The sequence below is a fragment of the Pseudophryne corroboree genome, chromosome 1 (assembly GCF_028390025.1).
Source record: "Pseudophryne corroboree isolate aPseCor3 chromosome 1, aPseCor3.hap2, whole genome shotgun sequence".
Lineage (NCBI taxonomy): Eukaryota > Metazoa > Chordata > Amphibia > Anura > Myobatrachidae > Pseudophryne > Pseudophryne corroboree.
The window spans coordinates 34,395,570-34,467,658 of record NC_086444.1 but is presented as its reverse complement, the minus strand read 5'-3'; positions in this window follow the sequence as shown (position 1 = coordinate 34,467,658).

Sequence of the window (72,089 nt, the reverse complement as noted above, 5' to 3'; positions counted from 1 at the left end):
GGCGCGCTCGGGTTAACTGAGCAAGGCGGGAGGATCCGAGTCTGCTCGGACCCGTGAAAAAAACATGAAGTTCGTGCGGGTTCGGATTCAGAGAAACCGAACCCGCTCATCTCTAGTTTGTTCTCTTTCCCTTACAAAGGAACAAACCACTTTCCAAGAAGACTGACGTTTTTGGGATTATGGAGACATAATGGTGGTCATTCCGAGTTGTTCGCTCGCAAGCTGCTTTTAGCAGCTTTGCACACGCTAAGCCGCCGCCTACTGGGAGTGAATCTTAGCTTATCAAAATTGCGTACGAAAGATTCGCAATATTGCGAAAAGACTTCTCTGTGCAGTTTCTGAGTAGCTCGAGGCTTACTCTTCCAGTGCGATCAGTTCAGTGCTTGTCGTTCCTGGTTTGACGTCACAAACACACCCAGCGTTCGCTCAGACACTCCTCCGTTTCTCCAGCCACTCCCGCGTTTTTCCCAGAAACGGTAGCTTTTTTTCAAACACTCCCATAAAACGGCCAGTTTCCGCCCAGAAACACCCACTTCCTGTCAATCACACTCCGATCTCCAGAACGAAGAAAAAACCTCGTAATGCCGTGAGTAAAATACCAATCTTCATAGCAAATTTACTTGGCGCAGTCGCAGTGCGAACATTGCGCATGCGCAATTAGCGGAAAATCGCTGCAATGCGAAGAAAATTACCGAGCGAACAACTCGGAATGACCACCAATGTTTTTGAATATAAATCCTAAAGCAGGTGGTGTATTAGAGCAAAAGAGTGCAAGAGACCAGCCATGCAGTTTCTGAAATATTATGACAAAATGTTACTGTATTTCATTAGCACTCATTCCTAACTCTGCTAAGTACTGTTTGGTATACTGTATCTGGCTTCCATGAGGCAGTTGTCCATTATTTCAGCTTCCATTGACCTTTTTGAAAGCGGTAGAAGTTATCGATTCTTTTTTTTTTTTTTCCTATTTTTAATTTTCTCCTGCATAGCCCAGTAAAATGTTGCAATGTTAAGTATTGACTTGTGCCTTCTGGGGGTCCACTTCTTCACCAAACCCAGCCAAATCTCATCCTAACCCTCTGTTCCACGTTCTCTATGTACCCCATCTGTGTCACCCATGTCTGTCTACCCCTCCCCTTTAGATTGTAAGATCTCACGAGCAGGGTCCTCTTCCCTCATGTGCTTATCCTTTGTCTTAGTTTAATAATCTTCAACTGTACCACATCCAGCAGTATTCTGCCACCTGATACATTAGCAGATGACACTGGAATAAGTAACTATGTTTATTTACCCTGTACTTGTCCTATACTGTCATCAACTGTAAGTTGCTGTTTTCCTGTTTGATTATTTATGTACTCTGTAATTGGGCGCTGCGGAACCCTTGTGGCACCATATAAATAAAGGATAATAATAATAATAATAATAATAATAATAATAATAATATAGGGTGTATAATCCCCAGGAGTATCTCACAAATCGCTCAGTACAGATTACAGGATGTATAAAATCACCAGGTGTATAACACATATTGCACAGTACAGTATACATACTAGTGATGTGCACCGGAAATTTTTCGGGTTTTGTGTTTTGGTTTTGGATTCGGTTTCGCGGCCGTGTTTTGGATTCGGACGCGTTTTGGCAAAACCTCCCTGAAATTTTTTTGTCGTATTCGGGTGTGTTTTGGATTCGGGTGTTTTTTTACAAAAACAGCTTAAATCATAGAATTTGGGGGTCATTGTTAGGATCTCCTGCTCTGTGCTGCCACGTCGCCATGGCAACCGGGAGGCAAGTGTTAGCGAAGTAACCTGAGCGCAGCTGATACTCCGGTCTGGGTTTTTACTGTGTAGTGGTTACAGGCTCTGTGCACGGCAGGGAATCCGGCGCTGGTTTTGTGCTCACAGTCTATGAGGTCTGAGTGGGGCGTGGACAGCACCTGCTATATAAACCATCCTCTCAGGCTAGGCAAATGCTGCTGAATCTTTGTTTGTTAGTCAGTTCCAGAGAGTTAGCTAGTACTGTGTGACTTTGTATTTACTTGTTGCTTACTGCGAATAGGCCTTGGGATTCGGTACTTCATTCTGCCAATCCAGACCTAGCAGTAAGACTGGAGTCAGTTGTTTGACCTGCTGGGGTTCTTTTGCTATTCTGTGAACCCAGCAGGTTTGCGGCTGTACTCTCAGGCCTGCTTGCTTAATCCTCCCTCACTGTGCAGGGCGTCCAGGTGTCAGTTTAGTGGCAGTAAGCTGAACCTGTACCCTGCAAGTGGGGGTTAGGATTGTGGATACTCTCCTTGTGTCTATATTTCTATCTCTGACCAAGGAGTTTATTCCCACACCCATTGGTAACCCTTTGGGGTTTTTTCTGTTGCCCTTAGCAACATCATTTCAGGTGCTCCACATGTTAAATCACTACACATCGCTTCATTGTCCGCTCTATTCCATCTGAGCATTCCTGACACTAGGGAGACACACAATTCCTGAGCCTTTGGGCTTCTCCGTTCACTTTGTGTTTATTAGTTATTCCATCACCTCCTGTGTATGTTATGTTATACTGTCTGTGAGTTCGTTTGCTTCGCTTCCCTCTCTGTTCATACACCGGTATACTCCTGTTAGCACTGGTGTGCGTAACATATACAGCAGCCTTACTCCTGTTGAAATTTTGTGGGAATATGGAGCATACCCCTCAAAATACTTTGCAACAGGTGGTCGATCAGGTGCAGGTCCTGACTCGTCAATTTAATGAGATGTCCATTAAAATGAACACCCCGCAGGCCGCTAGCGGAGCTCCCGCAGCAGCAGCGGCAAGTTCAGGGGTTAAGGAGCCGAAAGTAAATCTCCCGGATCGTTTTTCTGGAGATCGCTCGCAGTTCTTTTGTTTCAAGGAGAGCTGTAAGCTATATTTCAGGCTTAGGCCCCAGTCTTCTGGGTCGGAGATTCAGCGGGTGGGCATGGTGATTTCCTTGCTACAAGGAGACCCACAGGTCTGGGCATATGGGTTACAGCCTGACTGTCCGTCGCCTAAAAGTGTTGATGTTTTTTTTACGGCACTGGGCATTTTGTATGATGACCCTGACAAGATGGCTTCAGCTGAGGCTCAGATTACGGTTCTTAAGCAAGGGCGACGGCCAGCTGAGGTTTATAGTACGGAGTTTCGGAGGTTGGCTCATGATACCCAGTGGAATGACCCAGCCCTGAGAAACCAGTACCGAAGGGGCCTTTCTGACCAGATAAAGGACCAACTGGTACAATATCCCTCGCCTGATAGCTTAGATCAGCTCATGCAGTTATCCATCCGGGTGGATAGACGGCTGAGAGAGCGTAGGCTTGAAAGGGAGACCGCAGTTTCCTTTTTTCCCAAGGGAACCTCAGACTCTGAGGAATATTCCGAGGAGCCTATGCAGATTGGGGCTACCCGCCTCTCCTCGCGTGAGAAGACGCAGAGAAGACAGCAGGGTTTGTGTTTGTACTGTGGGAATAAAGGTCATGTTGTAGTATCATGCCAAGAAAAAACGGAAAACTTCAGGGCCTGAGGGTGATGGGAAATATCCTGTCAGGCCAGAAGTCAGAATTTCCCAAAAAGACTTTTCTCATTCCGGTGACTTTGGAGATCCTCGGTCAAATTGTCAAGACTGAGGCCTTTGTTGACAGTGGGGCCGATGGGGTTTTCATGGACCTTCAATTCGCCCTGGAACACTCTGTTCCCTCAGTACCTTTGGCATCAGAGATTGAGATCTGTGGGTTAAACGGGGAACCATTGTCCCAGGGTAAAATTACCTCCTGCACCAGCCAAATTCCTTTGTTTATTGGAGCCACACACTCTGAAAAATTTTCTTTTTATGTGACTGTCTGTTCTTTTGCCCCATTGGTTTTGGGGTTACCCTGGTTAAGGGCCCATAACCCTCAATTTGACTGGGTCTCTGGGGAGATTCTTAGTTGGGGTAGTGATTGTTTCAGGAGTTGCTTGAGCCTTCCAGTCAGGCTCTCGCAGCTAAATTTGCCAGGATTGCCAGGATGTTATGCAGATTTTGCGGATGTGTTCTCCAAAAAAGTTGCGGAGGTACTATCTCCCCATCGCCCCTATGACTGTGCCATTGATTTGTTGCCGGATGCTAAGCTTCCCAAGAGCAGGTTGTACTCCCTGTCACGTCCTGAGACTCAGGCTATGGCAGAGTACATTCAGGAGAACTTGGCTAAGGGATTTATCAGACCCTCACAGTCCCCAGTTGGGTCGGGGTTCTTTTTCGTGGGTAAAAAGGACGGTTCGTTGCGACCCTGCATCGACTTCAGGGAATTGAACCGTATCACGATTAAAAACTCGTACCCACTGCCTCTCATTTCGGTTTTGTTTGACCAGCTTCGTACTGCCACCATTTTTTCTAAGATTGACCTACGCGGTGCTTACAATCTAATCCGAATAAGAGAGGGGGATGAATGGAAGACTGCCTTTAATACCCACTCAGGGCATTATGAATATTTGGTAATGCCTTTTGGGCTCTCTACTGCCCCGGCAGTCTTCCAGGAATTCATGAACGATGTGCTTAGGGAATATTTGGATAGATTCTTAGTTGTTTATCTAGATGACATCCTAATCTTCTCTCATTCCCTGGAGGAACATCGGAAGCATGTACGCTTAGTCCTCCAGAAACTCAGAGACCAGCAGCTTGGGGCGAAGCTGGAGAAGTGCGAGTTTGAAGTCCAGCAATTCACATTTCTATGGTATATTATCTCCTCAGAAGGTTTCCAAATGGAGGGTTCTAAGGTACAGGCAGTCCTGGATTGGGTGCAGCCCACTAGTTTGAAGGCGCTTCTGCGTTTTCTGGGCTTTGCAAATTTTTATAGACGGTTTATCGCTGGATTTTCGTCTATAGTGGCCCCCTTGGTGGCACTCACTAAGAAAGGGGCGGATGTTGCTCACTGGTCTTGTGAGGCCAAAGCGGCCTTTGCCCGTCTCAAAAGGGCATTTGTCTCGGCCAAGGTGCTGCGACACCCAGATCCAGAGCGTCCTTTTGTGGTAGAAGTGGATGCCTCTGAGATAGGTATTGGGGCAGTGCTCTCTCAGATGGGGGTGTCTGATAATCACCTTCATCCCTGTGCTTACTTTTCCCGTAAATTTTCGTCTGCCGAGATGAATTATGATGTGGGTAACCGGGAATTGTTGGCTATAAAGGATGCACTCGGGGAGTGGAGACACTGGCTTAGGGGGGGCTAAAATTGTGGTCTCAATTCTCACCGACCATAAGAATCTGGCATATTTAGAGTCAGCGAAGCGGCTCAATGCCAGGCAGGCACGATGGGCTTTGTTTTTTGCTCGCTTTAATTTTTTGATAACATATCGCCCTGGGTCAAAAAACATCAAGGCTGATGCGCTCTCGCGGAGTTTTGCTCCAGTTCAAGAGACCACCGAGGAGCCATTGCCCATTGTGTCCCCATCATGTTTAAAGTGGGCATTACCCAGGACCTCTTGTCATTAGTCCTTAGAGCACAGGAGCAGGCTCCTCCAGACCTTCCGGTAGGTCTCTTGTTTGTGCCTCCTAGGTTAAGACAGCGAGTGTTCCTGGAATTCCATGCCAAGAGGTCGGCAGGGCATCCGGGTATTGCCAGAACTCGGGAGTTGCTGTCTAGGGCGGTGTGGTGGCCCTCGGTGGCTAGGGATGTGGATCAGTGGGTTCGGGCATGTGACGTTTGTGCCCGAAATAAAACTCCTAGAGGGGTTCCTGTCGGCCCATTACATCCACTCTCTAATCCGTCTAAGCCATGGACCCACATTTCCATGGATTTTGTGGTGGACTTGCCCAAATCCTCGGGGATGACAGCCATTTGGGTTGTCGTTGACAGGTTTTCGAAGATGGCGCATTTCGTTCCACTGGTTGGGTTGCCATCGGCCAGACGCCTGTCTGAGTTATTTATGCAGCATGTTGTGCGCCTCCACGGTTTGCCACTTGATGTGGTCTCTGACCGTTGATCCCAGTTTGTGGCCAAATTCTGGAGGGCATTTTGTTCTGATCTCCAGATTTCTGTGAGCTTGTCGTCAGGCTACCATCCACAGTCTAATGGGCAGACTGAGAGGGTGAACCAGTCCTTGGAGCAGTTCCTCAGGTGTTATGTCTCCAAGTGTCATACTGACTGGGTTGCTCATCTGTCCATGGCGGAGTTTGCCTATAACAACGCGGCTCACTCTGCTACAGGGATCTCTCCCTTCCTTTGTGTGTACGGGCATCATACTAAGGCCAATTCTTTTGACCCCCTGGATTCCACGCCTGGTGGTTCCTCTGTTGTTTCGGTCCTTAGGGGTATTTGGAGGAAAGTGAAGAAAGCCCTTGTGTCTGTGTCATTAGTGACCAAAAGGGTTTTTGATAAGCGGAGAAGACCCTGCAGCTTCAAATTAGGAGACTTCATCTGGTTGTCCACCAAGAATTTGAAGTTGAGACAGCCATCTCATAAGTTTGGCCCCCGGTTCATCGGCCCTTATAAGATCACCAGGGTTATCAATCCGGTGGCATTTCAGTTAGATCTGCCCCGTTCATTGGGTATCAATAAAACATTTAATTGTTCACTTTTAAAACTGGCGGTTAGTAATCCTTCTTCCAGTGGAAGACCTTCTCCTCTTCTGATACGGGGTCAGAGGGAGTTTGTGGTTGAAAGGGTTCTTTTTTTAATAATACAATTTTTATTGTTATTTAAAGGCATACATGAGAGAACAGGAAAAGTTGATCGTCACATACATAAAATGCGGTAGACTAGTAATACAGAAATAATGATGTGAGTGACTAATCCAGAATACATCTTGTTAACATAAACAAGGATCTCAAATAAAATCTTGCAGATTGTAATGCAAATTGAGGATTCTGTATGATTGTCTACCTGAAACTATGACGAAGATAGAATAGAAAGGTAGTAAGAGAGAGGACACAAGAAGAGAATAAAAGAAATAAAAATAAAAAAATATATAAAAGACAAGGGGAGGGGATGGAAGGGGGTAGGGTGGGAGGGGGGAAGAGATTATTGTTATTATGAGATAAAAGAAAAGAAAAGATAAGGGCCTATTCTGTGTACAGAGATTTAGTCAGAATGAACTAGAAAGCCAGTGTTGGTTGGGATTAAGAGTTAGCGATGACCCGGAGATGGTGCCAGTCTGTATTTTCAAACACTTTCATAACTCTATCTCGAGTAGATGAGTCTAGAGACATAATGAATGGGGACCATTTGGTATAAAACCGGTCAACGTGCCCATCCAAGTCTGGAAATGTATTATTCCTATCGAAATAAAGGATTTGTAAGAGTTTCAATTTCAATTCCTGCAAGGAAGGAGAGGAAGAGGAAATCCAATGTATAAGAATTACTTTCTTTGCAAGTGTCACAATGGTAACCAGCAATGGGATATGAGAGGAGAGTTCCTTGTTGGGGAGCCAATTTTTAAAGTTTGCACATAGGTATGCTAGAGGATCTGGAAGAACTTGGGTAGAGAATAAAAAGTTTATATATACAGTTACCTTGTTCCAAAAGCGTTTTATCTTCCCACAGTCCCAGAAACAGTGGTAAAAGTTAGCGTGTAAGCAATGACATTTAGGACAAGATCCTGAGGTGTCCGGATTCATATGTTTTCTCTGAGCAGGAGATATGTAGGCCCTGTGTATAGTTCTCCAGTGTACTTCCTGGAGATATGAGGATTTTAAGAACTTTAAGGTTTTAGAACAATGTTCAGTGAGAGTTAAAGGGGAAGTAATGTCAGGGATATCATTTTGCCATGTAGATGTCAGTGCATGCCATGATTTCGTGTTAGAGATCGGTAGTAGGATAGTATAAAGAAATTTTATACAGTAAGGGACAGCATTTAATAAGCGCAATAGGGAATTAATGGGATCAGTCGAGTTTTGATATCTGGTTTTAGGATCCAGTGAAGAGGCAAAGTGTCGTGTTTGTAAATACATGAAAAAATTAGAGGTGTGAAGTGAGAATTGTGATTGGAGAGTAGAAAAGGACAATATTTGTCCTCCAGGATCAAAGACCTGTGAGGTAAGAGAGAGACCTTTATCTTTCCATGTGTGGAAGATTGGATTAGTTATCGAGGGAGAAAAGGAAGGGTTACCCCAAAGGGTGTTGTATGGAGAAGAAGTCGGATTTCTCATCATTTTTTTGTTTATGGAAATCCAGGCTAGATAAGTGTCATGAAACAAAATATGATGAAAAATATTCGAAGGAATGTCTGATTTTTTGGAATGAAGGAGGGCACCAGGAGAATAAGGATAGAATAGAGCGGTGTCCAGAGAGTTAGAGGTGTAAGTAGATTTAGAAAGGAGCCAGTCTAAGATATATCTGAAATGCGTGGCTAATGAGTATAATCTTAAATTTGGGAGGGAGAATCCTCCATGGGATTTATGAGTTTGAAGTTTATGGAAAGCGATCCGAGGGCGTTTATTCTGCCAAATGAATCGTGAAGTGATTTGGTCAAAACGTTTCATGTCAGATATAGAGAGGTTAATTGGTAACATTTGAATGAAATAGAAGATTTTAGGGAATATGATGGATTTAACCACCGCTATTCTTCCGATGATAGATAATGGTAGGTTAAGCCATGAATCGTATAGAGAGGATATTTTGGCGAGAATCGGGGTAAAGTTGAGTTTGTATAATGAGGACAACATCTGATGGAATAGTTAATCCTAGGTATTTGATTTCTGATTTGAGAGTAAATGCTGAAAAAGGAGGTGAGGGGGATTGTGTAAGGGATTTGGGACCTTCTAACGTTAGAATGTCTGACTTAGACATATTTATCTTGAACCCTGATTGAGCGCCAAAATTAGATATCAAAGAAAACAAAGAGGGTAAGGAGGTAGAAGGGTTGGACAAGAAAAGTAAGAGGTCATCCGCATATAAAGCGAGTTTTAGTGGGAAAGACCCTACTGAGATACTGTGAATGGAAGAAGAGTTCCTGATAGAGATTGCCAGTGGTTCAATGGCAATGGCGGAAAGTAACGGGGAGAGAGGGCATCCCTGACGTGTACCTCGAGAAACTGCGAATGGGGTGGACAAGTGGCCATTACAATATAGCTGAGAGGACGGAGAAGTGTATAAGGTCTGGATAAAGGAAATGAAAGAAGAAGGGTAGCCGAAATGTAGCATCGAATTGAAAAGGTGAGGCCATTCTAGGAGGTCAAATGCCTTTTCTGCATCTAAGGCTAAGACAATGGTGTGCGATGAGGAGGGGTGAAATTTCAGATGTTGGATTACAGAGAGAACCTTGCGTACATTAGTCACCGAATGTCTACCCCAAATAAACCCAGATTGGTCCGGGTGGATTATGTGGGGGAGAGTAAATTTTAGTCGGTCGGCTAAGATTTTTGCAAAAATTTTATAATCCGAATTCAGTAGAGAAATTGGGCGGTAAGAACCAGGGAGAGAGGGGTCTCTGCCCGGCTTTAACAGGATTTTGATTATGGCATTATTGAAGTAAAGGGGTGTAGATTTAGAATTAATTATCGAGTTAAACAGAGCCAGAAGATGTTTATCAATTTTATCTATTAGAAGTTTGTAGAACTCGTTAGAAAAGCCATCAGGACCTGGAGCTTTATTGAGTTTCAGGTGGCTAATAGTTGAGCGGACTTCTTCCAGAGTAATGGGGTTAACTAGTGATTCAAGAAATTCAGAAGGGAGTTGAGGTAGATCAGGAAAGGACCAGGAGTGGTGATTATCTTCGGATGAGGGAGATTGACCTGAGTATAGTGTTTCATAGAATTGTTTCATAAGAGAAGTGATTTGTTGGGGGTCATTAGTTAAAGAACCGTCGGGTAGCTTTAGAGGATGTACTAACATAGGAGGTGCAGTACCTTTCAGGATGTTTGTAAGTAATTTACCTACTTTATTTCCAAAATTATGAAACCGAAAATCGACTTTAAATTTGTATTTGTCTCCCATCAGAGAAAGAAATTCGTTAAACTGAAGTTTTAATGTTAGATATGAAGATTTGTGAGACTGAGTGGGGTAAGTTTTATAAGCTTGATAGGCGGAAGAAAGTGCACGTTGCATATCCAAATAAGATTGAGCGTATTGTTTCTTAAGGGCTGAAGAGTAGGAAATGATGCTACCCCTAAGTACTGATTTGGCAGTTTGCCAAAATAGAGGGGGATCTAGCTCTGAATGTTGCTCGTTTGAGAAGTAGAAGGAGTCCCGTGTCGCCTGTAAAGAGTCGCCAAACTTTTTGGAGTTAGAAAGATAAGAGGGAAATCTCCATTGAGGAGACTTAGTTCGAGAAGGGTGAAGAGTGTATGAAAACCAGATCAGAGCGTGGTCGGAGATAACTATGGGTTCAATGGCTGAGTCTGAAACCGACGGGAAAAGATGTTGGGATATAAAGACATAGTCAATTCTGGAAAAAGTGTCGTGTGCGGAGGAGTGGCAGGAAAATTCCCTCTCAATCGGGTGAAGCGCACGCCAAATATCTATCAGTTGTAGGGAATCAGAAAAAAGAGAAATGCCTAGAGTAGGGAGATGTTGAGGGGTCCTAGAGGTGTTGGAGCGGTCTAAGTAGTTGGAAGAAATTAAGTTGAAATCACCGCAGACTATTAAGTTGTCATTGGAAAATGGAGTCAATTTAGCTATCAGCATCTGAAAAAATGATTTTTTTGTAAGTGGTGGGAGCGTAGATATTGCAGAGAGCTAGAACATGTGAATCGATGGAGAGTTTAGTGATTAGGAATCGTCCATTAGGGTCAATGTCAGAGGAAGTTACTGTCAAGTTAAGGTTACGTTTTGCCAAGAGGACTACCCCTCTAGATTTAGAGTTAAACGGAGCCGCTGCTAAAAGGGACCAATGTGACATTTGCAATTTCAAGGACTCTTGGTGAGTTAAATGAGTTTCCTGTAGGAATGCAACATTGATGTCTGACTTGGATAGGTACATAAGGATTTTGCGACGTTTAGCCGGAGAATTAATCCCACCAACATTCAGCGTACCAATTTTTAGGTCAATCATGTGAAAGGCCAATTATGGCAAAATAATAGAAGTTTCGCCCTTAATTCAAGTAAATAGAACAGTGAGTGGGAGAAGGATATGGGGATGGGGGGGGGAGGGGCATGGGAGAAAAAAGAACACAAACAAAAACAAATGGTGAATGTTTGACAAGCAAACAGACTTCGGGACCAAAAAATCATTTGGACAACTAGAATTGATCTAAACATTAGTTCTATTCCGGAACAATGCTTCCGATGTTTTCCCGACACCGGCAACTGGGAAAAATTATGATCTAAAATAAAATAAAGCTAAGCCACAAAATGTAGCAATAAACCTGGTATACATTTAAGCTAAACGTTGAGTTGAAATAAGAGCAAACATAGAGATTAAACAATAGTGTTAATCACCAATTATTCATAAGATAACCTGTGAACCAAAGTTAAACCTTACTTGCATTCCCTATGTAAATGTTAAACAATAAAAGAAATCTAAGTGTGACCAAATGGGATTGAAGCCATCCCATTGGTAGTTATCACATGTTTGAAAGGATATTCATACGTAGCTGAGTTGAACAATGATGAACCAGAAGAGGGGAGATTGTCTCTCTTATGGAGGCGTTATGAGTCGAGCCTGAAAGTCAAGAGTCAGGGATAGGGGTGATATCAGCGATGTCGTTATGGTCTTCAGAAGATCCTCCTCGGAGGTAGGACGCTGCGTCTTCAGGAGTAGAGAAATCCAAGTGTTTGTCGCCATCATAGATTCTGAGCTTTGCTGGGTAAAGTAGAGAGAATTTTCGTTTGTCGGATACCAATTCAGAACAAATAGGATTAAAGGCCTTCCTTGCTCTCGATAGCTCTGCAGAAAAGTCTTGAAATATGAGCAGACGGTTGTTTTCCCACTGTATAGATCTAATCTTTCTGGAGGCGGACCAGATGGCGACTTTGTGTAAATAATTTAGGCATCTGAACAGTGTAACACGAGGGCGGCCCTCCGGAGAACGGGGAGGAGGACCCACACGGTGCACACGTTCAATTACCAGATCTTTGCAAATATCGGCGATACCTAAAAGATTAGGGAGCGTTGTTTGGACAAATTGAGAAAGATTGTCCCCCTTCAACGTTTCCGGGAGGCCTACCAGCCGAATATTGTTTCTTCTGGACCTGTTTTCTGCGTCGTCTAGCTTCATCCATAATTGATAATTCTCTTTTTCAAGACGTTTGACACAGCCCTGAACATCAGCCATATCATGGCAGAGACCTCCAATTCTATTTTCATTAACAGAGACTTTGTGTGAGAGATGCTGCAAATGGAGCGAGATGTCTGAGACTGCTTTTGACAGCAATGGAGCCATAGCTTGTGTTATGGCCTCTGTGAGGTCAGCGTATGTAATAGGCGAATCAGGAGAACGATCAATTGAAGGGGAACAGGAGAGTGATTGTGAAGCAATCAGTTTTTTGGGAGCTGGAGAAGAGGGAGGGGTGGTAATTCCAGGGGCCATGGTGGAATTAGCTCTCCTTTTTTCCTGACGCACAGGGAGGGAGGAAGGTAGGGCTTTGGCTGCAGAATTGGAGGATAAAAACCGGTCCATCGGTAATAATAGAGATAAAGAAAATGGCGTGTTGTCGTGTTAACAATAATTCACTGGTTTATGAAAGTAAGAAAAAGCATACGTGGTATCTGTGAGCCGTGGAAGCTGGTCCTGTGTATTGTGTTGTTCAGCCTTTGACATCAGCTTGGGGTGTGGTAATAGGCCGGAAATGGTGTATATAGGGTTAAATAGCAGTGACCCACCTTAGAATCTGCAGCAGGAATCAGATGTTTGTCTGTAAGATTCTGTAACTGCGAAGCCAGGCTGTGTACAGGCAAGCAGCAGGAGACTTGCACAGTAATGGCGCTGCTGCGGTTGCTATGGATACCGCTCGTGAATCTGTGAGAGCCGGGTATCGTGGCTGAGCTCAGCGGCTCTCTGCGGCTCTCATTAGCGGCAGTGACTACTCCCAATAAGGGTCCCACAAGAGTGACTGCCTGTCACTCTGAGTGCAACAGAGGAGCGGCCGTGATGATGTGCCGTCTGGCAGGAATTTCCTCGGCGTGCGGGCGGCTCGGATGCAGAGCGGTCTCAGCCGCCGGCGGCTTGCTGCATGGAGGGGCGATGGGGCAGGAGAATCAGCGGCTTATTGAGGCTGTTGAAACAGCCGTTATAACGGTGCCGGGGTCGGGAAACACCGGAGCTGTGCTGTGATGTGTCCTCACAACATGGAGCCGGAACCGGAAGCCTCGGTTAAAAGGGTTCTTGACTCCAAGATGGTTCGGGGTCGGCTGTCATTTTTGGTGCACTGGAAGGGGTATGGCCCAGAGGAGCGGTCGTGGGTGCGCAGTTGTGATCTTCATGCCCCCAGACTGATACGCTCTTTCTTCTCACAGTTCCCCGATAAACCCGGTGGTAGGGGTTCTTTGACCCCTCGTCAGAGGGGGGGTACTGTTAGGATCTCCTGCTCTGTGCTGCCACGTCGCCATGGCAACCGGGAGGCAAGTGTTAGCGAAGTAACCTGAGCGCAGCTGATACTCCGGTCCGGGTTTTTACTGTGTAGTGGTTACAGGCTCTGTGCACGGCAGGGAATCCGGCGCTGGTTTTGTGCTCACAGTCTGTGAGTTCTGAGTGGGGCGTGGACAGCACCTGCTATATAAACCATCCTCTCAGGCTAGGCAAATGCTGCTGAATCTTTGTTTGTTAGTCAGTTCCAGAGAGTTAGCTAGTACTGTGTGACTTTGTATTTACTTGTTGCTTACTGCGAATAGGCCTTGGGATTTGGTACTTCATTCTGCCAATCCGGACATAGCAGTAAGACTGGAGTCAGTTGTTTGACCTGCTGGGGTTCTTTTGCTATTCTGTGAACCCAGCAGGTTTGCGGCTGTACTCTCAGGCCTGCTAGCTTAATCCTCCCTCACTGTGCAGGGCGTCCAGGTGTCAGTTTAGTGGCAGTAAGCTGAACCTGTGCCCTGCAAGTGGGGGTTAGGATTGTGGATACTCTCCTTGTGTCTATATTTCTATCTCTGACCAAGGAGTTTATTCCCACACCCATTGGTAACCCTTTGGGGTTTTTTCTGTTGCCCTTAGCAACATCATTTCAGGTGCTCCACATGTTAAATCACTACACATCGCTTCATTGTCCGCTCTATTCCATCTGAGCATTCCTGACACTAGGGAGACACCCAATTCCTGAGCCTTTGGGCTTCTCCGATCACTTTGTGTTTATTAGTTATTCCATCACCTCCTGTGTATGTTATGTTATACTGTCTGTGAGTTCGTTTGCTTCGCTTCCCTCTCTGTTCATACACCGGTATACTCCTGTTAGCACTGGTGTGCGTAACAGTCATTTTGTTCCCATAGTATTATTAACCTCAATAACCATAATTTCCACTCATTTCCAGTCTATTCTGAACACCTCACACCTCACAATATTATTTTTAGTCCTAAAATTTGCACCGAGGTCGCTGGATGACTAAGTTAAGCGACCCAAGTGGCCAACACAAACACCTGGCCCATCTAGGAATGGCACTGCAGTGTCAGACAGGATGGCAGATTTAAAAAATAGTCCCCAAACAGCACATGATGTAAAGAAAAAAAGAGGTGCACCAAGGTCGCTGGATGGCTAAGCTCAGCGACCCAAGTGGCCGACACAAACACCTTGCCCATCAAGGAGTGGCACTGCAGTGTCAGACAGGATGGCACTTCAAAAAATAGTCCCCAAACAGCACATGATGCAAAGAAAAAAAGAGGTGCGCCAAGGTCGCTGGATGGCTAAGCTAAGCGACCCAAGTGGCCGACACAAACACCTGGCCCATCTAGGAGTGGCACTGCAGCGTCAGACAGGATGGCACTTCGAAAAATAATCCCCAAACAGCACATGATGCAAAGATAAATGAAAGAAAAAAGAGGTGCAAGATGGAATTGTCCATGGGCCCTCCCACCCACCCTTATGTTGTATAAACAGGACATGCACACTTTAACAAACCCATCATTTCAGCGACAGGGTCTGCCACACGACTGTGACTGAAATGACTGGTTGGTTTGGGCCCCCCACCAAAAAAGAAGCAATCAATCTCTCCTTGCACAAACTAGCTCTACAGAGGCAAGATGTCCACCTCCTCCTCATCGTCCGATTCCTCACCCCTTTCACTGTGTACATCCCCCTCCTCACAGATTATTAATTCGTCCCCACTGGAATCCACCATCTCAGGTCCCTGTGTACTTTCTGGAGGCAATTGCTGGTGAATGTTTCCACGGAGGAATTGATTATAATTCATTTTGATGAACATCTTCTCCACATTTTCTGGAAGTAACCTCGTACGCCGATTGCTGACAAGGTGAGCGGCTGCACTAAACACTCTTTCGGAGTACACACTGGAGGGGGGGGCAACTTAGGTAAAATAAAGCCAGTTTGTGCAAGGGCCTCCAAATTGCCTCTTTTTCCTGCCAGTATACTTACGGACTGTCTGACGTGCCTACTTGGATGCGGTCACTCATATAATCCTCCACCATTCTTTCAATGGTGACAGAATCATATGCAGTGACAGTAGACGACATGTCAGTAATCGTTGGCAGGTCCTTCAATCCGGACCAGATGTCAGCACTCGCTCCAGACTGCCCTGCATCACCGCCAGCGGGTGGGCTCGGAATTCTTAGCCTTTTCCTCGCACCCCCAGTTGCGGGAGAATGTGAAGGAGGAGCTGTTGACGGGTCACGTTCCGCTTGACTTGACAATTTTCACACCAGCAGGTCTTTGAACATCTGCAGACTTGTGTCTGCCGGAAAGAGAGATACAACATAGGTTTTAAATCTAGGATCGAGCACGGTGGCCAAAATGTAGTGCTCTGATTTCAACAGATTGACCACCCGTGAATCCTGGTTAAGCGAATTAAGGGCTCCATCCACAAGTCCCACATGCCTAGCGGAATCGCTCTGTTTTAGCTCCTCCTTCAATCTCTCCAGCTTCTTCTGCAAAAGCCTGATGAGGGAAATGACCTGACTCAGGCTGGCAGTGTCTGAACTGACTTCACGTGTGGCAAGTTCAAAGGGTTGCAGAACCTTGCACAACGTTGAAACCATTCTCCACTGCGCTTGAGTCAGGTGCATTCCCCCTCCTTTGCCTATATCGTATGTAGCTGTATAGGCTTGAATGGCCTTTTGCTGCTCCTCCATCCTCTGAAGCATATAGAGGGTTGAATTCCACCTCGTTACCACCTGTTACTTCAGATGATGGCGGGGCAGGTTCAGGAGTGTTTGCTGGTGCTCCAGTCTTCGGCACGCGGTGGCTGAATGCCAAAAGTGGCCCGCAATTCTTCGGGCCACCGACAGCATCTCTTGTACACCCCTGTCATTTTTTAAATAATACTGCACCACCAAATTCAATGTATGTGCAAAACATGGGACGTGCTGGAATTTGCCCACATGTAATGCACGCACAATATTGGTGGCGTTGTCCGATGTCACAAATCCCCAGGAGAGTCCAATTGAGGTAAGCCATTCTGCGATGATGTTCCTCAGTTTCCGTAAGAGGTTGTCAGCTGTGTGCTTCTTATTGAAAGTGGTGATACAAGTCGTAGCCTGCCTAGGACAGAGTTGGCATTTGCGAGATGCTGCTACTGATGCCGGCGCTGCTGTTCTTGCTGCGGGAGGCAATACATCTACCCAGTGGGCTGTCACAGTCATATAGTCCTGAGTCTGCCCTGCTCCACTTGTCCACCTGTCCGTAGTTAAGTGGACATTGGGTACAACTGCATTTTTTAGGACACTGGTGACTCTTTTTCTGAGGTCTGTGTACATTCTCGGTATCGCCTGCCTAGAGAAGTGGAACCTAGATGGTATTTGGTACCAGGGACACACTAACTCAATAAATTGTCAAATTCCCTGTGAATTAATGGTGGATACTGGACACACGTTTAACACCACCCAGGCTGTCAAGGCCTGAGTTATCTGCTTTGCAGCAGGATGACTGCTGTGATATTTCATCTTCTTCGCAAAGGACTGTTGGACAGTCAATTGCTTACTGGAAGGAGTACAAGTGGTCTTCCGACTTCCCCTCTGGGATCACGATCGACTCCCAGCAGCAACAACAGCAGGATGCATCGGAGGAATCCCAGGCAGGAGAGGACTCGTCAGACTTGCCAGTGACATGGCCTGCAGGACTATTGGCTTTCCTGTGTAAGGTGGAAATTGACACTGAGGGAGTTGGTGGTGTGGTTTGCAGGAGCTTGGTTACAAGAGGAAGGGATTTAGTTGTCAGTGGACTGCTTCCGCTGTCACCCAAAGTTTTTGAACTTGTCAATGACTTCTGATGAATGCGCTCCAGGTGACGTATAAGGGAGGATGTTCCTAGGTGATTAACGTCCTTACCCCTACTTCTTACAACTTGACAAAGGCAACACACGGTTTGACACCTGTTGTCCGCATTTCTGTTAAAATAATTCCTCACCGAAGAGGTGATTTTTTTTGTAATTTGACCAGGCATGTCAATGGCCATATTCGTCCCACGGACAACAGGTGTCTCCCCAGGTGCCTGACTTAAACAAACCACCTCACCATCAGAATCCACCTTGTCAATTTCCTCCTCAGCGCCAGCAACACCCATATCCTCATCCTGGTGTACTTCAACAGTGACATCTTCAATTTGACTATCAGGAACTGGACTGCGGGTGCTCCTTCCAGCACTTGCAGGGGGCGTGCAAATAGTGGAAGGTGCCACCTCTTCCCGTCCAGTGTTGGGAAGGGCAGACATCGCAAACGACACAATTAGACTCTCCTTGGGGATTTGTGATTTAGAAGAACGCACAGTACTTTGCTGTGCTTTTGCCAGCTTAAGTCTTTTCATTTTTCTAGTGAGAGGATGAGTGCTTCCATCCTCATGTGAATCTGAACCACTAGCCATGAACATAGGCCAGGGCCTCAGCTGTTCCTTGCCACTCCGTGTCGTAAATGGCATATTGACAAGTTTATGCTTCTCCTCAGACGCTTTTAATTTTGATTTTTGGGTCATTTTACTGAACTTTTGTTTTTTTAATTTGGCAGACGACGTTGATGGCATTTCATCGTCTCGGCCATGACTAGTGGCAGCAGCTTCAGCACGAGGTGGAAGTGGATCTTGATCTTTCCCTTTTTTACCCTCCACATTTTTGTTCTCCATTTTTTAATGTGTGGAATTACTGTATATGCCAGTAATATATATCAATAGCAATGGCCTACTGTACCGTACTGCTATATATATACTGGTGGTCACAGCAAAATTCTGCACTGTCCTCCTACTATATACTGCGCAAAACTAAAATGCAGCACAGGTATGGATGGATAGTATTCTTGACGACACAGAGGTAGAGCAGTGGACTACTGTACCATACTGTTATATATACTGGTGGTCACAGCAAAATTCTACACTGTCCTCCTACTATATTCTACAATGAAGCACAGATATGGAGCGTTTTTCAGGCAGAGAACGTAGATATTTTCAGCACACTGAGCACAGATATTTGCAAGCACACTGAGCACAGATATTTGCAGCACACTGAGCAACGATATTTGCAGCACACTGAGCACAGAAACTGAGAGAACGCAACCACGTCCTCTCGCTATCATCTCCAAAGCACGAGTGAAAATGGCGGCGACGCGCGGCTCCTTATAAAGAATACGAATCTCGCGAGAATCCGACAGCGGGATGATGACGTTCAGCATGCTCGGGTTAACCGAGCAAGGCGGGAAGATCCGAGTCTGCCTCGGAACCGTGTAAAATGGGTGAAGTTCGGGGGGGTTCGGATCTCAACGAACCGAACCCGCGCATCACTAATACATACTGGTCACAATAATGCAGCACAGAGATAGTATACTTGACACAGCTGCAAGATACACAGCAATGGCCTACTGCACTGTACTATATATGTATACTGCTGGTCACCAAAATGCTGCACTGTCCTACTATATACTGGTCACAATAATGCAGCACAGAGATAGTATACTTGACACAGAGCTGCAAGATACACAGCAATGGCCTACTGTACTGTACTATGTGTATACTGCTGGTCACCAAAATGCTGCACTGTCCTACTATATACTGCTCACAATAATGCAGCACAGATATGGATAGTATACTTGACACAGAGCTGCAAGATACAGCAATGGCCTACTGTACTGTACTATTAAGGTATACTGATGGTCACCAAAATGCTGCACTGTCCTACTATATACTGGTCACAATAATGCAGCACAGTGTCAAAGTCAGAAAAATATCGTGATGCACACTACCATATTTGCACCTCATGCGTGTCCCCGCTGCGCGTGCCCACGCTCTCCCGTGCGTACGCATACCCGCTGTTACGTGCACCCGCAGGCGCACGGTATGCGCATTTACGGTAGAGTTTATGTGCGCCTAGCGTGCGACTCAATCGTTACATATTTTTAACATATAATGTATTTTGTAGATTATGGTCCCTTTGATAGAATCTGAAAGTTTAGTTAATATAGCATGTTCATGGACAGAGAAATCCCTCTTTGTTTGATACGAAGGGTCAGACAGGAGTAATACAGTGGTGTTTAGTATCCATCGGAAGAGTATTTAATTAGCAATATTCCGGTGTTGGTTTGAAGCGGATTAATCGCTCGTGCGAATAGTTATGGACATAAGAAGTTTATGTCCATTTACTATTATTTGCACTTACTTATCCATGCGGCGGGAAACCTAGTTTCCCACCCACCTGAGCAGTTGGAAATCGTCACAGCCCACCTGTATGAATCAACCTATGACCTTTTGTTATAATGCGAGGAGGAATTCCTGTGTCCAATGAACAATGAGATTGTAGGGACCATTGAATTGTATTGTGTGTGGGGCATAAATAGACAAGCCGATCACATCCAGCTCACTCTTCAACGGTTCTCATTGCTGATAATCGGGAGCTGGATGTCCAGAGGCGCATGCGATCGTTCCCCTTTGTGCGTAAGTTTTCTCCGCAATCATATTGTCTTTCTTGTTATTATGGGCCATGTCTCTCTCTCTCTCTCTTCTCCTCTTTCTCTCGTATTCTCCTAAACGTAATAGTATTGTATTGTATTTCCTGTGTAGTTACCCGGTTAGTTAGTCTATGTTATATTGGAGTGTATGACTTGTATTGTATTATTCTTTTTCTCAAGTATAACATTCATATAAGGCGTTAGACCCTAAGCCCGGTAGTTGTGTGTTCATTATAGTGTTAAGTATTCTCAGAGCGTCGGTGACGCTCGAACAGCTTTTAAGTTAATAAGGTTATACTGTGTTGAATCTACACCCTATCTCTACACTAAGGTTTTACTGCATATTACATTGTTTATGGTTTAGATATAAAGGTTTAACATTGTGAGCGTCTGCGCCGCTCGTGGTCTCGAGCGTCCGCTACGCTGATAGCGTAGCATTACGGTAGTCGCTCACCTATAAGTGTGCCCGATACCAACAGCGTATTCTCGCGAGCGTTTGTGTCGCTCGAGCGGCTCGCTCCCGATACAGCGTCCGCTACGCTATAGCGAACCATTACGTTAGTCAGCAGCCAATAGCGTGCCTGCCTGTGATCTCTTGGCCGTGAGCGAACGTGACGCTTGAGCGTCTCGACCACGGCTAAGCGATTGTTACGCAACGTGCGTACCCTTACGGTACTCCATACGTCAATAGCGTACAGTGTTCTTAGGCCTCTTAAAGGGTTTTAAATAAGATAAATATTTAGCTTTATCAACAGAGATAGTATACTTGACACGAGCTGCAAGATACACAGCAATGGCCTACTGTACTGTACTATCTGTATACTGCTAGTCACCAAAATGCTGCACTGTCCTACTATATACTGCTCACAATAATGCAGCACAGAGATAGTATACTTGACACAGAGCTGCAAGATACAGCAATGGCCTACTGTACTGTACTATATATGTATACTGCTGGTCACCAAAATGCTGCACTGTCCTACTATATACTGCTCACAATAATGCAGTACAGAGATAGTATACTTGACACAGAGCTGAAAGATACACAGCAATGGCCTACTGTACTGTACTATATATGTATACTGCTGGTCACCAAACTGCTGCACTGTCCTACTATATACTGCTCACAATAATGCAGCACAGAGATAGTATACTTGACACAGAGCTGCAAGATACAGCAATGGCCTACTGTACTGTACTATATATGTATACTGCTAGTCACCAAAATGCTACACTGTCCTACTATATACTGCTCACAATAATGCAGCACAGAGATAGTATACTTGACACAGAGCTGCAAGATACACAGCAATGGCCTACTGTACTGTACTACTATAATACTGGTGGTCCCCAGTCCCCACAATGCAGCACACTGAGCACAGATATGGAGCGTTTTCAGGCAGAGAACGTAGATATTTTCAGCACACTAAGCACAGATTATTTGCAGCACACTGAGCACAGATATTTGCAGCACACTGAGCACAGATATTTGTAGCACACTGAGCACAGAGACGGAGCTTTTCAGGGAGAGAACGCAGCCACGTCCTCTCCGTTCAATCTCTAATGCACGAGTGGAAAATGGCGCGGCTCTTTATATAGAATACGAATCTCGCGAGAATCCAACAGCGGGATGCTGACGTTCGGGCGCGTTCGGGTTAACCGAGCAAGGCGGGAAGATCCGAGGCTGCCTCGGAACCGTGTAAAATAGGTGAAGTTCGGGGGGGTTTGTATATTGACGGACCGAACCCGCTCATCTCTATTTTATGTAAAACAAAACAAAAATTTAAAAACAAAACCAAAAACCAGTCACGGGTCAAATCTGAAACCAAAACTGGATGACGAATTAGAGCCAAAACCAGCAAAAAAAGTTAAGGCGCACATCTCTACTTAACACCCAACCTAGGTTGCGCTAAACCACTGCTTCTTATATATGTTCTATTTTAAGGCGTTTCAGGTGACCACATGGTTTGTCTGTGCACCTTTCTGAAGTGCAGAACTTAAAACTGTTTTTACTCCATTCATCTGGTCACCATTTTACTGAGTGTCCTGATCTTACTGCTTATTGGGCCGTTACTTTACATTTGTGCCAACAGTAATGAGAACGCTTGTTTGTTTATTGAGAAACTGTAAAGTGGGTCTTAGCTATCATTAAATGAAACAGAAACTGTAATGAAGAAATTAATGCGCTGCCTTTGTGTCATATATTACAGTAGATCGCTTTGAGAGGATTTCTCCACACACATATAGTGCTGAAATTGTAATGAATAAATAAAACCAGAAAGTCACAGCTTTTGGGAGTTATATTTTATTGAAGCTTCTGTCCTCCATGACGTCTCTTATCTACAGTCTGCTTTTCTCTAATTAACTGCTGCAAAGCAATTAAATCCTAATTTCTTTATTCCTTTTCTCATATTCTACTTCCCTTAATTACCCCTGCATAATGCACATCTCTTTCTCCTCTGTAAGCATCCGCTAACTTTCAGATACAGATAAAGAGTAAGTTTGGAATCTGGAAGGTAGAAGAGTGCGAATAAGGCAGAAAAATCAATGGGGAATAGAGGCTGTATGGGTCCAGATCTCAGTGTAAATTAAGATATGCTGTAAACCACATAATTAAGTCTAAATAGTTATTTTTAACCCCATCATTACCATTGGCACATTTCAAATTTGCCCCTTACGAGCCTCCACTATTTACTTTTTTTTTGTATTGTGTCAGCTTTGTGAGTGATGTGCCTCTGCCCAATGGAATTTTATATTCTATTGGTTTTTTTTTTGTTGTTGTTGTTGTTGTTGTTGTTGTTGTTGTGGTTTTTTGGGGGTTATTTTTTTGGGGGAGGGGTGGTAACATAATGGAGTACTGAAAATAATGTTTCATTTATTGCATTGTACAAGAATAATCTCACAACTAATGTCTACGGTATACTGTATGTTCTAAAAATATAGTATACATTAAAGGGTAGATGGTATATTTACTAAAGTGTGGGTATTCAGAAGTGGTTATGTCTCTCCTAGCAACCAATCAGATTCTACTTATCATGTATCTAGCACCTTCTAGAAGATAAATGCCAGAATCTGATTGGTTGTTATGGGCACCCTCTCAATTTATGTAAACTTGCACTTTAGTAGCTATTCCCTCTACTTTCCAATGTATACTGTATAATGTATTTTTAGAACATATACCGTAGACAGTAGTCGTCACCAGCCAGGAGCATAAGGCGTCCATTTGCTACAAATACTTTTTTATCCCCTTTATTCTGAAGGGGCATGGCCATGCCTCCTGCAATTAGGCCTTACTCCCAAAATGTTACCTGGGCCTGGCATACCTCTCTACAACACTGTTAAGTGGCATGTGGAGAGGTCTCTGTGGCATGTGGTGAGATCTGAGTGGCATGTGGGGAAGTCTGAATGACACGTGGTGAGGTCTGAGTGGCATGTGGGGAGGTCTGTGTGTCATGTGCGAAGGTCTGTGCGGCATGTGCAGAGGTCTGAGTGCCACATGGTGAGGACTGAGTGGCATGTGGGGAGGTCTGTGTGGCATGTGAGGGGTCTGTGTGGCATGTGGGGGGGTCTGTTTGGCATGTGGGGTGTTCTGTATGGCATGTGGGGAAGTCTGAGTGGCATGTTGGGAGGTCTGAGTGGCACGTGGCGAGGTCTGAGTGGCATGTGGGGAGGTCTGTGTGGCATGTGGGGAGGTCTGAGTGGCATGTGGGAAGGTCTGTGTGTCATGTGCGAAGGTCTGTGCGGCATGTGCAGAGGTCTGAGTGACACATGGTGAGGACTGAGTGGCATGTGGGGAGGTCTGTGTGGCATGTGGGGGGTCTGTGTGGCATGTGGGGGGGTCTGTTTGGCATGTGGGGGGTTCTGTGTGGCATGTGGGGAAGTCTGAGTGGCATGTTGGGAGGTCTGAGTGGCACGTGGCGAGGTCTGAGTGGCATGTGGGGAGGTCTGTGTGGCATGTGGGGAGGTCTGTGTGGCATGTGGAAAGGTCTGAGTGGCATGTGGTGAGGTCTGAGTGGCACGTGGTGAGGTCTGAGTGGCATGTGGGGAGGTCTGTGTGGCATGTGGGAATGTCTGAGTGGTATGTGGGGATGTTTGTGTGGCATGTGGGGAGGTCTGTGTAGCATGTGGGGATGTCTGAGTGGTATGTGGGGAGGTCTGTGCAGCATGTGGGGAGATCTGTGTGGCATGTGGGGAGGTCTGAGTGGCATGTGGGGAGATCTGTGTGGCATGTGGAAAGGTCTGTGTGGCATGTGGGGAGGTCTGAGTGGCATGTGGGGAGGTCTTAGAGGAATGTGGAAAGGTCTGAGTGGCATGTGGGCAGGTCTGTGTGGCATGTGGGAATGTCTGAGTGGTATGTGGGGAGGTCTGTGTGGCATGTGGGGAGGTCTGAGTGGCATGTGGGGAGGTCTGTATGGCATGTGGGAAGGTCTAAGTGACATGTGAAGAGGTCTGAGTGGCATGTGGGGAGTTCTGTGTGACATGTGGGTAGGTCTGAGAGGAATGTGGAAAGGTCTGTGTGGCATGTGGGAAGGTCTGTGTGGCACGTGGTGAGGTCTGAGTGATATGTTGGAAGGTCTGTATGGCATGTAGGGAAGTTTGAGTGACATGTGAGGAGGTCTGAGTGGCATGTTGGAAGGTCTGTGTGGCATGTGGGAAGGTCTGGGTGGCTCGTGTGGAGGTCTCAGTGGCATGTGATGAGATCTGTATGGCATGTGAGGAGGACTCAGTGGCATGTGGGGGGGGGGTCTGAGTGGAATGTGGAAAGGTCTGTGTGGCATGTGGGAAGGTCTGAGTGGCATGCATTGTGGTCTGTGTGGCATGTGGGGAGGTCTGAGTGGCATGTGGGGAGGTCTGTATGGCATGTGGGGTAGTCTGAGTGGCATGAGGGGAGGTCTGTATAGCATGTGGGGAAGTCTGAGTGGCATGAGGGGAGGTCTGTGTGGCATGTGTGGAGGTCTGAGTGGCATGTGGCGAGGTCTGAGTGGCATGTTGGGAGGTCTGTGCGGCATGTGGGGAGGTCTGAGTGGCATGTGGGAAGGTCTGAGTGGCATGTGGGGAGGTCTGAGTTGCATTTGGGAAGGTATGAGTGGCATGTGGGAAGGTCTGAGTGGCATGTGGGAAGGTATGAGTGGCATGTGGGAAGGTCTGAGTGGCATGTGGGAAGGTATGAGTGGCATGTGGGAAGGTCTGAGTGGCATGTGGGGAGGTCTGAGTGGCATGTGGGTAGGTCTGTATGGCATGTGTGGAGGTCTGAGTGGCATTTGGGGAGGTCTGAGCGGAATCTAGGTTAGCTTTTGTTGAAATCATGGGATCTGGGATCCCATCTAAAGATAATGAAATATTCTATATACAGTAAATGTCTCTGAATGATATTAATAACTTCTTAAAAATCCTAGTGGCCAAGTAATCATTCTGTGCCCCTCCTGACTTGCTCCAAAACAGATGTCACTAAAGTTGTTTTGTTCATACGTTTGTAAATCCAGTCATCAGGACACAGAGACATGTGAGTTCACTGCTGTGCTGTTTATTCCATCACCAACTCCAGACACACACACACACACACACACACACACACACACACACACACACTGGACCACCCACTTCCCAGCATCCCCCTGGTCCCAGGGACCATCACTGAAGATTCAGGCTTACACAGATTAGTAAGGGAGTGTCTACAAATATAAGCATTCTAATAAACTAACATCACATCCTCTTTTCTTTAAAGATAAGCCATGTACGCTTCAATGCAACAATTAACAACGTCATATTAAGAACATCATCTAACACGTTTCAATGAGTCTCTCAGGTCTGTGTATTTCCCTTTTGGGTCTTTCATACACAGTCTGTGTTTCATCTACCATGTTGGACCTTTCTAGAATCGTGGTTTGTTGACCATTATGAGGATCATCATATATGTCAGATGAAGGGAATTCTTCAGTCATGTTGTCTTCATTATGGTTAGGTTGAGATCTTAAATCCACCCGATTTCTTCTTACTTCCGTTCCACGCTCTGTACGTATAGTATACGATCTTGGTGCTGCTTGTGCTTGCACAATACCTTTCTGCACCCAAATACCTTTCTCGTGATCTCTGAGACACACTTGGTCACCCGATTTTAGATCAGATAAGCTTTTTGCTCGCCTGTCATGGAACAGTTTCTGTTTAGCCTGTTGACGTTCCTTACTCAGTCTGACCAACACTGAGTTATGTGTATTAAGCAGTTCATCATGTATCGGGAGATTTGCTCTAATCCTCCTTCCCATCAGTATTTGTGCAGGAGAAAGTCCATTCTGTAAAGGTGTACTGCGGTAGATAAAAAGACTTTTGTAGAAATCTTCTTTACCTTCTTGAGCTTTTTTCATGAGACTCTTTACAGTTTTTACTGAACTTTCCACCAACCCATTTGAGCGTGGATAGTGGGGACTTGACGTAGTATGGACAAATTCCCACTCATCAGCAAATTGTCTAAATTCAGCACTGGAAAACTGGGGACCATTGTCAGTGAACACTTCCATAGGAACACCATGCCTTGCAAAGATTGACTTCATGCAATTGATTACAGCTTTACTAGTAGTTGTATGTAGTGTCTTCACCTCAGGGTAGTTAGAGTAATAATCAGTCACGACAATGTACGTTTTCCCATTACAATCAAACAAATCTGCGCCAACTTTCTGGTACGGTCTCTATGGCACTGCGTGAGGACTCAGTGGCTCGACTTGTTGTTTCGGTCTATACGTAAGACATAATTCACATGTAGCTGTAGTCTGTGCTATGTCTTGGTTCATTCTTGGCCAATACATAACTTCACGCGCTCTCCGCTTACATTTTTCTTCTCCTAAGTGGCCTTCATGTATCTTGCACAGCATAGTTTTTCTTAGTCGTGCAGGTATTACAAACCTATTGCCTTTGTAAATAATACCATCGACAACTGTAAGGTCACTGCGGTACATCCAATAATCATGGATAGACAGCGGGCACGCATGTTTTTCTGCTGGCCAACCTTTCAGAATGATATCTTTCAACACTTTCATTGTGTCATCTGTCTCAGTTTCTTTCCTAATCTGTTCTTGTCTTGCAAGAGACACTGGTAGGGAAGCTACAATCAAATTAACATAGGCTTCTATCTCTTCAGCCATCAGACTTTTGGAACCTTCACTTTTGTCCACAGCATGAGAAAGTGTATCAGCAATGTACATGTATTTGCCCGGACAGTACAGCAAGTGTACATCATATTTCTGTAGTCTGATAAGCATTCGTTGAATTCTCATGGGACAGTCATGTAATGATTTAGTCATGATAGCTACCAATGGCTTGTGGTCAGTTTCCACTGTAAATGTTTGACCATACACAAACTGATGAAATCGCTCACATGCATATGTGATCGCTAGAAGTTCTTTTTCTATCTGAGCATACCTTGTTTCAGCACTTGTCAGTGCTCTTGATGCATAGATTACTGGTTGCCATGTATCCTCATGTTCTTGTAAGAGCACTGAGCCTAGGCCAAATTGCGAAGCATCTGCTGAAATTCTTATTCTTTTCGCAGGATCAAAGAATTTTAGCACTGGTTACTCTGTAATGATCTGTTTCAAGTTTTGCCAACTTTCTTCTTGTTCATGTGACCACATCCACTCGTTATCTTTGTCCAACAACCATCTAAGAGAGGCTGTTCTTCAGAGAGTAGAGAAATAAACTTTCCTAAGTAAGTAATGATCCCTAGGAATCTTCTGACGTCGTCTTTGTTGTTAGGACTTTCCATGTTCACTATGGCTGATATTTTCCTTGGATCTGGTTTCACACCTTGATCCGAGACCACGTCGCCCATAAAGGTAAGTGTATTCACGCCAAATTCACATTTGTCCTTGTTTAGCTTTAGATTCACTTTCTTGACAAGTTGCATTACTTGTCTCAATCTAGAATCATGTTCTTCCTTTGTAGATCCCCAGACAATAATGTCATCCATCATTGTTACAACACCTGGAATATGTTCAAAAATCATGTGTATCTTTTTGTGATATACTTCTGGAGCAGATAATATTCCATATGGTAGTCGAAGAAATCTGTATCTACCTTCTGGTGTATTAAATGTACAAAGCTTTGAGCTGGCCTCATCTAGCTTCATTTGCCAGAATCCTGAAGATGCGTCCAATTTACTGAACTATTTTGCTCCAGCAAATTGCGACATGATTTCATCTCTGGTTGGTAGTTTGAAATGTTCTCGTTTAATAGCTTTGTTTAAATCTCTGGGGTCTAGACATATTCTAAGTTGTCCATTTTTCTTTTCAACAATTACTAAGGAGCTTACCCATTCAGTAGGCTCATCAACTTTCTGTATCACACCCAAGGCTTCCATGCGATTTAACTCTTGTTTCAGTTTTTCTCTCAGCACAAACGGCACTTTTCTACAAGGGTGTATCACTGGAGAAACTTGCGTGTCTATATTTATTTTATGCTCTCCAGGCAAACAACCTAGGCCTTCAAACAAGTCTCTGTATTCTGTAAACATTGATTTGCAGTCATCTTCTACTTGTGATGTCACCATAAAAACTTTCTTTAGCAAGCTTAGTTTCTCACAGGAACTTAAGCCTAGAATCGGTTGCACATTTTTATCGACAATCAGTAGAGATGTTTTAAACTGTTGTCCCTTATATTTCAGTGTCACTAAGCATGTACCTTTCACAGGAATTTCCTCCCCAGGGTACCCTGTAACTTTCACTTTGGCTGGATGAATTTTAGGTTTTACCCTAAAAGTCTTATAGTCTTGAAATGATATTAAATTCACCTGCGCGCCAGTATCAAGCTTAAAGGGAATGACAATCTCATTCACAGTTAAAGGGACAATCCATTCTTTCTTATCTGCACTGCAAAGTTCAATGCAATCCACAAAGAATTCCTCTGTTTGTTTAACAGCATGCACATTGGTTGTTTCCCTTTTCATTTTACAGCATTTGGCAAAGTGATTAAGTCTACCACATTTCATGCAGGTTTTACCATAAGCAGGGCACATTTTAGGATTGTGAGCATTTCCACATCTACTACACATTTCCTTATTAGACTGTGGCTTAGACTGCTTCATTCTTGAGAATGGAGGTGTGCTTGGCTCTGTGTTCTGCACTACATGGACAACAGCATCAACTTCCTTGTGTAACTTTTTGGCTTGAAATCTAGTTATTTCTGCAGATCTACACATAGGGGGTCATTCCGAGTTGTTCGCTCGCAAGCTGCTTTTAGCTGCTTTGCACACGCTAAGCCGCCGCCTACTGGGAGTGAATCTTAGCTTATCAAAATTGCGAACGAAAGATTAGCAAAATAGCGAATAGACACCTCTTAGCAGTTTCTGAGTAGCTCCACACTTACTCGGCATCTGCGATCAGTTCAGTGCTTGTCGTTCCTGGTTTGACGTCACAAACACACCCAGCGTTCGCCCAGACACTCCTCCGTTTCTCCAGCCACTCCCGCGTTTTTCCCAGAAACGGTAGCGTTTTTTCGCACACACCCATAAAACGCCCAGTTTCCGCCCAGAAACACCCACTTCCTGTCAATCACATTACGATCACCAGAACGAAGAAAAAACCTCGTAATGCCGTGAGTAAAATACCTAACTGCATAGCAAATTTACTTGGCGCAGTCGCACTGCGGACATTGCGCATGCGCATTAGCGACTAATCGCTCCGTTGCGAGAAAAAAATACCGAGCGAACAACTCGGAATGACCCCCATAGTCACTGCCTTGTCTAGTGTTAGGTCTTGCTCTCTCAGCAGTCTCTCTCTGAGTCCATTATCAGGTATTCCTCAGACAATACGATCACTAATCAGTGAATCCTTTAAATCAACAAACTCAAAGGATTTACTGAGTGATTGCAGCTCTGTAACATACTGATCAAATCCATCTACAGACTTCTGATCACATGTGAAAAACTTATATATTTCATATGTCACATTTTTCCTTGGCACAAAGTAATCTTCAAACTTTTGCATTATAGAAGATAGCACCATATTCTGCCCCTCAGCAAACTGAAAACTATTATAAATGTCCAGCACATCCTCTCCTATCACATGGAGGAAAATGGATGCCTTCGTTTTGTCAGCCTCTGAATCAGCTCCACATGCAGCAAGATACATATTAAACCTTTGCTTAAATCTTTTCCAGTTTTCAGACAAGTTACCAGACATCAGCATGCCGGTTGGAGGAGTTAGTTTATCCATGGTTACTCACTGTTTGAAGAGAGGAGCACACGGCAGGCTTTGCAGACACTGATTATCACAGCCTTACAGACTTCTGCAAGATTCTTTCACACTCTGAGAGCACTAACAGTCCAAGTTAAACTTCTTCTGACACCATGTTTTGTTCATACATTTGTAAATCCAGTCATCAGGACACAGAGACATGTGAGTTCACTGCTGTGCTGTTTATTCATTCACCAACTCCAGACACACACTCACTGGACCACCCACTTCCCAGCATCCCCCTGGTCCCAGGTACCATCACTGAAGATTCAGGCTTACACAGATTAGTAAGGGAGTGTCTACAAATATAAGCACTCTAATACACTAACATCACAAAAGTGAAGACTTTTTTTAATTTGCAAGTATTCATTTATTTCTCAACTTTCATTGACATAGTGCCAGCATAGTCCATTGTGCTTTACAGTTGGGAACAAAACAGTGATATAATAGACAAAGAGGTAAGAGGGCCTGCTGGCAAGCTTACAACATATGGGGAAATAGGACATTGATGTATGAGGATAAGAGCGACATTTTGCAAATTGGTCAAGGGAAGATTGCAGAGGTATTTTAATGTAACGCTAATAATATGTCCGGCGATCAAATGGTTTTATACCCTATTAGTAAACGATTACACAATACCTTCCTGTAACAAGAAATATGGAAATGTGAAAGATTTAGTTCTTAATTCCTTTATCCTGTTTCAATTATTGGAAAAGTAACGCGACAAAGTAACAACAGACAAAAGTACGTCTGCCTCTTCTCCATGTGTTTTCCAGTGCTGCCGATCTGAGTCCGCAGGGTGAAACAGACTGTTCTCCTCTGCAGCCTGGGTAGAATGAGGTCCATTATATCTAACAGCTGGACACTTAATTATCAAAAGATTACTGATTTCCAACTGCCTAAATAACACTGGTACATTGAAGAACACTTGAGGATTCATCAAATAAAGGTCTCAGCCAGTTTTCCTTTTTTTTTATATTTTGTTCTTTATAGAATTCAAAGCGTTCCCATCTGTGAAGAGTAATGAGGATTAGAAACACTGCAGAATATAGCAGGAGGCCTGTCGCAAGTTGATTATAGTTCGATGCATGTAGGAAAATACATAATACAGTATACTGCACAATGAATGTGATCAAAATAGTGTTTGCTCAAATAGATTCAAAATATAAAATATATGTAATAGCATATACACAGACAGGTATAACTACAAATCTCAGCATGCCCAGGCAGCCCCTGTATAATACAGTATACAGATGAGGCTAGGGCTTAGATGGCACTGTCATAAGGCACCAAGGTAACACATGGCAAGATGGTCTCTTGGTTATGCAGACATACTGGGTGGGATTCAAATCTTGCAGCTCCCCTCCCGCCCCCATCGCGCCCGCCGGTAGTATTCAAATGTTACTGCCGATGGACGCGATATCAGCATTTCAGCTGAAATGCACGAAAAGTGACTTTTCACGATCGCGCCTATGTCTTTAGTCGGGTTTAGCTGCTTTACGCGGCTAAACCCGTCTCTTATTGGCGTGATCAGTGCGATAACAGGGGGTCATAGAATATCGCCCCGCAATCTCCCGTCACTTTAGACGGGAGATCGGGGGCAAAAAAAGATTTGAATCCCGCCCATTGTATCTTTCATTCATGGACATCCTGGTGAAGATATGACCAATGTTCTAGGTTTGCCATATATCAGTCAGTAAGGAACTGTCTCTAATGGTTCCCACCTGACACACTTAGTAATTGGCTATTATTAGAAGTTTCTGTAGACAGTTTAGGCAAAGCAGTGAGAGCAAATTCGGGGGCATAACATTCAAATTCCCCTACATGTCCTCATTTTAGGCTGGGCTGAATTAAGGTTTGTGTGGACCCAGGGTAACTAACTTATGGAGACGTCTACCAAAAAAATTGTCAAAATAATATCCTGGAGAAATTATTTAAAAGTATGCGTAAATGCCCCAGCACAACAAATGTGTTGTACGCAGTGTAGTAGCCCAAGTTCATATTATGCCACACAGTGCCCTGAGTTCACATGCTACAGTGCCACCAGGTCACATTATGCCACAGTTCTCAAAGTTCACATGAAACCCCACTGCACTGTCCGCAATTCACATTATGCCACACCGTGTCCACAGTTCACATTATGCCACAGTCACACATACCCCCAGCTCACATTATGCCGCACAGTGCCCAGAGTTCACATGCCACAGTTCACCCAGTTCACATTATGCAACAGTACAGCCAGTTCACATTATGCCACAGTGCACCGGCACCCAGTTCACATGAAACCCCACTGCACTGTCCACAGCTCACATTATGCCACACAGTGTCCACAGTTCACATTATACCACAGTCACACATACCCCCAGATCACATTATGCCACACACTGGCCTGAGTTCACATTATGCCACAGTCACACATACCCCCAGCTCACATTATGCCGCACAGTGCCCAGAGTTCACATGCCACAGTTCACCCAGTTCACATTATGCAACAGTACAGCCAGTTCACATTATGCCACAGTGCCCTGGCACCCAGTTCACATGAAACCCCACTGCACTGTCCACAGCTCACATTATGCCACACAGTGTCCACAGTTCACATTATGTAACAGTCACACATTACCCCAGTTCACATTATCCCACACAGTGTCCACTGTTCCCATTATACCACAGTCACACATACCCCCAGATCACATTATGCCACACACTGGCCACAGTTCACATTATGCCACAGTGCACCGGCACCCAGTTCACATGAAACCCCACTGCCATGTCCACAGTTCACATTATGCCACACACTGCCCACAGTTCACATTATGCCACACAGTGACCCCAGTTCACATTACTGTAACCCCATGTAAGAGTTATAATAGTTTATACACAAATATATTGTAAACTATACATTTGTGATGTAAAGGAGTAATGTAACACTGATACAGAGTTAAAATGTAGTGTATATGGCCAAGTGCACCCCTGAGTATGGGGTTAACCTAAAATATATTAATAATGTCAAAAGAGAAAAAAAATTCAAGCATGTACACCAGCTACAGTATATGTATTTTTATTGATATGTATTTTTATTAGAGATGTGCACCGGACACTTTTCAGGTTTTGTGTTTTGGATTTGGTTCTGCGGTCGTGTTTTGGATTTGGACGCATTTTGGCAAAACCACCCTTTCGAATTTTTGTCAGATTCGGATGCGTTTTGGATTCGGGTGTTTTTAAAAAAAACAACCTCAAAAACAGCTTAAATCATAGAATTTGGGGGTAATTTTGATCCTATAGTATTATTAACCTCAATAACCATAATTTCCACTCAATTCCAGTCTATTCTGAACACCTCACACCTCACAATATTATTTTTAGTACTAAAATTTGCACCGAGGTCGCTGGATGACTAAGCTAAGCGACCCAAGTGGGCGGCATAAACACCTGGCCCATCTAGGAGTGGCACTGAAGTGTCAGACAGGATGGCACTTAAAAAAATAGTCCCCAAACAGAACATGATGCAAAGATAAATAAAAAAAAGAGGTGCAAGATGGAATTGTCATTGGGCCCTCCCACCCACCCAAATTGTCCTTGGGCCCTCCCACCCACCCTTATGTTGTATAAACAGGACATGCACTCTTTAATAAACCCATCATTTTTCAGTGACAGGGTCTGCCACACGACTGTGGCTGAAATGACTGGTTGTTTGGGCCCCCACCAAAAAAGAAGCAATCAATCTCTCCTTGCACAAACTGGCTCTACAGAGGCAGGATGTCCATCTCCTCCTCATGCTCCGATTCCTCACCCCTTTCTCTGTGTACATCCCCCTCCTCACAGTATTAATTCGTCCCCACTGGAATCCACCATCACAGGTCCCTGTAAACTTTCTGGAGGCAATTGCTGGTAAATGTCTCCACGGAGGAATTTATTATAATTCATTTTGATGAACATCATCTTCCCCACATTTTCTGGAAGTAACCTCCTACGCCGATCGCTGACAAGGTGACCGGCTGCACTAAACACTCTTTCGGAGTACACACTGGAGGGGGGGGGGGGCAACTTAGGTAAAATAAAGCCAGTTTGTGCAAGGGCCTCCAAATTGCCTCTTTTTCCTGCCAGTATACGTACGGACTGTCTAACATGCCTACTTGGATGCTGTCACTCATATAATCCTCCACCATTCTTTCAATGGTGACAGAAACATATGCAGTGACAGTAGACGACATGTCAGTAATTGTTGGCAGGTCCTTCAGTCCGGACCAGATGTCAGCACTTGCTCCTGACTGCCCTGGGAAATGTTATCCTTTTCCTAGTAGCTCCAGTGGCGGTAGAAAATGAAGTAGGAGCTGTTGGCGGGTCACGTTCCGCTTGACTTGACAATTGTCTCACCAGCAGGTCTTTGAACCTCTGCAGACTTGTGTCTGCCGGAAAGAGAGATACAACGTAGGCTTTAAACCTAGGATCGAGCACGGTGGCCAAAATATAGTGCTTTGATTTCAACAGATTGACCACCCGTGAATCCTGGTTAAGCGAATGAAGGGCTCCATCCACAAGTCCCACATGCCTAGCGGAATTGCTCCATTTTAGCTCCTTCTTCAATCTCTCCAGCTATTTCTGCAAAAGCCTGATGAGGGGAATGACCTGACTCAGGCTGGCAGTGTCTGAACTGACTTCACGTGTGGCAAGTTCGAAGGGTTGGAGAACCTTGCACAAGACGGAAATCATTCTCCACTGCACTTGAGTCAGGTGCATTTCCCCTCCTTTGCCTATATCGTAGGCAGATGTATAGGCTTGAATGGCCTTTTGCTGCTCCTCCATCCTCTGAAGCATATAGAGGGTTGAATTCCACATCGTTACCACCTCTTGCTTCAGCTGATGGAAGGGCATGTTCAGGAGTGTTTGCTGGCGCTCCAGTCTTCGGCATGCGGTGGCTGAATGCCAAAAGTGGCCCGCAATTTTTCTGGCCATCGACAGCATCTCCTGCACGCCCCTGTCATTTTTCGGAAAATTCTGCACCACCAAATTAATTGTATGTGCAAAACATGGGACTTGCTGGAATTTGCCCACATGTAATGCACGCACAATATTAGTGGCGTTGTCCGATATCACAAATCCTTAGGAGAGTCCAATTGGGTAAGCCAATTTGCGATTATGTTCCTCAGTTTCCGTAAGAGGTTGTCAGCTGTGTGCCTCTTATGGAAAGCGGTGATACAAAGCGTAGCCTGCCTAGAAACGATTTGGCATTTGCGAGATGCTGCTACTGGTGCCGTCGCTGTTGTTGCTGCGGGAGGCAATACATCTACCCAGTGGGCTGTCACAGTCATATAGTCCTTATTCTGCCCTGCTCCACTTGTCCACATGTCCGTGGTTAAGTGGACAGTGGGTACAACTGCATTTTTTAGGACACTGGTAACTCTTTTTCTGACGTCTGTGTACATTCTCGGTATCACCTGCCTAGAGAAGTGAAACCTAAATGGGATTTGGTACCGGGGACACAGTACCTCAAGCAATTCTCTAAGTCCCTGTGAAGTAACGGTGGATACCGGACACACGTCTAACACCAACATAGTTGTCAAGGCCTGAGTAATCCACTTTGCAACAGGATGACTGCTGTGATATTTCATCTTCCTCGCAAAGGACTGTTGGACAGTCAATTGCTTACTGGAAGTAGTACAAGTGGTCTTCCGACTTCCCCTCTGCGATGACGATCGACTCCCAGCAGCAACAACAGCAGCGCCAGCAGCAGTAGGCGTTACACTCAAGGATCCATCAGAGGAATTCCAGTTAGGAGAGGACTCATCAGACTTGCCAGTAACATAGCCTGCAGGACTATTGGCGTTCCTGTCTAAGGAGGAAATTGACATTGAGGGAGTTGGTGGTGTGGTTTGCAGGAGCTTGGGTACAAGAGGAAGAAGGGATTTAGTTGTCAGTGGACTGGTTCCGCTGTCACCCAAAGTTTTTGAACTTGTCAATGACTTCAGGTGAATGCGTTCCAGGTGACGTATAAGGGAGGATGTTCCTAGGTGGTTAACGTCCTTACCCCTACTTATTACAGCTTGACAAAGGCAACACATGGCTTGACACCTGTTGTCCGCATTTCTGTTTAAATAATTCCAAACCGAAGAGGTGATTTTTTGGGTATTTTGACCAGGCATGTCAATGGCCTTAATCATCCCATGGACAACAGGTGTCTCCCCGGGTGCCTGACTTAAACAAACCACCTCACCATCAGAATCCTCCTCGTCAATTTCCTCCTCAGCGCCAGCAACACCCATATCCTCATCCTGGTGTACTTCAACAGTGACATCTTCAATTTGAATATCAGGAACTGGACTGTGGGTGCTCTTCCAGCAATTGTTAATGGTGGGAGGAGCCACCTCTTTCTGTCCAGTGTTGGGAAGGTCAGGGTTCGCACCCGCCGACACATTTGGACTCTCCTTGGGGATTTGTGATTTAGAACGCACAATTCTTTGCTGTGCTTTTGCCAGCTTAACTCTTTTCATTTTTCTAGCGGTAGGATGAGTGCTTCCATCCTCATGTGAAGCTGAACCACTAGCCATGAACATAGGCCAGGGCCTTAGCCGTTCCTTGCCACTCCGTGTCGTAAATGGCATATTGGCAAGTTTACGCTTCTCCTCAGACGATTTTAATTTAGATTTTTGGGTCATTTTACTGAACTTTTGCTTTTTGGATTTTACATGCTCTCTACTATGACATTGGGCATCGGCCTTGGCAGACGACGTTGATGGCATTTCATCGTCTCTGCCATGAGTAGTGGCAGCAGCTTCAGCACTAGGTGGAAGTGGATCTTGATCTTTCTCTATTTTACCCTCCACATTTTTGTTCTCCATTTTTTAATGTGTGGAATTATATGCCAGTGATATATCTGGAATTAGATGGCAGTAATGTCTGGAATTAGATACCACTAGATAGATACCAGATACCACTGTGACTGGAATGATGATGGCCTATGCACAGTGACAGGACACTACCACAGCACCCTACAGCAGCAAGATGCAGCACAAGACACTGGACTAGTATATTAGTAATATACTGTAGTATTACTGAGTTCCACAATGCAGCACAAGACAATGAGCAGTGATAATGAGCACTGATGATGATACTATTGAGAACTGACACTGAGCAGCAAGATGCAGCACAAGAGAGACACACTACTAGTATTACTGAGCAGCAATAAGAAAGCACTGATACTGAGCACTGATATTGAGATCTGCCACTGAGAGAACGTAGCCATGTCCTCTCTGCTCTCTCTACAATGCACAAGTGAAAATGGCGGCGACGTGCGGCTCTTTATATGGAATCCGAATCTCGCGAGAATCCGACAGCTGGATAATGACGTTTTCCCTGGTTCAGGTTTTCTGAGTCAGGCGAGAAAACCCGAGATGGCTCGGAACCTGGCTCAGAGCGTGAGGTTCGGTACGGTTCAGTTCTCTGAGATCCGAACCCGCTCATCTCTAGTTTTCATAAATGTATTATAGAGATGTGTGGCGGGCACTTTTCGTGTTTTGTGTTTTGGTTCTAATTCCCCGCTCGTGTTTTGGTTTTGGATTGGTTTTGCCAACCGAGCCTGCCTCGGACCCGTGTAAACCACGTGGAGTTCGGGGAGGTTCAGTTCTCGGAGAACCGAACCCGCTCATCTCTAATTTTTATATATGCTAAAATGTATTATATGTATACACTTATTAATGTACACATTAGTGGGCAGTGACTGAGGGAATATTCTAGTAACTCCTTGTGCTCCTAGCTGTCAAACATCCAGTGGGGTGATTGACAGTGGGTGGGGCATCACCACAGGATAGGTCACGTGACCTCTTGGAGAGGGAGAGATAAGAGCTGTCAGACACAGCTGACAGCAGTCTACTGATCCCTCCCTGGAGTTCTCATCCCCCTGTGCCTGAGCTACCACCCGAGCTGTAGACATCAGAGCTGTGAACTAGCGGCCAGGCACAGGGGGGTGAAGCCGGAGAGGAAGCCGAGAACACAGCAGGAGCTGTGAGGTCTCCATCGCAGAGTGAGGATCGGCGGCCATGTCTCCAGTGAAGAGTCCTCGGTGGCGGCAGCAGAGTGTACCCCAGCACTGATAGCCAGGTGGCTGCCATGGTAACTGCCGTCCCCCTGAATGATAAAATGGAGGAGGTAAAACAGACATTGACTGGAGATGGAGCTAGTGAGCTGGTTCTCCCTTACAGTGATGGTGTGAAGCGAAGCAGCCAGCTAGGGGAATGTCCAAGGCCGCATAGCCTGTCACTGCGAGAGACGGGAGGAGTTGGGGGAATGGCGGCAGAAGTGACAGACAGGCAGCCACTGTCAGGAGCTACGCTGGTGTGGTGAGAAACCTTTCCCTGCACACACATACACCACTGCCGAGGGAGGAATAGGGGGAGGGAGCATCCAGTGACCACCAATAGGAACTTAAGAGGGCGGAGTCGGGGGAGTGGCCAGCCTTTTATTTCTAAAGCTGGGCAACGTTTAAAGACAGCACTAGGAGCTGTATCTGAGCACATTACCACTGACACAGGCATGGTAACTGGTATGAGCGGAACACAGCTGCTGCAGCTGTCATTACACACTACCTCAGTATGCTCTGTAACATGGAGGGATTGCTATATCATTCAAACACAAAGCCACCTCAAAGCTAAAACATGGAGCAACACAATACATATGTCCCAGAGGAGACCATTACTAGAGAGGAGTCTACTTCCTTTATTCAAGTCTGCAAAAAGACACCATAGGAATGAGACTAGAACACTTACAGTACTGTGACCATATGCATCCTAGTGACTCAAGGCAGCTTAGTGATATTTACTGATGACTGATAAATACTATGGAGCCATAGGGAACTTGGTCTCTGTCACATCTAAACCAAAACCACCTTACCAGCATATCTAGTGACTGGAGCTCCACCTTAACTTATATATATATATATATATATGTATATATATATATATATATATATATATATATATATACACATGTAACCCTTAGTCTGTTTAATTTAGGTCCCAGAGTAGGTAAAGTGTATCACCTGTTAGTGCCTCCACCCGTGCTTTTGTTATGCGTAATGGCAATGGGTCAGCTCGGGAAAACCCAATCAGTTTTGCTATAAGTATAGTATCTATGTGTTACTTACTTAATACTTCTCTGTCTTTTGTTCATAGGAATGTACCAACCTCGGTTCATCTATAAACCATTTGCCAGGTAAGTATTATATAGCATCCATTTATTTAATCATCATAGAATTTAGTCATTACATGTAATAACTTCTCCCAGACATTACAGACTACAATATTATATTATACCCATTCTATACAGGGTTTACTGCATGCAAATACAAAAAATGTTACCTTGGTACCAAAAAGATAATATGTTCAAATGTTGTTGCTATTAAATACCCGGGTATTATGCTGTGGAGTACTTTTATGCAACTAGAGTTATATTAAGTACTACACTTACTGAATGCTTACTCAATTTAGCTTACAGTAGATTGGTATAACTTTAAAGGCAGGTTGTCTATGGGGCCAGATCCGTAGAAGAAACTCATGTAGTAGCGTTCAGTGGGGAAAATATGAAGCTTCACTTGTTCTATTGATGAGAGTTGATTCCGTTGCGTCAATAACACCTCTATTTAGTTCGTGCACTACGTGTATTAGTATTTCGCAGTCTCCTCAAGGTGAGTGGGGCACGTTCTCACATCAATGCACCCCCTTTCCAAACTGTATCCTAACTGGAATAGTGAATTTACTTAATACATCATCCGATGATAATCCAATCCGCAGAGTACTTGCAAAGTTGAATATATATGTTACCCTTATGATCACTGATGCAGTATTTTCTAGGGACAGTCACTAGAGATGTACGTGGGTAGCTTGAATATAATTTTAAAGCTGCAATACTTCCTCACCCACTGATGACTCAAATACTACTCTCTGCCTCAATGAGTAGGAATACCTGCTACCACTTCGGATATATATATATATTCCGAAATTCATTAGGCTTAGCCGGAGCGGAATATTAACTGCTTTCTCCAGATGTTGGGCTGCTGAAGGTATCTGTGTGTCAGTGGTAGGCATACCACACTGTAGAAGTAGCTACGTACTTGCAAAGGTTCACATGCAATCCCTGGAGCCGTTATCTGACAGTCTAGGGTAAGGACGCTATTTCTATATGATCCACTATCAATGTGAATGGTGATAGTGCGCCTGCTATATGTCCCCTGATCCAGATGTTCCCAGATTCACAGGCTTACCGGCATTAGAAGCACTTACTGAAAGGGAAGGCTCTTTACTGAAGTCCCCTCCTGCTGGGCGGCCTTACTCCCTGGCCGATCCAATTGCTCTGTCTCAGGGGCGGGCCCTGGGCGTCGCGTCCTCTCCGGTGCCTCCTTGCTCGTTCCCAGCACCTCCCCTCTGCTTCAAGCGCCCAGTCTGTCTCAGTGCTCCTCTTTAGTCCACTACAGCTCAGGGGACATGACTCGGTTTTACCGGAGTGGTAGCTCCTTGTTCCAGTAAGTCGCAGATCTCCACTCTCCCGTCCGCTCCCCTCTCCGGCTCGTCCAGCTCTCTCTTCAATTTTCTCTGCACCACCAACCGCCGTTTTCTCCCCGTGCTCCTCCTCGCTCGTGGTCACTCAGTCTTCCTTTTCTCCGCTCCTCCCGCTATCCCCGCGAGCACACTTACATATATACATAGGCTGCCAAGGAGTCCACATCTCACCTCAGCACCATCCTCCACCATAAAATTATATATACCAGTAATAATTAATATACACAATCAATTTGGCACACTTACTTCTTTCTATATTATTCTCTTCTAAATGACTAATTAATGCAGAGTTTAATGCATACCTAAAGCATTACCTGTTAACATACTATATAGGGCTGTCCCATTAAACATTTGAGTGAACTAAACAATATATATATTCCAGGGAATCGTAATTAGCACCCGACATACCACTGGGTTAAACACACAGTATAGTCACATACTGTATATGAACCGGTGTCAGGTCCGGGTGTTTTTGTGAATCCGTTAACCCGAAACCAACCACAGGTGTAGGTGCTGGGGTATGAAGAAAGCAGGGAGGACGAAGAAAGTTCCGTTTCATATATTTATTAAAAATAACAGTTCAGTAAAGAGTTAAATGACAAGTTGTTAATCATCATATTATACTGACGTATTGCAGGAATGGCAGAAATAATATGCAGGATGAATCTCAAAGACAAATAAAAGAAATGTTCATGGAACTGTATATGAAACAAGCTGATAAATAAATGTTGGATTGTACAAATATAAACAAGCTTTGATGCTGAACGGCAGAATGTGTTTAACTGGGTAATGCAGACATGAAGAAATAACTGTAAGGATTTGCAATGAAGTTTTGAGAGTTAACTGAGAGACTGTGAAGAATTATCCTTGTTATGGTAACATAGAAAATAAAAGTACTTAATTGGGTTACTTGCGGATTCCGGAAATCACTGTGAAACTGTAGCAGATGACAAGATGATGAATGGGTTAAATGCTGAGTAGAACAAACGAACAGCTGAGGGTAGTGGAATCCTCCAAACTTTGTATGGTAGGCAGACAAGGTAACCTCATGCAAGACTCTGGGAATCCAACTACTTCCAGTAGGTGTGCAATTAACTGACAGCACAGCGGGGAGCTGGTGGATCTTTTAGCAGTGAAGGCTGCAGACGGACCTCTGGGAACGGAGGCGATATCTGGACCACGGGAATCACACAGGAATGCACGGAGAGAGCTCAGAGCTAGAGCACAGCGTTGATACAACAAAGCACTGGCCCAGAGTAACATAATCCCAGCCTACTTAAAGGCAGCACACGCACGGGATTGGCTTACACCTGCCCACAGGTGTTTTCACAAGTGCTCTGTATTACCTATTTGGTCTCCAACATGGCCACCTCCTATACAGCAGACACACCGCAGTGCCTTAGGCCATTTGGTCCCTGCACTCCCAGTTCCCAGACTCTGCATTACCTGTGCCACTGATCACGCCGCATCCCCACACGGGCGCACAGCAACGCGAGCAACCGCACTGGCAACGGATGAACCCCAGAACCCGCAGAGGTGAGAGACCGGTTCGTGACAATCGGTTTATTACTGATAACATCTCTGAGCTTAATGGAAAGAGTTATAGTGAATTAATAAGTAAAATCTGTAAAGCTATGTTAAGTGAACCAGTTGTTATGAAATTTGGTGTGTATTGGTTACCCGTTATATTTTATAATTTTATGTGTCCACCTAACCTTGAACTTTATGCTATTATGTTGCTACTGGCTTAAGGTGGAGTAATAAACATTACAATCCGATGATTGGGAATCCAGATTGGTGTACATGAGACGCTGTACAGTATTCTGTGACCCATACCACATCCTACCTTAGGACAATGGGTATATACAATACTGGAAAGGGATTTCCCAAGAACAGTAGGCCCAAAATACTTACTGATACTTGGATGGAGGCACTGTTAAATTTGTCCTCTTAATTGGAGGTTAAGGGTGGGTACCCTTTAGACAACAAGGTAATTGGTAACCTTGAGTCCCTTTATAGATTAAAGGGGGTTACATTATGGAGGCACCGCTGAGATGGGAGAAAAGAGATACTCAGGTGCAAAGTAAATATAGCACATACTGTATCTCCAAAGGGTGTTTATGGAAGAAGGGAGACGGAGATATTTGTGCAGGTTTTATTGATATTAGTAGGGCATTAGCTTCATACTTGCTTCCTAGGTTGGTGGCAATGAGGGCTACTACCAGAGGTGAACGGGCCATAGTACTGTAGGACAAAGACATGGATGAAGAGATAGGTGAAACTATGGTCGCATCGGGTGTCCGATCCCATACCATCAGAAGTTCTCTCTGTAGTATTGGGTAAGGATTGGTGACCTGACTAGTGACTAAAATACTTAGGGAGAGGGAATGCGGTAAAGGAGATGGTGAAACCGGCTGTAGCATGGTGCAAGTGATTTGATAGGTACCTATAGTGAAAGACGGAGGTAGCCTTGCTCACACTGAGAGTAAGATGAGTAAATGGGGGAGTAGAGGAGACAGGTACCTGAAGTGAGAAACAGACATATTCTCACAGAGTGTGGGAATAGTAGCTACTAGCTGGAGCCAAATAGGCTGACCCATAGGAGGTGATGGAGGGGGCCAGGAGATGGGATCCACCCTCCACAATGGAAAATTTGGGTAGGGGGAGTATATTGGAAGTCTTCTCCTTCAAAGTATAAACGTTAATGAGAAAAATTAATAGACAGAAATACAGAGTGTGGTAGTTAATGGGAAGCCACAGGTGTGGCATTGTAATGAGTGAGAAATTCCTGGATGGGAGTCCAGTGAATAGTGAAAGTTGAGGTGAATGATGATCTAGTTGATAATCATATATCATACTCAGACCATCAGGGAGAGAAATGTAACCCCATGTAAGGATTATAATTGAGTTTACACATAAATGTGTTGTATACCATGCATTTTTGATGTGAAGGAGTAATGTAACCCTGATAGAGTTAAAATGTCATGTATACGGCCAAGTGCACCCCTGAGTATGGGGTTAACCTAAAATATATTACTAATGTCAAAAGAGAAAAAAAATCATGAATGTACACCAGCTATATGTATTTTTATATATGCTAATATGCATTATACTGTATGTATACATTTATTAATGTACACATTAGTGGCCAGTGACTGAGGGAACATTCTAGTAACTCCTAGTGCTCCAGCTGTCAATCATCCAGTGGGGTGATTGCCAGTAGGTGAGGCATCACCTCAGGAGAGGTCACGTGACCTCTTGGATAGGGAGAGATAAGAGCTGTCAGTCACAGCTGAGAAGAGTCTCCTGATCCCTCCCTTGAGTGCTCATCCCCCTGTGCCTGAGCTACCGCCCCAGCTGTAGACATCAGAGCTGTGAACTAGCGGCCAGGCACAGGGGGGTGAAGCTGGAGAGGGAGCCAGGAATACATTGGGAGCTGTGAGGTCTCCATCGGAGAGTGGGGATCGTCGGCCATGTTTCCAGTGCAGAGTTCCCCCGGCGGCGGCCGGGTGTGGGTCGCAGCGGCTGCGTGACATCACACGCAGCCGCTGCGACCCGGGCAGCGATGAGTATCTCCCTGCTGTGCGATGTTTTTGTACTTGTGCGATGGGGCAGGGACTGACATGCGGGGCGGACTAGCCCTTTGCTGGGCGTCTCCCCGCATGTCTGTATGACTGATCGAAGCTGTGCTAAATTTAGCACATCTACGATCAGGTCTGAATCACCCCCTAAATTCTGTTCTCAGAAGTGACAGGTATTGTGAATAAGATGTTTATTTTATCACATATTTCAAAAGGTTTTACTTGATGCTCCTGCCTTTTATACTTCACTCAATGGGAACTATGCTTATTAGAGATGTACGCCGTCGCCGACCCACGTGTTTTACATTACTTTTCATGTTTTGGTTCTGATTTCACAAAACCACTCACGTGTTTTGGTTTTGTATCTGCATTTTTTTTTTTATAAAAATGCTAAAAACAGCTGAAATCATGTATTTTGGGCCTGATTTTACTCCTACAGTATCATTAACATTAATAACATTCATTTCCAGTTATTTTCAGTCAAGTTTGACCACCTCCGTCTCATCTCACAATATTGTTCACCAATATTGGGCAAAATATTTTTGTTTAAAAATGTGTTGCAAATTAGTAATATATTACATCAATAACCAACAAAAATAGGCTTTTTTGGTTTTGTGCCCAGGCATCATAATTATGCCACAGTCACACATACACCCAGTTCACATTATGCCACACAGTGTCCACAGTTCACATTATGCCACAGTGTCCACAGTTCACATTATGCTACAGTCACACATACCCCAGTCCACATTATGCCACACAGTGTTCCAGTTCACATTATGCCACACACTGCCCCAGTGGTGTAAGTAGAAAAAATGTCTTATAGGTACTGTGTGGGTGCACCAAAAATGGGTGTGGCCAAATGCCACATGGGGCGTGGCCAAATGAAAATGGGGGCATGATACATATATGGGGGAGGGGCAGATACACATATGACCCCAATAGTGCCAGATACACATTGCACCACAGTGCCAGATATTCATTGCCCCACATTGCCAGATATATAGTGCCCCACAGTGCCAGAAACACATTGCCTCACTGTGCCAGATACACATTGCTTCACTGTGCCAGATACACAAATGCCCCCAGAGTGCCAGATATACATTGCCTCATAGTGCCAGATACACATTGCCCCACAGTGCCAGATACACAAATGCCCCCAGAGTGCCAGATACAGAAATGCCTCCCCCCCAGTGCCAGATATGCCTCCAGTACCAGATACAGAAATGCCCCCAGTGCCAGATACACATGTCCCCCCAGTGTCAGATATGCCCCCAGTGCCAGATACACATGTCCCCCCAGTGCTAGATACTGTACACATGTCCTCCCAGTGCCAGATATGCCCTCAGTATCAGATATGCCCCCAGTGCCAGATACACATGTCCCCCCAGTGCCAGATATGCCCCCAGTACCAGATACACATGTCCCCCCAGTGCCAGATATGCCCCCAGTGCCAGATACACATGTCCCCCCAGTGCCAGATATGCCCCCAGTGCTAGATACTGTACACATGTCCTCCCAGTGCCAGATATGCCCCCAGTGCCAGATACACATGTCCCCCCAGTGCCAGATATGCCCCCAGTGCCAGATACACATGTCCCCCCAGTGCCAGATACACATGTCCCCCCAGTGTGAGATACACGTGTCCCCCCAGTGCCAAATACACATGCCCCCCCAGTGCCAAATATGCCCCCAGTGCCAGATACACATGTCCTCCCAGTGCCAGATATGCCCCCAGTGCCAGATACACATGTCCCCCGCAGTGCCAGATATGCCCACAGTGCCAGATACACATGTCCCCCCAGTGGCAGATATGCCCCTAGTGCCAGATACACATGCCCCCCCAGTGCCAGATATACCCCCAGTGCCAGATACACATGCCCCGCAGTACCAGATATGCCCTCAGTGTCAGATATGCCCCCAGTGCCAGATACACATGTCCCCCGCAGTGCCAGATATGCCCCCAGTGCCAGATACACATGTCCTCTCAGTGCCAGATATACCACCAGTGCCAGATATGCCCCCAGTGCCAGATACACATGTCCCCCCAGTGCCAAATATGCCCCCAGTGCCAGATACACATGTCCTCCCAGTGCCAGATATACCACCAGTGCCAGATATGCCCACAGTGCCAGATACACATGTTCCCCCATTGCCAGATACACATGTCCCCCCAGTGGCAGATATGCCCACAGTGCCAGATACACATGTCCCCCCAGTGCCAGATATGCCCCCAGTGCCAGGTACACATGTCCCCCCAGTGCCAGATATGCCCCCAGTTCCGGATATGCCCCCAGTGCCAGGTATACATGCCCCCCTTCCCCTGCTGCTCACCGCTGCTGCTGGTGTCTTGATCCTGTGTGTGTGTGAGGGGAGGAGAGCGCAGTCTGCTCCTCCCCTGCCCCTCAGTCGGTGCGGGTGTCACTGTCTTCCTTCAATTCAGTGCCATCCATGAGCCAATCAAATCTCGCGGTCCGGTAGCCTTGGCTGCCGGTCTGCAAGTTCTGATTGGCTCACGGGCTGGTGCTGACTTGAATGAAGACACTGAGGGGCAGGAGAGCGAACGCTGCGCTCTTCTCCCCTCAAGCAGCGGTTCCGGTGAGCACCGAAGGGAGGGGAGGGAGGGGCGGCGAGGAGCGGCGGCCCTTCGGCGTGGGTACGGCGTACCCACAGCTAAATTCTTAAGGGTACGCCATACCCACCCGTACCCGCCCACTTGCACCACTGCACTGCCCACAGTTCACATTATGCCACACAGTGTCCCAAATCACATAATACCACAGCGTTCACAGTTCACATAATGCCACACACTGCCCACAATTCACATTATGCCACACACTGCCCACAGTTCACATTATGCCACACACTGCCCACAGTTCACATTATGCCACACAGTGACCCCAGTTCACATTACTAATAAAATATGTGATTACTAGTTAGACAGAATTAGATTAGAGCACAGTGTGTTCTAAAGAAACCAGTAACATAAATAATGTACACTAATACGTAGGTGGAAATCTTTCAAGTGCCTTTCTAAGACCTTGAATATGCATTATTGGATACATTGATATTATATTGCAAACTTAAATTATAGTCTCAGAAGTGACAGGTTTTGTGAATAAGATGTTTATTTGTATCACATATTTCAAAAGGTTTTACTTGATATCCCTGCTTTTTAAACTTCACTTAATGGGAACTATTATTTATTTATTATTATTATTTATTTATTAACAGTTTCTTATATAGCGCAGCATATTCCGTTGTGCTTTACAATTAGAACAACAGTAATAGAACAAAACTGGGTAAAAACAGACAGACATAGAGGTAGGAGGGCGCTGCTCGCAAGCTTACAATCTATAGGGAAATAGGCATAGATACACAAGGATAGATGCTACCTATTGCATAATGGTCCACCAGATTGCTAGGTTCTTAATGGGCTGTATGATGATACCCCACAAAGTTATCCAAGTGTCAGGAGGGAGTGAGACTAAAGAAAGACAAGATATGTGATGTTATGAATACTCTACAGAGGATGTAATTAGATAGGGAAGCACTGAAGGTTATGTCGGTGGGTCTGGAATTTGATAGGCTTGTCTGAAGAGGTGAGTTTTCGGGGAACATTTAAAGGATTGGAGACTAGAGGCGAGTCTTACTGTGCTTACTAGAGATGGGCACCGACCCACGTCTTTTGGTTTTGGATTTGGATTAATGTTCATGTTTTGGCTCTGATTTTGCAAAACCACACTCACATGCTTTGGTTTTGGATCTGCATTTGTTTTAAATAAAAATGCTAAAAATGGCTAAAAACATGTAATTTGGGCCTGATTTTGTTCCTACAGTATCACTAACATTAATTACATTAATTTCCTGTTATTTTCAGTCAATTTTGACCACCTCACAACTCACAATATTGGTGGTCATTCCGAGTTGTTCGCTCGCTAGCAGTTTTTAGCAGCCGTGCAAATGCTATGCCGCCTCCCACTGGGAGTGTATTTTAGCTTAGCAAAAGTGCGAACAAAAGGATCGCAGAGCGGCAGCATAATTTTTTTGTGCAGTTTTAGAGTAGCTCAATACCTACTCAGCGCTTGCGATCACTTTAGACTGTTCAGTTCCTGTTTTGACGTCACAAACACGCCCTGTGTTCTCCCAGCCACGGCTGCATTTTTCCTGGCATGCCTGTGTTTTTTCGAACACTCCCTGAAAACGGCCAGTTGACACCCAGAAACGCCCACTTCATGTCAATCACTCTACGGCCAACAGTGCATCTGAAAAGCTTCGCTAGACCCTGTGTGAAACTACATCGTTCTATGTAATATTACTTTGGCGTGCGCATTGCGCCGCATACGCATGCGCAGAAGTGCCATTTTTTTTGCCTCATCGCTGCACAGCGAACGAATGCAGCTAGCGATCAACTCGGAATGACTACCATTGTTCACCAATATTGGCCAAAATATTTCTGTTTAAAAATTTGTTGCAAATTATTAATGTATTACAGCAAGAGCCAATAAAATTGGCTTTTTTTGTCTTATGCCCAGGCATCACAATGGCTTTCTTTTTCTCACTGGTGGCTGAATTACACATGCAACATCCTCATTATCAATATCCTCATTAGTATCATATACAGTAGTACACAAATATCCCCCTCATCCTGTTGTACTACTCTAAATTCCTTGATTTCTCTTATGTCATCATCACTATCTTTACTTGTACTGCTCATCCCCACATTAGCAGAGGGTACAGATATGGTGAAATTAGGCTTTTCTACGAGTACAGTGTGAAAAATGTCAGACTTTGTGAACACACAGTTTGTTCTTCAGCCTTAGTGTTCTTTTTTTGGGGGAATTTCAGGTGCCCTTTCTTAAACTCTGCCCTCTGGACCACCTTTAGTAGATGCTGTTTTACTATTAAAACTGGCAGCAGTCACAGTACTAGTACTTGTTTGCTGCTCCTGCTCTTCCATTGACTGATTGTGATCCATATTGATGTATGGCACCTACTGATCATTATTGTAACACGGTGCCACTGCCTGGCCCTGAGCATACACGAGTCTTTTAAAAAAATAAAGTTTTTTAACAAATGACAACAACTTCATACTGTGACCCACAACGCTTATATTATTAATGTGGAGGCATGGCACCTACTGAGCATTATTGTTTAACACAGTGCCACTGACTGACCCTGAACACACAAGTTTTTTTTACCACACAGCTGCGGCTCATACGCTTATAGGCACACTGGCACCTATTTTTTTAACTGTGCCCGAAGGTCCTGCCCCACAGTACACAGTGCCACTGTTACAGAGTACACAGGGCCTGCACAACAATGCTCCTAAATGAGTGCTGCATCCTAGGTCCCAGTGCCGTACACCCTTTCCTACTGCAGTCAGCCCACATTCCCACTGTCCCACAGTACACAGTGCCACTGCCCTACAGTGCCACTGCCTGTTCAATAGTGTTCCTTATTGTTTTTGTTTGTGTGTTTTTTGGAAAGTGCCTATAAGGCGTTCAGCCCAGTACTAACACCCACTCCAGTGCCCCCCTATAAATTTTATTGTTTGGGAAGTGCCCTAAGAGACACTCAGTCTCAGCCCAGTCCCAAGACTTTCTTCATACAGTCGACAAGGCTGAAATGGCACCCGGTCACCATGGAATGGACTTCTATCGAATGCAAAACATACAAGATCCGGTGCCGGGAAGTTGGCGTTTTTGCCTCATTTCAAGATCCGAAAATAGTAGGCAGATACGAGTCAGGACTCGGATTCACTCAGAACCGTGAAGTTTGGGTGGGCTCGGTTTTCTGAACAGCTCTAATGGTTATATGCTCACATTTTGGAAATTTGGCATGTTTATCTTCGAAGCGTCTGACATTTCAGGCGCTTTCGTTAATAAGTGTAGACTAATTGCAAGATGAATCGGTCTGCGCCGGCCTGGATTCATAAATCCAGCTTTCTTCTGTAATTAGGGAAATGCGGATAATATTTTACACCAAACTTTTCTAAAAATGTATTAATGACAGAACTTACGGTTTAGTTAATTAGAATCTGCTTACCAATCATAAAAAGTTATAGCTGACTATACAGATTATTTTACTACTTTATATACTTTTTTCAAATAGTTAATGAAGGAAGAACTATTTTTACCGCCGCAAAAAATTTATTGTACGCTGCAAATGTTAACAGGCCATAGATCTGAATCTAAATGAAAATATAAGCAAAAACATATTACAAGTTCAGCACTTTCTGCGCGCCTAGCCTAAAAGCAGCAATACATTTAACAGCAGAACGCATTCCTTTTTTTTTTTTTTGTTAAAGAAAATGGTTCACATTGAAGTTTTTTTTTTTCATGCTAACTTTCAGGAAAGGTCATATCAGCATTTCTTTGGACTGCGTTAACAATAAATTTGCTTCCTCTGCTAAAATGAAAACCATGGTTCTACAAATCAATCAAGCCTGCTTGTCACAACTCAATTCCGCACTACATTCTGTTCTGCTGTGGCCAATACCAACCTGACAGACAAATACATGACCCTTATAATTTATGGGTCCCATCTATCTTGACTCTAATTTACTTCTGAGTATTATCCACTATTAAAATGAGCTTCAGACGAAATGTCTTCTGTGCGCTGTTTGTGACTCACAAACTCAATTATTTGTGATGGGGATAAAAATAAAAATTGTAGCATAAACCTTTAAAGTACAAAATTATAGTTCTGTTTGCAGTGGTTCATTTAAAATAGAATTGCTGTGCAGATCGGTGATAATCCTATCCTAGGAGAACAGGAGAACAGGAGGGTCATTAGGACAAGTCTTTATTATATGTCAGTTTTGTGCAAGAGTGATGGTATTTATGACATTAATTAAAATATATTGTACTAAAAAAAAGGGGTTTAGTATGAAATACCTACAGATGGAGCCATGCTAGTCTTGGCTCCATCTGTGACTAGGCGCACATAGACACTGTGTGCGTCTCTGTCTGGACGGGCCCGCACGCCCAGACGGACGGAGACGCGCCCAATTCATATTAATGGAGAGCGTCTCCGTCCAGACAGAGGCGCTTATGATGGGAAGCGGCTCTGTGCAGTCCCGGCGTGACTAGGCGGCAGTGGCGTGCGGTGAGGTCAGAGGCTGGTGAGGCACTACAGCCATAATGTCCGCCGAATCTTGCCGATGACCCCTACCGCCGCCGAGCCAATACCTGCTACTGCCTCTGAGCCGATGCCTGCTGCCACCGCCAATGGCTTACAAACTCGCCCACCATCAACTAACCCAGCCCTCCGCCACTAATTTGCATCTCAATCCGATGCCGCCAATGCCCGCTGCCTGCCTGCTCATCATACTTGTGATATATTGTACATTTTTATAGAAAAAAAATAAAAATTAGTGTTTGGGAAGGGAGTGGGAGGAGGACATGAATACAATTTTGTTGTCCAGGGCTTCCATTAACTTAATGGAGAAGGGTCTGAATGGGTTAAAAAATGTAAAAAAAAAAATGTGTGAGGTCCCCCCTCCTAAGTATAACCAGCCTCGGGCTCTTTGAGCCGGTCCTGGTTGTTTAAATACTGGGAAAAAATTGGACAGGGGTTCCCCGTATTCAGACAACCAGCACCGGGCTCTTAGACCGGTCCTAGTTCCAAAAATACGGGGGACAAAAGATGTAGGGGTCCCCCGTATTTTTAAAACCAGCACCGGGCTCCACTAGCCAGGGACATAATGCCACAGCCGGGGGACACATTTATGTAGGTCCCTGCGGCCGTGGCATTACCCCCCCAACTAGTCACCACTGGCCGGGGTTCCCTGGAGGAGTGGGGACCCCTTAAATCAAGAGGTCCCCCCCCTCCAAGCACCCAAGGGCCAGGGGTGAAGCCCGAGGCTGTCCCCAGCACCCCTGGGCGGTGGGTGCCGGGCTGATAGCCATAAGTGTGTATAAAAAAGAATATTGTTTTTTGTTGTGGAACTACAAGGCCCAGCAAGCCTCCCCCGCTTGCTGGTACTTGGAGAACCTCAAGTGCCAGCATGCGGGGAAATAACGGGCCCGCTGGTACCTGTAGTTCTACAACAGCAAAAATACCCAAATAAAAACACAATACACACACCGTGAAAGTAAAAATTTATTAAAACACACTTACACACTCACACATACTTACCTACATCCCACGCCGGTCACGTCCACTTGTCCAGTAGAATCCAATAGGGCCGGTACCTGTAAAAATGAAAATTATACTTACAAATAAAGTAATCCACAGGAGGAGAGAGAGAGAGAGAGAAAGAGAGAGAGATAAATGAATGAATATTATGCACTCGCTGACGCGGGAGGACGTTAGCATAGACAGGGGAGAGTGCTGCTGCTAGCTGGGATGATGGAGCAGGCTCCCCCAATAGTTGTGAGCCCAGTAGCTGTACCCCTAGTAGCTTTGCCCCCTGTAGCAGTGCCCCCAGTAGCAGTGCCACGAGTAGTTGTGACCCCTGTAGTTGTGCCCCCAGTCGCTGTGCCCTTTGTAGCTGTGCCGCCTGTAGCTTTGCCCCTTGTGGCTGTGCCCCCAGTAGTTGTGACCCCTGTAGCTGTGCCCGTTGTAGCTGTGCCCCTTGTAGCAGTGCCCTGAGTAGTTGTGCCCCCAGTCACTGTGACCCCTGTAGCTTTGCCCCCAGTCGCTGTGCCCCCAGTAGTTGTGTCCCCAGTCGCTGTGCCCCTTGTAGCTTTGCACCCAATAGCTGTGCCCCCTAGCTGTGCCCCGAGTAGTTGTGCCCCCAGTCGCTGTGCCCCCAGTCACTGTGCCCCCTGTAGCTTTGCCCCCAGTAGCTGTGCCCCCAATAGCTGTGACCCCTGTAATTGTGCCCCCAGTTGCTGTGCCCCTTGTAGTTGTGCCCCCCAGTTGCTGTGCCCCTTGTAGTTGTGCCCCCCCAGTTGCTGTGCCCCTTGTAGTTGTGACCCACAGTTGCTGTGCCCCTTGTAGTTGTGCCCCCCAGTTGCAGTGCCCCTTGTAGTTGTGCCCCTTTTGCTGTGCCCCTGTTGCTGTGCCCCTTATAGTTGTGCCCCTGTTGCTGTGCCCCTTGTAGTTGTGCCCCTTGTAGTTGTGCCCCTTTTGCTGTGCCCCTTGTAGTTGTGCCCCTTGTAGTTGTGCCCCTTATAGTTGTGCCCCTGTTGCTGTGCCCCTTGTAGTTGTGCCCCTTTTGCTGTGCCCCTTGTAGTTGTGCCCCTTTTGCTGCGCCCCTTGTAGTTGTGCCCCTTTTGCTGTGCCCCTTATAGTTGTGCCCCTTTTGCTTTGCCCCTTATAGTTGTGCCCCTTTTGCTGTGCCCCTTATAGTTGTGCCCCTTTTGCTGTGCCCCTTATAGTTGTGCCCCTTTTGCTGTGCCCGTTATAGTTGTGCCCCTTTTGCTGTGCCCCTTATAGTTGTGCCTCTTTTGCTGTGCCCCTTATAGTTGTGCCCCTTTTGCTGTGCCCCTGTTGCTCTGCCCCTTATAGTTGTGCCCCTGTTGCTGTGCCCCTTGTTGTTGTGCCCCCCAGTTGCTGAACCCCTGTTGCTCTGCCCCCAACACACACATAAAAAAAAAAAAACACACACACACACATACTTACCGCTCCAGCAGCGCAGCTCCATTAGCGCTGTCCTCCGTCTCCGTCCGCTGGCTCGTCTCTGCTGTACTATGGGAGAGACGTCATGACTCATGACGTCTCTCCCATAGTAGCGCCGCTCAGCAGCGCTGGCTGCAGTGGGCGCCCACACAGCCCACGGTGCCCGCTGCAGCCGGGAAGGAGGCTCGCTAGTGATCGGACAGTGGATGCAGCACTGGATCCGCTGGGCCAATCACATCTGGGGCACTGACAGGGGCGTGCATTCATCGGGGCTGAATGCACGCCCCTGTCATTGCGGCACCAGTGTAGGTGCTGTTTCCCCATTTATTTTCAATGGGCTTTCACAGCCCATTGCTGCGCCCCGCCCCCTGCCCGCCCCCCGGACTTTTAGTGTTAGCAGCGGGAGGCACCTCTCCCGCTGCCTCCCACCCTCACAAGCAGCCACAGGGGGGGGAATTATTAAAATAATGAAAAAATATATTTATAACAGACTCTGTGTTATAAATATCTTCTTTTTATTATTTTAATCATTATGACAGGGGAGGCGCTGCCCCCCTGCCTCCCCTGACTGCACGTCCCTGCTAGGCGGATGGATCGCCTAGTCACACCGGGAGTGCATGCCTGCGACTAGGGAGGGGGCGGGGTAAGATAAGGGAGGCTCCATCTGTACAATCAAAATCCTGACAACCATTGACTGACGGTCAAAATCCTGACAAGGTCAAAATCTCAACATTTAAAATACCGACAAGGTCAAAATACCGACATTTAAAATGTCGACAGGTCAAAAAAAATCGTAATTTTTTCATTTTTTTATGTGTATGTTGACATAAGTCGACATGGACACTGTATATGTCTGCGGCGTCCCCTCGCATGGCTCGCGGTTCGGGCACGGTGCTTCGCTGCGCTCGGCACACTATTATATTCTACCTCCAGGTCCGCTGGGATGGTAAGGTATGAACAAGTCGATTTCAATGAAAAAAATAATGAAAAACTGGTGTTGACTTTTGGACCTGTCAACATTTTTAAATGTCAGTATTTTGACCCTCTTGGGATTTTGACCTAATTGGGATTTTGACCGTAGGTCAGTGGTTGTCAATATGGATTTTGGGGGTCATTCCGAGTTGTTCGCTCGGTAAATTTCTTCGCATCGCAGCGATTTTCCGCTTAGTGCGCATGCGAAATGTCCGCACTGCGACTGCGCCAAGTAAATTTGCTATGCAGTAAGGAATTTTACTCACGGTATTTTCTTCGTTATGGTGATCGTAATGTGATTGACAGGAAGTGGGTGTTTCTGGGCGGAAACTGGCCGTTTTATGGGTGTGTGTGAAAAAACGCTACCGTTTCTGGGAAAAACGCGGGAGTGGCTGGAGAAACGGAGGAGTGTCTGGCCGAACGCTGGGTGTGTTTGTGACGTCAAACCAGGAACGACAAGCACTGAACTGATCGCAGATACCGAGTAAGTCTCAAGTTACTCAGAAACTGCACAGAGATGTCTTATCGCAATATTGCGAATCTTTCGTTCGTAATTTTGATAAGCTAAGATTCACTCCCAGTAGGCGGCGGCTTAGCGTGTGCAAAGCTGCTAAAAGCAGCTTGCGAGCGAACAACTCGGAATGACCCCCTTTGATTGTAGGTAAATTGACCGCATCCCTATAAAAAGTGTTTTCCAGCAGTAGTCCCACTGGAAGGTGCAAAAAGCATCCACTTAAATTAAAGCCCTTTTATAGGGAGAAAAAAAGCTGATATCCTGCCAGAAGGATGTAGCCATGGAACCAACATGTTCTGTCTCCTTCTCTCACTCTTCTCAACCCCCCTTTTAGGGTCTATGGTGGTCATTCCAAGTTGATCGCTAGCTGCATTCGTTCGCTGTGCAGCGATGAGGCAAAAAAAACTGCACTTCTGCGTATGCTGCGCAATGCGCACGTGTGACGTACTATTACAATGAACGACGTAGTTTTGCACAGGGTCTAGCGAAGCTTTTCAGTCGCACTGCTGGCCGCAGAGTGATTGACAGGAAAAGGGCGTTTCTGGGTGTCAACTGACCGTTTTCAGGGAGTGTTCGAAAAAACGCAGGCGTGCCAGGAAAAACGCAGGCGTGGCTGGGCGAACGTAGGGCGTGTTTGTGATGTTAAAACAGGAACTGAACAGTCTGAAGTCATCGCAAGTGCTGAGTAGGTTTTGAGCTACTCTAAAACTGCACAAAAAAACGTTGCCGCCGCTCTGGGATCCTTTCGGTCGCACTTCTGCTAAGCTAAAATACACTCCCAGTGGGCGGCGGCACAGCGTTTGCACGGCTGCTAAAAACTGCTAGCAAGCTAACAACTCGGAATGACCCCCTATGTACTAAACCTTTGACAGAGATAAAGTAGACGGATATAAAGTACCAATCAACCAGCTCCTAATTGTTATTTTTCAAACACAGCCTGTGACATGACAGGAGCTGATTGGCTGGTACTTTACAGTATCTCTCTCCGAGGCTTAGTAAATAGACCCCTTTAATCTCCATTCACTTTATCTCTCTCAGATGCTTAGACTCTTCCTCACCCTAACGCTTTCTCCCCATATCTCCTTCTCCCTCCCCCATTGTCTCTCTTTATCACCACCCCTCACTTTCTCCTGTGGCTCCCAGATACAGGTGGAAGCCAGGGGCCAAAGTTCCCACCAACTGTCAATACATCCCTACGTGATGCACAAGCGCTCATGTATCAACAAGTGATAAAAGTCATTGTGGATGATACAACTCGTTGCATATGATAATAGTGCTCTAGTTAATCAGCTCCTAACTGTCATGTGTCCAGCTCCTAACTGCCACGTGTTTGAATAATGACAGTTGGAAACTGATTGGCTAAAGCACCATTTATCAAATGCATAAGTTCTATCATCCACAAACAGTTTTAAAACTCGTTGATTAACGGCCCCCATTATATTTATAAGCAGACAGTTTTATTACCTGATTTCCATTTAGCCAAATGCTTGGACACAATTGGATCCAAATGATTATTTCCTCACAACACAGGAGTTGTTTTCATCCATAGATACTACACATGATAGTAAATACTGGTTTATCATTGTTTTTAATCAGGTGAGCACTTATGGGGGATTCCATGTATTCAGAAACCCCTTGCACCCCCCCTTTTCAACACACATACACACTGACGATGCACAAGAAAACCTGAAAACGCACCTCATTATTGTGGCCAAAAAATGCACTCTCTCCCCTCCCCCCAGCCTGGGTCTACAGGGGAGCCAGAAACACACACATCATACAGCAATAAACTGTAATGTTTCTGCTACTATATAATTTATATACGCAAAGTGGACAGAGCGAGGCTCTCTACTCACCAGTCTCTATGGAAGCCCGGCAGCCATGTTGAGAGTCAGGCTTTCAAACTATTCTATTTAATCACTGTAAAAATAATTAAGCCTGATTTTGGAACATAGGGTACAGGGGAACAGCTCCATACCAAATTTGTCCCATACTGTATATTTAAAGGTCATATATTAATATCACATACTGTATGCTGCTGACATATTATCATGTAGATATAGATAACCCTCACCTCTGATAATGTCAAGTATTATCTTAAAACATAAAGCTATACACTGTTACCGTGGAGCCACTATGGCCGCTAGACTTATTACACACACTACGGACTAAGTACGCTATTTGCGTACTGAGTACCGTATGGATACGCACTTAGCGTATCAGACGCTGTGCCGTGGGCGCGACGCACACGGATTGAAATACTGTAAACCTTATTAATGAAACAATGTGATGATATGCTTATACTTTAAACCTTAAATAGCACTGGCGATACAAAGTATCCGCAGTGCATACACCTTAACAATGCAGGTTAATCTAAAACAGGTTAAACAGGTTAATCTACTTTAAAAGCCCAGGCAGGAAAGTGAAAACACAACACTGTTTGTGGTAAACCACTGGGCTCTAACACCGCAGTGGATTATTCAGAGAAAAGGGGTAAACAGATACAAGTTATACACTACAGGCTAACAAGGAAATCTAAACAGAATAACAGAGAATAATGGCTACAGAGAATATACATACATGGGGAATCGTTCGCAAGCGCGTCCTGGACCAGTCCTCAGCTATCAGGTAGAAAACCTTCAGAGTCTTGTGTGGCCAAGCCTGCTGCAAGCTCTATTTATTCACTTCATCCAAAACAATACAATGGTCACTGTAATCCCTTTGTCTATTGGACACAGAGATGTACCTTTTCATTACGGGAGAGGTCATAGGTTGATTTGAAAAGGTGGGCTATGTCTTTCTCAGCTGCTCTTGTGGGTGGTCTCCTCTGGATTCCCCCCGCATACTTAATATAATGTAAACACAGTTAATGTTCATATTCTACTTCTGTACATAACTATACGCAGGAGCAAGCGATCCTTTCCTAACTAACACCGGAATGTTACCCTTAAAATACCCTACAGCTGGATACTACACATCACCTACCAACCTTTATCTGACCCTTCCTATCATGCAAAGACGAATCTCTCTGTCCAGGAACTGTTAAAACTAATATTACTCGCTGTCATGGTCTAGGGGAACTACATCTACAAAATGCACTAATTGGGTTAAATATGCTATATTCTAATAGCACGCTACATGCTCACAAACTCCGCTGTAAATACACATATCATGCGCACAAGTCGCCGGAGCGTCTCTTACGCAACTTGCGGATATGTGTACGCACGGGAGACCAGGTGCACGAGCAGCGTGCATGTGCATGAGGGGTTAGAACAAAGGATATGTATAACAATATTTTTCGACTTTGACACCTCTCCACATGGAGATAAATAATGAACCAGCGCTCACTTTAGAGTAGTGTATATTCAGTGAAATATATTAGATATCCAGTACATCACAGTCTCCTTCCAATGTGCGTTTCAGCTAAGGCAGTATGGTTTTCATCAGGGGCTCTGCTGGTGTCAGAGGTCTGGCTGTAATTAAACTGCAAAAAACATTTATTAAATATGTTGCTTAATCCTCAATGTTTTTAGTAAAACATTTTGCAAAATATTGGCCATCCTAATCTAAATTTTAACAGGCCTTGACATTCAGTGTACAGGGTAGAGGTATTGCACCGAGGAGCTACAGATAAAATGCGCCATTTAAGCCTTCCATGATTATAATACGCTATTTAGGGTTTGTATTTGCAACAGCATCAACAAAGGATTTGGTATGTACAAACCATTAATGTGTTGTACAGAATTATAAACCCTTTAGAAGTAATCAGGGGCTACATTACAGTAATTAAAGGAGTCAATTTCTGCAATATAACATATGCTAAACCAAAGATTTATAACTTATTAGAAAGGTCACTGAGTTTTACATCTCCTGCAATCAGTGTAATTTCACCTTTTTCAACCTTTTACGTTGAGCGGTAAAAGTGGTCCAGGCAAGCTGGCTAACGAGAATATCCAAAGGAATAATAGGGGACTTATTTAAGGTAATAGCACAATGCAGTGAGGGCAATGCAGAGGTACAGATGTGCCCACTCCACTGCAATAACAAGATAAATCGTTTGCTTTTTATTTCTTTGCTTTTTTTAGGTTTCTCCTTGTTTTCTTGTATTATTGAAAACTTTCAATAAAAAATACTTGATTGGAAAAAAATTACACTATGCTATATTCTTATTTGGGCTTAATAATACTAAATAATTAACATTTCTGTTATCCTTAAATTACATAAAATAACCTGTTCTTCCTGCATGTCTTTGACAAATTAGCTTGACACTGCACATCAGTCCAAAAGTCGGCCATTCTTCTACTGGTGGCTATATTATTCCATGGGCTTCTTGTCAGTCATTTTCAAATTTAGCCTTATACAGTATGTCTTGCTGTCCTTCCATGCATTGCTTATCTCACACATTATAACCTGTAGTATGTTGTGCACCCAAGATGGTCACCTGGAGCTCTCGTGGGCTTGATGCGCAGTGCATGGATCTCTTAATTTTGGAACTATCATGTACAGTGCATTAGTATTCTGTAGCTCCCCCACTAGGTGTTGTCTTATCCAGACATTGCATATTCAGGATGTGGTAAGCATCCCGGTGGTCTGGATGCTGGTGGTCAGGTGACCGATGCCGGTATCCTGACACCACCCAGAATCCCGGATCGGAACCCCAACCAACGGCATTCCAAAGGTAAGTATTGGGGTGAGGGTAAGGGCCCAGGGGGGATTAGGGTTAAGCACTACAGGGGCGGGTTAGCTGCCACCCCCTCAGTGTTAGCCTTAGCTGCCACCCACTGTGATTAGCCGTAGCCGCCAACCCCCACTATCTTAGCCCTAGATGCCACCCCAGGTGGGTTATGGTTAGGGTAGGGGGCAAGGGAGGGGTAATTTAATTAGCCATTAACCTGTCGGCATTCTAAAAGTCAAGATGCCGTGGTTGGTTGTGTGACCACCGGCATCCCGACCACTAGGATTTCCTATCACACCCACATATTCTGCCCAGTGGAGCCTTTGTAGCGCACCCAAGATGGCTGCCTCACTTTCTACCTTCATGGGTATAATGTATAATCTTTGGAGTTTATGAACCAAAATGGCTGCCTCACCTGTTTTATGTATATGTTCATGGTTCTCTGTATTTACTGCCAATCTAGTCCTCTGTTTAATGTGCATGGTATATGTTTATGGTTCTGTAAAGCATCTTCAGCCCTTTTGGTGAAATTCCCAATAGAAATCCAATTATTACTAATTTGCAGCTGGGAGCTCCTGCATTTCCATTAATTAGTTTTGCTACTGGATCCCTGATGAATTTTTCAGAATATTACTTGTGTGGTAGGAGAGAAGACAATGACCAGAAACCTGGAATTATTCAGGTGCTGATATGGTATGCTTTGTTTTTTAAGCGGCTGCTCTAGTAAGGATAGTCATACCTAAGATATACATATAGACACAACAGTACAAGTAGCAGGGGTTCACTACGATCTGCCGGCGGTCGGTATACTTTGCGCCGGGATCCCAAGAGCCGGCATACTGAAGACCACCCAGTAGCAGCACTATTCTGATATTAAACTTACATACAATTAACCTACAAGGTAAAATAATTGGATAACATATCATTTATACACAAAAAGAGTATATTAAATATTGCTAAAAATTTATTTACTGAAACTCAATATTTAGGTGCATATATTGAATCATGGGGGTATTTAAAAACAATTAAAATCAACTTCACCAGAATAATTTATATAGTATCATCAGTCCCCAAATAGATGTACAGACAAGGCCTGTTCTTATTGATACCTCTGGTATAGTCACAGTCAGTAGTTTATATCCAGCCACCTTCCTGGATGCAAGCTTCCGGTGGGTATATAGGTACAAAGAGCGTTCACCGCTAGAGGGGTGTTTCCCAAAACAGAAGCTGGAACCCAAAGTTCTCCAGAGCAAAAGCGCTCCAATTGGCCAGCTGGCTTGTAAGGCTTGTGAGTTAGGAGGCTGGTCCAGGCAAATGACTTGGGGTCATTTCAGAAAAGGCAAGTGGTGATGAAAACCAAACCCTGACGCATTTCGCTATCTCTGAATGACAGCTTTATCAAACTGGTAGCAAGAAATAGAATTTTGTCAAGCACACTGGGACAGATGAGAATCTGCACAGAAGATGGAGGAAAGCTCAAACTATCCTTGGCCTGTCTTCCTACTGTAGGTGATGAGTCCGTTTTAGAAGCTTCTGTTCAGTGTTTTAATTAGGGATGGCCATTGACCATCAATGATTCAAAACCATCAATGGTCTATGGCCCGAATGTTGAATACTTTTACCATTGATGGTGTATAACCAGATGGTTCTACACCATCGATGGTAGCTGTGTGCACAATGTTTTTTTTCCCCCTTTTGTTTTTAGGGCTTCCTGTCAGCCAGCGGCCCTGAGCAGCCTCCGGCTCTTACACTGTGTGTAAGAGCTGGGAATTGGATATCCTGCCTCTTTAAAAGGTGGGGTTGAGCTGTCATTCACAGCTCAGTCCCACCCTTGGCTCTCAAACACAAGCAGAGCCAGCAGCTACACATTCCCCTAAACACTGATGGTAAAACCATTGATGGATATGTACAGAATAGTTACCTGCCAACTATGGTTTGTCTCACCATCGCCATTGATGGTAACCATCGATGGCGGTAACGACATTGGCCATTCCTAGTTTTAATGCCCATACAGCACAGGTTATGGTAGAATTCTCATACTGTAGCCCTACTGCAGTAGTTCATAACTTCAGTCCACAAGTGCCGCCTTCAGGTCATGTGTTTAAGAATTCTTTCTGTGGATAATTATTGACCCAGCAAAATAAACTAACACCTCTTTTAGACCAAATTTCGCGGGTCGCAGCTGGGTGCCTGTCATGGGTGCTACTCGGCTGCGACTCACGTCAGGCCCCTTTCACACCGCATCTGCCAACCCGGCTTATTGCTGGGTTGGTGACGTCGCTGATGACACGGCGGGGGCGGCGCTTGGAGATCACATGATCTCCAAGCGCCGGCCGTACATTCACTGTAAACGGTAGCCGGATCGATGTGACCTGGCTACCGTTTACACAGCAGAGTTTGCCGGGTTGAACACGTGTTCAGCCATGAAAACTACCTGAGTTGGAATACCCGGATTATTCCAACTCGGCCCTTTTACACCAACCAGCAACATGGGTTATGCACGTACATATGCAATAACCCGTGTTATATGGTGGCGGTGTAAAAGGGGTATAACTCACCTGTGCATGATTAAAGAAATCCAGAAAACATGCCATGTCACGTGAAGACTGTTCAGCAAATGCTTCTTTAATGGAGGCCCAAGATGTGATGTCGCTCACCGGGATAGCCTGAAAACTTATTGTTTTGTTATTTTCTGTTTCAGAATACACTGTTCTGCAATACACAAAGAGTGCCGCAGCTCTGCAATATAGAACTCAATGTTCTGCGATAGTACAATCCCTTAGTAGGATTTCTCTACTGTCAGGAACATGTCACAGATGCACTTTACAAAATGACACTTAATAGTTTAGTAATTACCTGGCTTAGCCGGGCACAGGATGCCAACACGGAGGCATAGGATGCCAACACAGAGGAATATCTGCTTTTGGGCACAGCAGAAGAATTAATGTGGGGAAACCTTTCAAGATGACATTTGTCTGATGAGTCCTCCCAGGGAAAATGCATTTTGTCAGTCAGACCCAGTCGTATAATGCATCTGCAAACACCAGGGCCAATACATCATGTACGAAACATTGCACAACGTGGGCATAACACCTGTGCAATGAATCAGAAAACATTGGCCGCCTGAGCGCAGACCATTCCAGGACAATCATCCAAAATATTTAGCAGCTACCTGTCTGGAACCACAAGGCATAATGGACACTGGCACAGATGCCTGCAGAATATCCAAATGTAAATGTCATTAAACTTACATGGGCAAAAGAATTAGTTTTTTATAAGGCAGTAAAAACTTTTCAAAACTTTTGTTATTTGCCTGCAAACTTCTGCAAGTTTTTATGCAAGTTTCGCATTCGGATATTTGCCTATTTGTCCCCAGTCTTACCCCAACCACAACCCACAGCAGTATGAATTGACATTCATTTCCCTCTTAGGTCGCAATACTGTGAAACATTTTGTCTGTGGATTTTTGTAAAATGTGTGTAGATAGAATCTCGAGGGCATTACACATTGTGCTGGAAAAAGGCGACACACCACGGGCAGGTAAAAATACATTGCTGCAATTACCTGTTACTGGTGAAAGGGAAAAGCTGTATTTAGGGGGTCATTCCGAGTTGATTGCTCGCTAGCAGTTTTTAGCAGCCGAGCAAACACTATGCCGCTTCCCACTGGATCCCACAAATGGATCGCAGCGTGCCAGCAAAAAAAATTTGTGCAGTTTCAGAGTAGCTCAAAACCTACTTAGCGCTTGCGATCACTCCAGACCATTCAGTTCTAGATTTGACGTAACAAACCCGCCCTGCATTCGCCCAGCCACACCTACGTTTTCCCTGGCACGCCTGCATTTTTTCGAACACTCCCTGAAAACGGTCAGTTGACACCCACAAACGCCCACTTCATGTCAATCACTCTGCGGCAGCCAGTGCGACTGATATGCATCGCTAGACCCTGTGTGAAAATGCATCGTTTGTTGTACCCGTACGTCGCGTGTGCACATTGCGCCGCATACGCATGCGCAGCACTGCTGTTTTTTAGCCTGATCGCTGCGCTGCGTACAAATGCAGCTAGCGATCAACTCGGAATGACCCCCTTAGTCTTGGTGTATACAAATACCTCAAACACAGACAAATTGCTATTTTTTTTAAATTATGAGTTTTTTACTCTGAAATAATTTTGCTGTTTGTAATAATGTGGCATTTCGGATGCAGTTAGAGCCGCAGTCACACATAGAATATAGGCATGCCGCATCACATGTTAATCAGCAGAAGCTGTTCGTGCGCCATATTACATTACTTTGTGTCTAAGACGCATTTTCAGGGCAAAAACCACAAACAAATATGCTTGGCGCTACCAAGTCACATGGCACTCCCACGTTATGTGTAACGCGACTTGTAGCACTTGGAGCAAAGATATAAGAGTACACATCTGTACATAGATCCCTCAGACTTTAACTGAGACTTTGTGATGCAGACTAGATGTTCATTTTAGAGCGGGGCGCAGAAGTGAGTAGTGCCCTGAGTGAGTGCTAGCTGTGGCGTAAGTTCGCCCCAGTCACCCGGAGGCATGATAAAATGTTGGTGCCCCCCTTTCTCCCCCACACACACATATATGCCATATGTAGATATCTGGTACTCAGGGTGAACAGTAGCAGCTGCCTTTCACAATAGTAGTATAGACATACACACACACACACCTTTCACTTACACACACACATGCCTCTTTTCCTTGCACACACACATGCCTTTTTCACTTAAAACACACACACCTCTTTCACTTACACAAACATGCCTTTTTCACTAATTCACATGCCTCTTTCACTTGCACACACACTTCTTCTACTTACACACACACACACATACGCCTTTTTCACTTACACACATGCCTTTTTCAGTTACACACACATGCCTTTTTCACTTACTCGTGCCTTTTTCACTTACACACACACACCTTTTTCACTTACACACACCTTTTTCACTTACACACACGTGCCTGTTTCACTTACACACGCACACACACACACACCTTTTTCACTTACACACACGCTGCTTTCACTTACACACACACACACCTTTTTCACTTACACACAATTACACACACACACACGTCACTTTCACTTACACACACAATTACACACACGCCACTTTCAGTTACACACACATGCCACTTTCACTTACACACAATTACACACACGTCACTTTCAGTTACACACACATGCCACTTTCACTTACACACAATTACACACACGTCACTTTCACTTACACACATGCCACTTTCACTTACACACAATTAAACACACATGTCACTTTCACAATTACACACACGCATGCCTCTTTCACTTACACACACACAATTACACACACACCACTTTCACTTACACACACACCACTTTCACACAATTACACACACACACATCACTTTCACACACAAACAAATACACACACATGCCTATTTCATTTATACACAGAAATTACACACACACAACACTTTCACTTACACACGCACAATTACACACACACACCACTTTCACATACACACAATTACACACACAATTACACACACGCACACACACACCTCTTTTACTTAATCAAACAACTTTCCTTGAAAAAACACAGACATACACACCTCACTTAAAACCATTCACACACATAAACACAGTGCTGCCAGCATTTATTAAAGATACCCTGGAAATCATCACCCCCCCCTCCCCACACACACAGACATACACCACACACACACACACCCACACACACACACACACACACACACACACAATGCAGCAGCTGGAGGCAGGTGGTGCCAGTGCCTACCTGTTGCTATCACCAGGGCCAATATTTACTAAGAATTCGAGTTTGTCCGATTTGTGTGTTTTTTTTCTAAGTCCCAATCCGGGAAATCACTAAGCACCAATCTCGGCAGTGTTTGGACTATTCGTAATGGTTTGATTTGCAAAGTTCCGAAATACGAATGAATAGACCATCGGTCAAACGCGGCTGTTATTTCATACAATACGGGAATTCACTATTCATTCGTATTTGGGTGTTAGTTTCTGAGTGCTCAATTGCGGTCATATTTTTTTGCGAATCGGTAAAAAAAGCGGCAAAAAAATAGACCTGCTTTTTTCAATCGTGTTTACATGTGTTGCAACTCAAAAATCAATCACACCTGAATTAGGATGCCTATAAAAGGATGTTAGTCCCATTTCAATACACCTACACTCAGAAATGGCAGCAGGACTGTGGGCCAGTGATCTTTTGTGTGCTGTGGGATTCCTCAGACTCTGACATCAGCCTGTAAGTACCCAGGGCCAAGAAACTGAACATGGTCAGCAGGTTGTACAGGTTCCGCGGAGGCTGTGCAGGCCTCGTTTTTTTAGGCGGATTTTAAACTTAAACGCATTGTCCGATGATAAGGTCATACAGATGTTCCGTCTAAATCGTAACAACATTTTCCGTCTGTATGACCTTGTCAAACTGGGCCTAGACCCTGAGACAGCACGCTCTCGCTCTGTCAGGCCTACACAAACTCCGGGCTGTGTTGCACTTTATGGCTACTGGCAGCTTTCAGGCTGTGTCTGGGGATGTCATAGGAATCTCACAGCCCTCATTTTCCAGAATCTTAACACAGGTGATGTATACCTAACTACCTCTTCTGTTTTTTGTTTGTTTTAATTTCTCAGTGGCCAGTTCTGTCCTAAAATCTCATGTTTATTGTTCTTTAAAATATACACACAGGTGTTGGCTGTTTTGCAGCCCCACATCGAGGCCTCAATCTGCTTCCCTACCCAGGAGTCTCAGTGGCATGCCGTCGGGGTAGATTTCTATGAGCTGGCTGGCATGCCCAATGTGCTTGGAGCCGTAGATTGCACACACATTCAGCTGAGACCACCTAGGGGCAGGCAGCACATATATACAAACCGCCATTTCGAACACTCCACAAATGTGCAGGTGGTTTGTGATGCAAATCTCAAAATAATGAGTGTTCTTGCTGGTTACCCTGGGGGCTGCCATGACTCCTTCATCCTCAGTCAGTCATCCCTCTTTGATAAGTTTGAGGACGGACAAATGCCAGATGGATGGCTGCTGGGTATGTAATTTGATATGTGTAGGCCTGCGTATGCTTTGTCCAAATACAGGTGCAGATGTATTAACCTGTAGAAGGCATAAGGAAGTGAGAAACCAGTGATATGTGCAAGGTAATAAAGGCACCAGCCAATCAGCTCCAATATGTAAATGAACATTTAGGAACAGATTGTCTGCTGCCTTTATTACCTTGCACATATCACTGGTTTATCACTTCCTTATGCCTTGTACAGGTTAATACATCTGCCCCACAGTGTGCTACTTATGTGTTGCTGTATCTTAACATGAATCACGTTACTATATCTGTCTTTTAGGTGATGGAGGATATGGCTGTTTCTCTTGGCTTCTAACTCCATTGTCCCGACCTGATACCCCTGCTGAACACAATTACAATCATGCACATAAATCCACGCGGAATGTGATAGAAAGATGTTTTGGTGTGCTGAAATCTAGGTTTCGGTGTCTGGATAAGTCTGGTGGCCTTTTGTTGTATAGTCCCTCCAAGGTGACTCAAATTGTGTTCTGCTGCTGCTTTCTTCATAACATGTGTTTGCAACAACATCTGCCACATGTTGAGGAGGAGGAGGAGGAGGAGGAGGAGGAAGAAAGCAGCCAGCAAGCAGAGGAATTAGAGACATCTGGTGATACTTGGAGTACAGATGTAGGTAGGCAGGTTAGGCAAGAGCTCATCACTCGCTATTTCTAAGGTAAGTTTGGTTTGCTTATTTCATTTGTTTTGTAATCATAAATAGATGTTTTGCCATTTTTATTTGCAAAACTATTACTCAGAATGTGTCTGTCTCCTTGACACATACAAACATACCTTTGCTTTATGCAAAACAAATGTCGCATGTGTATTGTGTGTATTTTAAAACTCAAAACAACAGATTATGAGTGGCATGCATTAAGTCTGGATAACTGATCGTAAACTTGCAGTGCTAATTTATTACAAGCACACATAATCCGTTTAGTATTTTACTTTATCATTGTGTGTAACGTCCTAATGCACAGGTTCACAAACTCGGCCCTCAGGACCACACACAGTGCATGTTTTTCACGTAACCCAGTAGAAGCACAGGTGTATGAATTACTCACAGACATATGTTAAAAGGTTCACAGGTGGAGCTAATTATGTCACATGTGATTCTGTGAGTAGACCCGCAAAACATGCACTGTGTGGGGTCCTGAGGGCCGAGTTTGAGAACCTGTGTTTCCAAAAAACACTCCTCAACATATAATATGTTAGCCTTGAGGAATACATGTGTCCCTATGTGTGATGCTCCATCATATTTAAGGGACACAAACTTACTGTAATCAGAAATAATTTATTTCCTAATGTTTGATGCAGTTTACTTGCTGATGTGTAAATAAATACACAGTGTGAGGATATTGGGTTCCAAATCACTCAGTCACGGTGGTAGATGAAAAACCAACAGTGGTTTATTAACAGAATAGGTTATAACACAGTTCAGCACACTTCTGTGATCCAATTCTACACGACAATCCCTCCTGGAGCTCCTGACAGAACATTACTTCTTAGTCAGTCTCCTGCCACTCTCTCTCTTTCTGTCTCAGATCTCTCTCACCTCCCCTGTTTGCTATTATCAAGCCTTTGTCTTTTCTACAATAAGGCGACACCCCCAGAACAGTTTCACATGCCCAGGCATGTCCCCTAGGCCACAATAGATGTTAACTAAAGTAACCTTACTTAATCTGATTGTGTGGCCTGGAATCCATTGTGTGGGGAAGAATGAGGGGGGTGTATGGCCTGACATCTGAGACTGGCTGTATCTACACAACAGCAAACACACAGGTTATCTGATCAGTCATATTGGGAAAACATTATTTTACAAACTATAACACAATAACCATTACATTCATATATATACATTGAAAACATAACTGTACCCTTGTAACAATAACATCATACAATATAATACAATATTGCCTAACATATAACTAATAACATATTGGCAATTGGTGAAGTCCATGTGTAGGACCAGGGCTAGGAAAGTAACCATGTGTCTTTTACCACTGAGCGACACGACGCGCCAGCTGTGTCATCACATGTCGTCACATTACCTTCCCCTACTTTCTCGCCCTGTGTCCTAAGTAGCTGAAGCTTGCTGAGCGCAGTGATGCTCTCCTACATCAGACAGTCTGTGCCCCGTCATAATAATGACTGGCAGGTTTCTCTTGTGGGTCTGGTGGTTTTTGTGAATAGCATTGTACAGTTTGTACGGAGACCACCTGCGTCCCAGGTCCAAAGTCTGTGGTAATTGTCATGAGGCTTGTGTGTGAATTTCTTTCCCCGGTCTGGTGGGTGTGTGGCCCACAGTGCATAACTCAATACAGTCTTACCAGGGTCCGGTGGAAACGTGATCAGCAGTCCATAGTTCTTGCATTTCCCCCCGGTGTCCCATCTAAATACATTAATCAAAGTCCCCTTTGTAGACAGCCGCCGGGTTGGGGTAACAGCATGTGCAACAGTGTAATTCAATAAGTCCAATAACTGCACCTGGGGACCTAATAATTCCCCTACACCCAACTGGGTAACCTCACATTTCAGATAGTCACAATTTTCCTCCATAAACAAAATCTGATCTCTGGGGCCCTCACTCTCCCTCCCCAACCATGTATTCCCTGGGAACCCCACTTCCATCACCTCTGGTGCATCAGGACAGTGGCTTCCCTCCCCCAAACATGAACCACGGGTATGGTAATTGTCAGGGCACAATGGGGATTCCTTCATGCCAGAAGTTTCTTCTGTGCTATCCTGGGTAAATGCTTCCTCCAGCCTGGCTAGCTGGGTAACTTGTGGGATCCTACTCTGAGTCTTGTATGCTTTGGCCTGGAGTACAATCTGCTCAGCTTCCTTGTGTGTATCCACCAACTCAACCATCGTTGTACTGGAACATGGATGTAGGTTCACCGGGACAGTGGCATTACCTTCTCCATTCACTGCTACATGTACTGGCTGACCACCATTGTCCTGGTTAGAGTCAGTCATTTCACCTTGCACACAATGCCAGTCCAAAACACATTCAGGTGCCCTAGAGTAGAGCAACATGTTCCCTTCCAGTTCCTGAGCTGATGCTATTTTCACCAGGTCTGATCCCTGGATTTTCTCTGAGTCACAGGGAAGATTCTGGCATTCAGACTGCAGCTCCTTACCATCAAGTTCACTGAATGAGAACAGACCTCCAGAATCTTCTGGGAGAGATACAATTGCTGGAGATACACTGGGCCCTTCCTGAACATCCTTTTCTGATAAAATAACTGGGGCAGCCATGAACATAGCTTCACAATAGGCCTCCCTCAGCCGAATATGCTGATCAGCCTGAAGTGAGACACTGTCTGCACTAGCCATGCTTATAGTTGGGACATTACCACCTACTGCTGCCCTCGCAGAGATCTCCTCTTCCACCTCTGCCAATGGGAAGGCATAGTGCATCTTCTCCTGGGGTGTTTGGATGACAGACCCCACTCCCTTCTCATTTTCAGTAGCCTCCCCCAAACACAACACTGTAAATGGTTCAGTAGCCAGGACTGGTTGGTGCTCACCTGAAGGATTCCCTTGGAGGCTCTGTTGCTGAAGTGGTGGTCGGGTGATAGTGGCAACTTCTTCCTCAATGTCTCGCTGGCACTCTGGGATGATTTCTATATCCTCCAAGCCTGCAAATGGCCAGTTGTAACACAGCTCAGGCCGGTCACTGAGTGTTTCACTGTGACATTCCCCCAGGGAGAAGAGAACGGGTTGCAGACAGCGCTTCCTTGCATCCACCTGGTCAAGGTCATCCTTTTCCAGTGTAACATACTGGGCAGACAGTTCTTGACACTCTCTCACCAAGTCCTCATCCTCCATCTCAGCAAAAGGGAAGTTGTAGTGCAGTTCCTCCTGGGGTGCCTGGATTGTGCTCACTGCTGTCTTCACTTCGTGTGCTTCCTTCCGTATAGACCACTGGGCAACTTCTTCCCTTGGGTATGGGAGAAGCTGTTGCAGGTGGTGCCTTTCCGCATCCACCCTGTAACACTGGTCTCGCCATGCTGGGGTATCCAGGGGCCCCCGATCCAATGCCACTTCCTCTGGCTCTGTCCGGGAAGGCAATTTACTCTGCACTTGCCCTTCCGTCTCTGTATATTGTATACTTTGTGTCATTTGGGCCACTGTGGCGATCACTTCCTCCCTGAATTCCTCAAACTCTGGCTCCCCCAGCAGATTCCATGTGGCTGCTTCACTTCTGCAGTGTATGAACGCATTCCCCAGATGACACAACTTGTCCTGTATGCTGGATACTCTCCACCTGCTGATTTCCCACTGAGCTTCATTCCAGTACTCCCAAATGTACTGCATCTTGGTAACTATACATAACAGATCCGGCTTCCCAGCCTGCCGATATGCTGACAAACTTCCAACCACAAGCTCCACTGCCCTGGTTCCATTACTGGTCTCCTCCGCTGAGGCATCGACCATATCCTCCTCTTCCTCCTTATCACAAGGGTGCTCAACGTCCCATTGAGCCAGTTTTCCAATTAGGGATTCCTTGGTATCCACTGTATTAAACTCAATCCGTCTTGCTCGACAGAGGTCCTGTAGTTGATCCTTCTTGCTGTAACGGTAGCATAGCGGGGCGGAATCCATTGCCTGCTGTGGTTTATACCTTTTTGCTGGTGTCTTGAGTGATCCCACTGCTGCCGCCAAATGTGAGGATATTGGGTTCCAAATCACTCAGTCACGGTGGTAGATGAAAAACCAACAGTGGTTTATTAACAGAATAGGTTATAACACAGTTCAGCACACTTCTGTGATCCAATTCTACACGACAATCCCTCCTGGAGCTCCTGACAGAACATTACTTCTTAGTCAGTCTCCTGCCACTCTCTCTCTTTCTGTCTCAGATCTCTCTCACCTCCCCTGTTTGCTATTATCAAGCCTTTGTCTTTTCTACAATAAGGCGACACCCCCAGAACAGTTTCACATGCCCA